Source organism: Melanotaenia boesemani, chromosome 13 (genome assembly GCF_017639745.1).
Source record: "Melanotaenia boesemani isolate fMelBoe1 chromosome 13, fMelBoe1.pri, whole genome shotgun sequence".
Taxonomy (NCBI): Eukaryota; Metazoa; Chordata; class Actinopteri; order Atheriniformes; family Melanotaeniidae; genus Melanotaenia; species Melanotaenia boesemani.
In genome coordinates, this window is record NC_055694.1 from 743,980 (window position 1) to 805,514 (window position 61,535).

General features: G+C 45.2%; 2 protein-coding genes across 3 annotated transcripts; both read right to left on the reverse strand.

Moving 5' to 3' along the window:
- Positions 1 to 3,024: 3,024 nt before the first annotated feature.
- LOC121651538 lies at positions 3,025 to 5,373 on the reverse strand. Its single transcript, XM_042003813.1, has 3 exons — positions 5,139 to 5,373; positions 4,597 to 4,712; positions 3,025 to 3,561 (listed from the first exon to the last, which is right to left on the reverse strand). The coding sequence occupies exons 1-3, from the start codon at positions 5,371 to 5,373 to the stop codon at positions 3,025 to 3,027; spliced, it is 888 nt and encodes a 295-aa protein (XP_041859747.1).
- A 36,650-nt stretch (positions 5,374 to 42,023) lies between these two features.
- Positions 42,024 to 48,055, reverse strand: LOC121651034. Of its 2 annotated transcripts, none has more exons than XM_042002881.1 (10): positions 47,770 to 48,055; positions 45,181 to 45,354; positions 43,844 to 44,001; positions 43,466 to 43,664; positions 43,296 to 43,392; positions 43,048 to 43,219; positions 42,926 to 42,981; positions 42,770 to 42,854; positions 42,496 to 42,602; positions 42,024 to 42,162 (listed from the first exon to the last, which is right to left on the reverse strand). In XM_042002881.1, exons 1-10 carry the CDS (start codon positions 48,021 to 48,023, stop codon positions 42,121 to 42,123), a joined length of 1,344 nt encoding a protein of 447 aa, XP_041858815.1. In that variant the 5' UTR covers positions 48,024 to 48,055; the 3' UTR covers positions 42,024 to 42,120. The 2 variants fall into 2 exon arrangements, with proteins under 2 accessions (XP_041858815.1, XP_041858814.1); XM_042002880.1 differs by having other exon boundaries at positions 42,496 to 42,605.
- Positions 48,056 to 61,535: the final 13,480 nt, after the last annotated feature.

Below are 61,535 nucleotides of genomic sequence, written 5' to 3' on the forward strand. Positions count from 1 at the left end.
TCCCCGTCTTTATACTTATTTAGAAAAACACAACATCGCATGAGAGAGAGGATGGCCGGTCCTTTCCCAAGGCGAGGATGAGTCCTGAGATCCTGTCTTGTAAACATCTTTACAAGACACCCTTTTCTCACCCTTCCAAAGATAGGCAGTTACACAGGCACCAAAACAAGCAGAATAATATAACAAAAACAGTATACAGGTGGTCACTTGGGACAAAACAAGCAGTTATATAACACCAATAGTATACAGATGGTCATTTTAGGACACAAATTAGATATTCCCATATCAATTAGCTTCGGCAGAAGTTTCACCGTTTTCTCCCGTCGCCATTTCTTCGTTTTTGTTGCCAAGTTGATTTTCTGTCGCCTTAGTTTTCCTTAGTTTGTATTTCCCCATAACATTTTACACAAGAAGATAGATAAATTCTTTTCAAACCGGGGAAACATAGGACCTCACTGAGAGCGTGGGAATTATGCTGCCACTTGCTTCGCCGCCATCCGGAAGTCACGAGATCTCATTTTCAATCAAAATAATCGTGATTATCATTTTTCCCATAATCGAGCAGCCCTAGTGCACCATGACCAAAGCTCATCAATGTAGTTAAAGTTAAAAAGGTTAAAAATTCATTTATGGATAACTAGAACTGATGCTGGTTTGAAGAATAAAAAGGTTAAAAATAAATAAATAAATAAAAAAAGTTTTCATATGACTTTTGCTTCTTGAGGGATGAACTTCAATTTTTGCATTTCCGCATAGGCTTCACTTTTACCGCCAGAGGTTGCCACTTGGCCAAGACGTGCCCCGGTCATGCTGGGAGCACATCACCGCAGCCTCCCTCTCTTCCCCTGCTTCCACCGCTGCAGGGGCCGCCGTCTCTCCTCCTGCGGCTGCCGCTTTGCGCTCTGGTGCTGCAGGCCTCTATACCTAGAGACTCTCAACGGCTGGAGCTGGTCCTTGTAGCTCATCGTGGGGGATTCTGAGGCTCGACTATCCGACGACCCTCCTCCATGTGAACAGGTGCCGCAATCTCAGATGCAGTGGTCACAGACAACAGTAACTCTGCCCACCAACTCTCATCATCACCCCTCAGCTTCCACCATTGTAATACCTGCAGGCATAAATGATATTAAGTTCCAACAGTCAGAGACGCTAAAGATGGACATTATCAACCTCACCAACAGCATCAAATGAAAGCCATCCATCCATCCATTTTCTGCACTTATCCGGAATCGGGTTGCGGGGGCAGTTGCCTAAGCAGGAGAACCCAGACTTCCCTCTCCCCGGCCACATTGACCAGCTCATCCGGAGGGATCCCAAAGGCGTTACCCAGGCCAGCCGAGAGATGTAGTCTGTCCAGCAGGTCCTGGTGGTCCAGTGGGATGTGCCCGGAACACTTCACCAGGGAGGCATCCAGGAGGCATCCTAACCAGATGCCCGAGCCACCTTATCTGGCTCCTCTCGATGCGGAGGAGCAGCGGCTCTACTCTGAGCCCCTCCCAGATCACCGAGCTTCTCACCCTATCTCTAAAGCCTGGCGCACACGAGAGCTCTCTGCTGAGCTAAAAGTCATTCGAGACCGTTTGCTCAGCAGAGAGCTCTCGTGTGCGCCTCATTTTCCGTGAGTTTTCCGCCTCACGAGGTCTTGAGGTGAAAATCAAACGCGTTTGATATTTTTTGCCTCGCGAGGTGAAAAACTCACCGTGTGCGGCGCTGCCTGAGCTACCTGCTGAGGGCAGAAATTCAACTGACCAATCAACGCGTCTTTCGCTCACATGATTCGCTGACGGGATTCCAAGATGACAGCACACGGCGAAGTTTTCAATGACTATATTTTGGAGGATAAATTGGTGGAAATGTGGCCAGAATATCCGTGTCTATGTGATGTCACATCATCCGACTTCAAAAACAGGGACAAGCGCGAGCAAGCATACCAGGAGATGGCAGCAAAACTGGACCAGACAGGTACTTGCTCTAAACGAGATTGGCTCTAGCCATAGACATATTAACGGCACCAGTTAGGATTTCCAACGGTCCTGTATTAGCTTTTAGCAAGGTGGTTCCACACGTTATCACTTCAGTGAGACCAGTGAGAGTACATCATCTTCGTCTGTCATGTAATCATCTTCAAAATTAGTTGCCATTAGCCCCTTCGCAGTTTGTAAACAATGTGACGTATTTCGATGGGCGGGGCTTAGCTTTTGTTATAATAATAATTAAGTATAGGAACAATTTATGTCTGTCACAATGTATTTTTCATGCTAAACAAACGTTCAATGGTGCTAGATTATTCACAACAAATACACTGCATTTTCAACTATTACTTATCCCTTTCAGTGGAGTGGGTGAAAATAAAAATAGATTGCTGCGAAACAGCTACACAAAGGCCAGAAAACCCCAAACAAGTGGAAGTGCCAGGAAAGTCTTGACCAAACGTTCTAAATGGCTTTTGGAAAAACTGCAATTTCTTGCTCCATACATCGCTGCTCGGCCATCAATAACAAACTTGGATGCGGTAAGTATTTCCCCAAAAATTATTTATTGATCACAAAATTGCAATATATGTGTACATGAAAACTATAGTTGAAAGATTCACAATATTAAATGTATAGTGTCTATTCACAAAGACGTATGATGAAGAGCTGGCAGCTATAAACCATTTTTATGGGAATATTTGGAGGAGGCAGATGACATTTGATTAATCATATTTAAATTACACTACCTCACTTTTGATATACTGTGTCCTTTATACATCACTTACTAAAAATGTCATTCTGCCATGGCACAGCTCCACAGTCAGAATTGAAATACTCAGTCAGGAGCTGCCTTTGTAACTTTGCATCAACTTTAGGGTTTCGATCAGTAGTTGGCTGCTGTCCTGTCAAGGGGTGATCCTTCCTCCATAATCCAGCTGTCAGGGTGTGGTTAGTGTCTTCACTATCACAAATGCTGATGTAGGCAATCTTGTTGTTTTCAACCATATAGTTATGTAAACAACAGGCTGCCAAAATCACATGTTGCACTTTATCAGGCCTGAGATTGATTGTTGTCAAAAAACACCCTGAACCTGTTGGAGAGAATGCCAAATGCATTCTCGACTACTCGTCTAGCTCTGGATAACCGATAGTTAAAAATTTGTTTTGGTTGGTCCAGATTTCTGTGTGGGTACGGTTTCATCAGTTTTAGAGACAGCGGGAACGCATCATCACCAACTATGTGGTAGTTTATTTTGCTTGGTGATATTCCATCTATCTCTTCAGCTGGTGGCAAATTCAGAGAGTTTTCACTCAGGGCTTTCTTTAACGCTGAGTTAGCAAATATGCCAGCATCTCCTGCACGACCAGCTGCCCCCACATCTACATATATGAACTTGTAATTTGCATTTACAAGAGCTAAGAGTACAACACTGAAAAAATGTTTGTAGTTGAAATACTCTGAACCACTGTTTTCTGGCTGTTGGATTGCAATGTGTTTGCCATCAATTGCACCGATGCAACAAGGATAGTTCCACCTCTCGTTGAATTCCATGGCAATTTCCATCCATTCTTCTGTTGTTGTCGGGACCTGAAAAAAAAGTTAATTAATATTTGCTTTTAATTCCATACTTTCAGCCATCACCATCTGATACAACTGGCAGTGAAGACACCATTGATATGCAAGATGATGGCCAAACTGAAGAGGGCAATGATGCATCATCTGTCTTCGAAAGTGAAGCTGATGAAGGAGAAAGTACCGCAAGCACATCTTCCATAAAATCAACAAAACAACCCATCCTTCGACCAAACAATCTAAAGCGGCAACGAGATGCAGAGGAGTATATGTTAATAAAAGGGTTGGCTGAATCAATAACTCAGCGTAACAAGGCACAAAAAAATTCAGTCGAAGATAACGCAGTAGCTGCATTTGGTCAGTATGTCACAAAAACATTGTCTGATTTTGATCCATACACAAGAAGCATGGCCCAATTCCAGATTAATAATATTTTATTTCAGGCACAAATGGGAACACTTGGCCAAAACACACAGCCCATTAACCCGAGACCACCATCAATGTTTAACAATCATCCACAGCCATTTTATCCCCAACGTCATGAGTGGGTCAGTCCCCAACAAGCACACAGCCATGCTTATGAAAATCATGGCTCAGTTGACAACGTCCAAGTGTATGAAAAAATTTAATGTCATTGAGAATGTAATGTATGAATACAAGTTTATTTTTTTACTTTGAGTTTTGACATTTGGGATGCAGAGTGTTTTTTGCCATGTTTGAATAGGTTCAGCTATTTGTACCACCACAACTTATGTACACGCGAGGCACAACCTCCTCACCAGTGTCAGTGTGTATGTATTATTACTTGATCCACTTCAGCTTTTATGTCAAAGGATAAGTTTGTTTTTTTCAACCTTGACTTATTTTCTAGCATGAAATACGATCATTTACTCACGCAGACAGTCCTGGTGTAACTCAAACTCCTTCGGAAGATATTTAGATCCACACGCGATCAGCGTACATCAAATGTAATTGTTAACTGCATTATTTAATAACTTGTTGCATCTTTAGTGCATACTGTTATGTGTTTTTTGAATAAAATGCAATTACCCTCATGTACTGCTCCTTCATTGTGCTGTACAATGCCTGGCATGTCTCATCAACAATATTTGAGACTGTTCTTTCCCCAATCCGGAACTGAAATGCCAGACTTCGAAATGTTTCACCTGAAATACAAAAATTTTAATGTTATGAACTTAACAAAGACAATGAATTAAAAAACTTAACCAGACTTGTACTATTAATGGTAGAAAGGGAGGCAAACAGTATATTTGTGTTGGCCTTCCTTTTGCAAACAAAATTTACATTAATCTTTTCGATAGAGGTAGCTAAATGTAAACAGTGTAGCTAGGACCAGCCATACATTTATCCTATAGACTCCTTCGCAGTTTGTAAACAATGTGACGTATTTCTGTGGGCGGGGCTTAGCTGCAGGCAAAACATCTCAACGGCCCTAGCTTGTAAACGCCGGTTATTCTCTGTTTAAAGCAAGTATTTGTTTATTTACGTTATCCAGGATGAAACTGATGATGGGTTACATATAAATCTAACTTGATATTTTGCCTCCAGTTGATCAAGTGACTTTCACTTACCTGTAGCTAGGAATCTAAGCGTGATGGCAAGCCTCTCTCCGGGACTGATACTCGTTCGCATTGAGGTATCAACCTTGCGGATCGATGGGCCACCGTTTCCAACACCCTCTCGAAGGATTCTCTGTCCAGGCGGTGGTACTGTCGGAAGGATTCCGGATCTTCGAGCCGTATCTCTTGGAGAAGATTGCCATAAACTCCTTTCCCAGTCCTTCTCTGTAGCCATGACCTCACCCATGTTCGTCTGACTTTAGAACGGCGAGAACGGCGGCGCCTCATCAACAAAAAAAGCAACAGCGTTCCTCCTCCATCTCTGTGTCTGTTTTTGTTACCAGGCGAGAGAGTGCTGTCATCTTGGAATCCCGTCAGCGAATCATGTGAGCGAAAGACGCGTGTTGATTGGTCAGTTGAATTTCTGCCCTCAGCAGGTAGCTCAGGCAGCGCCGCACACGGTGAGTTTTTCACCTCGCGAGGCAAAAAATATCAAACGCGTTTGATTTTCACCTCAAGACCTCGTGAGGCGGAAAACTCACGGAAAATGAGGCGCAGACGGTGAGCTTTCTGCTGAGCAAACGGTCTCGAATGACTTTTAGCTCAGCAGAGAGCTCTCGTGTGCGCCAGGCTTAAGAGAGAGCCCGGTCACCCTGCGGAGAAATCTCGTTTCGGCCGCTTGTATTTGCGACCTTGTTCTTTCGGTCACTAGGCACAGCTCGTGACCATAGGTGAGGGTAGGGTAGAACGTAGATCGATCGGTAAATCGAGAGCTTTGCCTTTTGGCTCAGCTCCTTCACCACGACAGACCGATGCAGAGTCCATATCACTGCAGACAGCTCACCGATCCGCCCGTCTATCTCCCTCTCCATCCTTCCTCACTCGTGAACAAGATCCTGAGATACGTGAACTCCTCCACTTGGGGCAGGACCCTATTGCAGACCCGAGAGAGAGCACTCCACCTTTTTCCGACTGAGGACCATGGTCTCGGACTTGGAGGTGCTGATTCTCATCCCAGCCGCTTCACACTGTGCTGCAAATTGCTCCAGTGAGAGCTGAAGATCACGGCCCGATGAAGCCAACAGAACCACATCATCTGCAAAGGGCAGAGACCCAATCCTGAGGCCACCGAACCGGATCCCCTCAACACCTCTGCTGTGCCTAGAAATTCTGTCCATAAAAGTTATGAACAGAATCTGAAACAAAGGGCAGCCTTTGCGGAGTCCATCCCTCACTGGAAACGATTCTGATTTACTGCCAGCAATGCGGACCAAGCTCTGACACCAGTCGTACAGGGACCGGACAGCTCGTACAAGCGGGTCCGGCATTCCATACTCCGGAAAACCCCCACAGGAGTCCCCGGGGGACATGGGCAAACTCCCATGCCCCCTCGAAGACCCTGAAGAGGTTGTAGAGCTGGTCAACTGTTCCACAACCTGGGCGAAAACCACACTGCTCCTCCTCAATCCGATGTTCGACTATCCGACAGACTCTCCTCTCGAGCACCCCTGAATAGACCTTACCAGGGAGGCTGAGGAGTGTGATCCCCCTGTAGTTGGAGCACACCTTCCCGCCCCCCTTTTTGAAGAGGGGGACCACCATCCCAGTCTGCCAGTCTAGGGGAACTGTCCCCGATGTCCACGCGATGCTGTAGAGGCGTGTCAGCCAAGAAGCCCTACAGCATCTAGAGCCTTAAGGAACTCTGGGCGGACCTCATCCACCCCTGGGGCCTTGCCACAGAGGAGCTTTTTAACCACCTCAGCAACCTCAGCCCCCAAGATGGGAGAGCCAGCACCAGCTACCCCAGACTTTACTCCTCATCGTAAGACGTGTTGGTGGGATTGAGGAGGTCTTCGAAGTATTCCCCACCGCCTCACAACGTCCTGAGTCGAGTTCAGCAGCCCCCCCCCCCCCCCCCCCCCCCCCCCCCCCCCCCCCCCCCCAAGACAAAACTGCAAGTTTTTAAACCTTTTAAACAGTATAGATTTTAAGCATCATGTAACACAGCCTACACACAACAGAAGACACACCCTGAACCTGGTCATAACCTATGGTCTGTCCACTGGTGTTTCCTCTGTTGTTTACCCGGTTGTGTCAGACCACTACTACATGTTTTTTTTTTTTTTTGTTTTTTTTTTAACATCACCAGTTTTAGCCAACAGGAGGTAGGAACTGTGAGGAAAGTTGCTGTCTTCAAAACGGCTGTAGTGAGGCTCCTTCTGAAGAGTAATCTAGAGCCCACTGTTTGTAAAAGTCACTGACCTCTATCCAACTTACCATTTTTAAGTAATCATCGAAAAAGTTGTTTTTATTCCCTCAGGATCTATTCTAGGCCCACTTCTTTTTTAATTTGTAGGTTTTGCCACTTGGGGATGTCATCAGGAGACATGGCATTGACTTTGACAGCTATGTTGATGATACGCAGCTTTATATCGCCGTGTCTCCTGATGACCTGGAGCCAGTTAACGTCCTGGAGGCGAAGCGGAGGCTGGAAGCTGAGTTATCAAGTGGCAGCTAAAACTTTTGGTGGCATTTTAGTAAGTGTTTAGAGGCAAGTGGTTCAGTCTCGGAACTGTCGGAATATACACAGACACTCACTCTACGGACCATGACAGCTATTTTAGAAAATTAATGCTAGCAGATGGAAGCAGGCTGGCTGATCCATACACTTTACGGGAGTGGCATGAAGATCTTTCAGGACTGGCAACGGTGGAGAGGCCAGACATCTACATGTACCTAATCAAGACACTATGTGTATACAGCAAAAAGAAACTCAAAGCATGTAAGTTGCTGGATGCTTAAAAATATGTCATAAATTGCCATTTTCAAATAATAAATTACATAAACTTACGTCCCGATCTTTGTGTGCTGCAGTCTAAAGTTTAGCATTTATGCGCTTCCTAATAAAGCTGATAAAGGTACCGTTATACATCCAACATTTTCCTTTATAATGTACAATTTTGTTAATTTGGACTCTATAACAATCACTTAACATTCTGTTTTATGGTATCTGATATAAAGTCTGCACTGCAAACACGAGAATTGTTGATGATTGTCTCTGTCCAGTCCTTTCGTCTTGTTGCATTCAGCTATAATTGTCTCGTTTATCTGAGCTGGTATCCTTAAAAAACTTCAATTTACTGAAAGGAATGTTGTTCCTCTTATTCTGGCACCCAAACATACAACAAGCTTGTTCCTACAGTGTTTTTTACGCGCTTTCCTCAGGTTTTGCCTCCAGATATAGTAGTGACGCTACTGACTACGTAGGCCATGAAAGTGTCTATTTGTTTAAACTCAAAATTACAGTTTTTAAATTAAATGTTGCTAAAAACAGCAAAATTATGAACAAATGAATAAAATAAAAGTTTCTGACAGAGAAATAATCCCATCTTCTGTAGAGAGCAGAATATTACAAATAAATAGCTATTTCCAAAATAAAAGCTATACTACACCCATCTTATGGAGTATATTTTCAGTAGAATATTGGACACAAACAGGTCCTTATAAAATTAACCACTCTCTGATGGAGCTACAGCTCATACTCATCTTTTGGAGTGTTAGCACCTCTTAGCTGCATATATAACAAAACCAACTTAAATAAAAGGCCCGCTTAAATACAAACCAAAAATCAGTTTACTCAATTTCCATGTTTTTCTTTAGAAAAATGAGGATCTCCACATTTTCTGCTGACAGTGCAGATCTGCTTGCTGTGACACTGTCACCTGCTGTGGAAAACACCCTCTCACTTGGGACAGAGGTTCCAGGTACAACCAAGTAACACTGTGCCAACTTGGAAAGGTGAGGGTACGAGCTGTGATGTGTTTCTTCCACCATCTCAGTGGGTTATCATCTGTGGGAATGCAATCTGCTAGCCTGTACAAGTTCATTTCCTCCTTTGCCACTTCGGCTGCAGACCTGGTCCTTGGCTCCTGTGCCACGAACAGTTCTCCAAACCACTCTTTCATGGCCGACGACTTCTGTGGTGGAGATTTTGATGGTGAATCTGATGAGTCCGCTGCTAGAGTCTCTGCTTGACATCTCTTGCTGCTGGGCGGTCATTATCAGACTGTGCCATAGAGTTCAGGATGTTCATTTTAAATGGCAGGCTCATAGATGCTGTTGGAGATGATGTTTCACACATCATGATTGTCACAGTTTTCACGGTTTTCATGACTGCAACAAGATTTTCAGCAAGTGTGTGGTCGTCCCGAGATAGACTCTGAATGTTCTTCATACTCTTCTTTACAGAGTTGTCGGCCATTGCAACATACATGGCAGCTTGCTGCTTAGGATATCTTTCCGTCATATCATGGGAGGAGTTCCACCTAGTTGGAACATCTTGGATCAGTTTTTATCACCAAGCTGCAGCAACTGCTTTTTGTCTTCAATACATTGTTTCCTGTTGTGCCTCTATGAAAGAAGGTGGCTATTTTTCTCATCTTTGCCAGCAGATGGGAAACCTTCTGTACAACCACTCCTTTTTGAGCAGCTATATTAATAGTATGCACAAAGCATCCAATTTGTGACCCAAGCCCAGCAGCTGTGACTGTATCACTATGTTCCTGGCATTGTCAGTAGTCACAGGTATAGTTCCATTTGGTCGCACTAACTTCCAGTCTTCCACAGTTTCTGGCAGACCTTTGGCTAAATCGTCAGTGTCGTGACTCTCGATGAGGCGTGTCTGCAAAACACTGCTTTTCATCTGCCATTCCATATCAATACAATGTGCGTTGACGATCAGGTAGCTCTGTGTAGCTCTTGATTTCCAGGTGTCTGAAGTCAGAGCAACAGCACTGCCGTCTCTAATTTGGCTTTTGTCTCGTTGTACAAAGCAGGAACTGCGGTATCTGTGAAATAGTTTCATGAAGGAATCTTGTGCCGGGGCTCGAGTACTCGCAGCATGTCCTGAATCCCAGTGTTGTCTACAACAGAAGTGGCTGTCTAAATGACTCGGGTAAAGTTTGTAACATGTGTGCATGCTGTTGTTTTTGTCTGGTTCCACTTGTCTTTGCACCGGGGTGATGTTGGTGTAAATGTACAGTCATATTTGTTGTGTTCCCACCGATGTAGTTAAGCATTATGTGGCACTTCCGACATACTGTTGTGCTTTTGTCTACGACGCGTTTACTATCAGGGTCATACTTAACATAAAAAAAAACGAAGTAGTTCCATACGCCATATCTGAATGATGGTGGAGGAGCTTCGATTTCAGGTAGAGTCGAGGCAGTAGCCATGTTGCAATGAGTTAACTTCTCATTGCTTGTCCCACTAGCTATTAGCTTGAGTGAATGCAGGTGAGAGGCGCTTATTGGCTCTGCACTCGACAATGCAGCCTAGGTGGAGTAGTCGAACGCTGATCCACTTAGCTTTCAACACAGATCCCATCGTCTGAAGACAAATTGATGAAATAAAAGACCAGGAAGAGACAAAAGGTTTTATACCTTTCTGTTGACAACTGGAGGTCATCCTGACCAGATAAGGCTGAGTCAAAGCAGAGCCTGTCCCCTCAGGCCTCAGAGCTTGGGCACATAAATCTGAAGACTGGCGTAGACTAAAGTCGTAAACAACCTATGATATCTTTAAGGAGTTAAGCTATATCCCAGATGTGCGTCAGACAGTACCTAGGGAAAGATAAGGGTCACCATCAATGGATCTACACATGGTCAAATGGAGAAATGAACAGAATTTTTTGTTTGTTTTTCAGTGTTATCTGCAGAAACCTACAGCTGTTGCTGGTAGAAGAAGGAGTTCCCTGCAAATGTGGTCTTGACAAGCAGGACTTGGAGCATCTCTCCATAAAACAGGAACCAAAGGATCTATGGCCCAATCAGGATAAGTGATGGAAGATGGAATGACGACAGGGCACATAGGGCAGGTGTAAACAGTGACGTGGAGTGTAACACTGCCAGAAAATCCCTCAGCTGCTCTGAATGTGGTGAAGAGGTTCACCTCTCTAGAGACATTTAACAAAGAAACCTTTATTTAAACCATACAAGATGTTTTAAAGTGATGCAAAATGTAAACTTGCAGGAAAGTGTCGACACATGTAAAAACTGTTAAATTTAATGTTTATGTCAACATCAAAAATCTGTGGTAAAATGACTGAATGTGGACAAAGATTTAGTCAAAAGACAAACTTAAACAAACACATGAGAATCCACAGAGGAGAAAACCATTCAACTGTGATGAATGTGGACAGAGATTTAGTCACAAGTCAAGCTTAGACCGACACATGAGAATCCACACAGGAGACAAACCATTCAGCTGTGATGAATGTGGACAGAGATTTAGTCAAAAGTCAAACTTAGACAGACACATGAGAATCCACACAGGAGACAAACCATTCTGCTGTGATGAGTGTGGACAAAGATTTATTGCACAGGGGGACTTAAACAAACACATGAGAATCCACACAGGAGACAAACCATTCAGCTGTGATGAATGTGGACAGAGATTTAGTCAAAAGTCAACCTTAAACCAACACATGAGAATCCACACAGGAGACAAACCATTCTGCTGTGATGAGTGTGGACAAAGATTTATTGCACAGGGGGACTTAAACAAACACATGAGAATCCACACAGGAGACAAACCATTCAGCTGTGATGAATGTGGACAAAGATTTAGTCAAAAGACAAACTTAGACCGACACATGAGAATCCACACAGGAGACAAACCATTCAGCTGTGATAAATGTGGACAGAGATTTAGTCACAAGTCAAGCTTAGACCGACACATGAGAATACACACAGGAGACAAACCATTCAACTGTGATGAATGTGGACAAAGATTTAGTCACAAGTCAAGCTTAAACCAACACATGAGAATCCACACAGGAGACAAACCATTCAGCTGTGATGAGTGTGGACAAAGATTTAGTCGCAAGACAAGCTTAAACCAACACATGAGAATCCACACAGGACAGAGACCGTTTCCTTGTGAGGTTTGTGGTGAATTATTTAGGTGGCGTGTCTCTTTAAAGGGACACATGCGTGTCCACACAAAATAGAAATGTGTGGAAATGCAGAATTTTGCTACTAATATGTAAACAATGTTGTTTACAGTGTAAATATGAGCTGGTTAGAGGAACTTCAAGGGGGTATTCTACGGTGGTGATACACTGTGGTGTCTCTTCAGTATCCACCATTGACCTTTACTTGAACATTACCTGGTCATGTCTAGGGCAAAATATGCCTCATCATATTTTGTTGTCTTTTTTTAGTAGTTGAAATCTGTTGTTCATTCATTCATTGCCCATTGGTACCTTCACAAATTTGTCCATATTTTGCTAGCAGCTAAGATCCTAATCTCGATGAGCTCGCAAGACAGGTGAAGAGTTGTTATGATGCAAAAACACAAATTAATAACTTAGATCCTTACAAGCTGAATGATGAATGATGTTCAGGTTTAGGTGTTTCCACCTGTTCAGTCTCAGACATCTGTGTTTATCTGGTGTTTGGACGTTCCGTCAAGAATTTGAAAAACTACTGATGATTAAATGCTCCTGCAGCCATTTTACAAAGGGAAGGAACAGGACCGAGTCTAGAAATATTCGGCTGCAACAACATCGCCTCTCGCCTGATTAACTTGGATAGGCTCTAGCCCCACAAACAGGTAAAGAACATGGATGGCAGTATGGGCGATATAATGTGTTGTTGTTCACCTGAGGGTTGTATTTACTTATAAGCCTGGTACACACATAACAATATTTGGGCTGTTTTTGTCCCGATTTTGCCTCTTCCCAACCTTGGACGGCAAACGCCCGATCATTGTGAGATTTCCCTGTCCAGTCATAATATGGTCTGTGGTGTGTTATGAGCCGATTTGTCCCGATAATCTGCTCCGATATGGGTCATAGCCGACAGTTGGGAACATTGAACATGTTTCATATTTCAGTGCAGATTTCTGAAGAACGTCAACGAATCATGTATTGTGACTGTGTGGGGGGTGACGTGGCACGGAATGTGGCCAATCAGAGCGAGCTGGCTGGGGAGCAAGGAAGTAAACAAAGTCCGTGTTCACGCCGTCTCCAGTCTGATATTTTTTTAGTTCTGCCTTTTTCTGTTAACAATGGTCCCAAGACCTCCATCATTCCCCCGTCCTATATATCCCCTTCTTTCCGATTGTTACCATGTTTCTTCTTCTTTGTTTTGTGCCAGTTGTTGCCATGCTTCTTTTCTACGTTTTTTACAGGTTGTTTATGTGGTTCTTCTACGTTTTTTGCCGGTTGTTGATATGGTTCTTCTTCTACATTTTTTGCCGGTTGTTGATATGGTTCTTCTTCTACATTTTTTGCCGGGTGTTGATGTGGTTCTTCTATGTTTTTTGCCGGTTGTTGCTATGGTTTTTCTTCTACATTTTTTGCTGGTTGTTGCTATGGTTCTACTTCTACGTTTTTTGCCGGTTGTCGATATGATTCTTCTAAATTTTTGCCAGTTGTTGATGTGGTTCTTCTATGTTTTTTGCCAGTTGTTGATGTGGATCTTCTACATTTTTTGCCGGTTGTTGCCATGGTTTTTCTTCTACGTTTGTTGCCAGTTGTTGGTATGGTTCTTCTATATTTTTTGCCGGTTGGTGATGTGGTTCTTCTACGTTTTTTGCCGGTTGTTGCTATGGTTCTTCTTCTACGTTTTTTGCCGGTCGTTGCTATGGTTCTTCTTCTACATTTTTTGCCGGTCGTTGCTATGGTTCTTCTTCTACGTTTTTTGCCAGTTGTTGGTATGGTTCTTCTACATTTTTTGCCGGTTGTTGATGTGGTTCTTCTACGTTTTTTGCCGATTGTTGATATGGTTCTTCTTTACCATTTTTCGCGGGTTGTTGATGTGGTTCTTCTACGATTTTTGCCGGTTTTTGCTATGGTTCTTCTTTGTTTTTTGCCGGTTGTTGATATGGTTCTTCTTTACATTTTTTGCCAGTTGTTGGTGTGGTTCTTCTACGTTTTTTGCTGGTTGTTGATATGGCTCATCTTCTATGTTTCAATGTTTGACCAGCTCGGAGGACTAGATTGTAGATGAGTTGCTGGACTGCATCGTCGTGTGTGTGTTCTGTGATTACATTTTCGGAGCACACAACGCAGTACGATCAAAACTGACTTTTTTATTTCCATTTGTGAGGTCTTGACCAGATAAAAAAGATTTCCTATGATTTAAAAAATCATTGTGTGTACCAGGCTTTAGAGACCTATTTGAAGACTGATATTTCTTCACTATATTCTGATACATAAAAATGTATCATTTAAGGGGGACATGTTTTTTTTTCTTTCATGAATATAGATTATTTCTTGTAAAGACAAGGTTTTTTCACAAGGATCTTTCAGATAATTTGCTAACAAAATGCCTTATCTAAATACTTTCCACATTGTATGATTTTATCAGTGTAATTGTATATATATTAGATTACTGTAACCTGCTGCAAGAAGCAGACTTCTCCATTTAATCCTTCTCATAAGATTTATAACTTTAGGTGGTTAGTTCTTTTATTTTTTTGGGGGGTTTTAAATATATCCAGAAACTCATTACTTTTTTTCTTTAACTTCTAAATCATTTAATTTTTTATAAGTTAATGGAAAACATAATACTTGGATTTAGAATTTGACTATAGTGTTTAGATTATTCTCCCTGTAATAGTAGCCACGAGCAGAGTGTATTCATGTGTGTTAACTGTATTCATGTGTACGTGTATGTCCTACGTCATATATCTCAATAAAAGATCTCAGAATTTTCTGAGATCTGACTGACTGTTAATGGTCCCTGACTCGTCCTTATATGAGGGTAATCAAGACATTTAGGTCAAACGAGGGGCCTTTTGGATATGGGGCTCCCCTTGAATCTTAAATGTTCTTTTATTATTATTTTAAAATATGTTTTTCCTTATAACAGGATTGGAGAAACATATGAAAATAGGTGGATAGAGGAGAATTAGAAAGAGAAAAGATGGAGAAAGGAAGAACAAAACTAAAGGTAGAAAACAAACTGCAATCAAAGCTAAACAGATAAACTAAACAGCCTGGAATGAAACAGTAAACATCCTGAAGGCTTCTAAAGCCCTGTTTCCATCATCTGGTCCGGACACATTTCCACAGAAACTGGGACGGGTACCCTAATATCCGACCCGACCCTTTTTACTTTTTCATGCCCTTCCGTTGGGGTACCAATCCAACCGACCTGACACGAAAGGGTGGAGTTTTACACACTGCAATCTGTTGATCAGTTGAGGAAAACCTGGCAAAAACAACAAAGTAGGAATGGCTTCTTGTTTAGAGCAACATATTTTCTTTGTTGATTAAATCTCCATTTAAAATTGAATTACAAAGCACTGCTAAGAAGAAAAAACACAAACTGTTGGGTGATCACCAATCTCCTCCTTTGTTTCTGTGTGGTGTTTTGATTCTATTCTAATTAAGGTGCTGCGATGGCTCAACGTAGCTTAAGGCATCTACAACTATCCAACTGATATTTCACCTCTTAGTAAAGGTTATGGTTGGCTTTGGAAATGCAGCGAGGTCAGTTTCCAAACATATCCACACCCTAACCAGTCCAACCCGACTTGCACCCATTGGTAGAAATCAGCCTTACGAGAACACAACAGACAATCTATAGGGGCACCTGTGACAAGAAAAACTGCAAAAACCAGGAACTGCAACGAACACAAGTATATGTGTGGGTGTCAGCATGTGTCTGTATGTAGGTGTGTGTACTAAGCATTAGGGGTAAGTTGTGTTGAGTGCTTATGTAAATGCAACCGCACTACCTCCAAGGATCAGAGGCAGACCGAGAGGGCCCAAGCCTCGGTCAACCAGCAGCCACCACAGAGCAGAACTGAGACAGACCACTGCAGCAATGGTGGACAGTTCCCCAACACCAGGGCCCAGGCTTCACCACCCAGCCCATGCTGGGGCAGCCCCAGGTCACAGAGTTTGCCCAGTGTGGAGAGTGCAGTAATATTACACTTTAACCATGTTGCAAGGTCTTCACATACCTGAAGCAAAAACTTCTGAAAAGGTGTGCAAAAACATAAAGCATGTAAATAATCATTGAGTGCAGGGGTGGCCAACGTCGGTCCTCAAGAGCCACAATCCAGCAGGTTTTCCATGCATCACTGCACCAGCACACCTGACTCAAATTAAATGGATCCAACAGTCTATGAGAATTTACACAATGACTCATTAGTTTGAGTCAGGTGTGTCAGTGCAGGGTGCATGGAAAACCTGCAGGACTGTGGCTCTCGAGGACCGACGTTGGCCACCCCTGATTGAGTGTGTTATTAATGTAAGCAGATGTTTGATGATGTTAGACCCATCTTGAACACTCTTTGTCCTGGGGGATGCGCAGTCGGCTGCGTCTAGATGGGAGGTGATGTGGGTGGCTGGGGGTGGAGGTGGAGACCGGATTTGGGGCTCACTGCCCTCTGGTTTGCCAGGGATGTCTCCCACAGAGCATGGTGGGAGGGAGGGGGAGGTGCTGGGGAGTGCGATTGGGAAGTTCGTATGTGTGTGTGTGTGTTTATACTTTTTGTTGTTGTTGTTGTTTTTTTAACCTGTCCTGTCCAGCATCATAGCAAGCATAATGATAATCTGGTTGCTGTATCGGGCTTAACAAATTTGCTCTGCCAAGGGGAGGCCTATGGGTAAGGTTCCTCTTGATATTCTGATTTATTAGAAGAGGAGACAAAAACACCACAGACAGGCAACAAACTGTTACACCTGTACATGAACACACCAGAAAATTTCTACGGCTTTTACTGAAAAACGGAGCTGCTAGTCATTAAGACTTCTTAAATAACAAAATCAAAAAGACATATCAAAAGTAGCACACTAACCAGATACAAACTCACAGGGAAAAAAAAGAAATTGTCTCTTAGTTTATAAACTCACTGGACAACTCAGTGACTGTGTCAGCATGCCGAGTATGAGGTTTAAGGAGTGATCAGTGATGAAGAGTGGTGAGTGAGATGGTGCAAATGCGACCACACCTCTACGGAGGCTAGAGGCAGATCAGGGAAACCCAGAGTCCTGGGCCCTCAGCAGCAGCCCTGTAGCACTAACCCAAGCACCCATCCCAGGAACCAGGGCACCATCGATTCCCCCCACCTACTCCAATCTCCACCTCATGGTGGGATGGTGATAGTGCCAAGCATCACAAAGGCCAAAATCCTTCATATACTGTTTAACACTTTCTGTGGATTGCTAGTCTTGATGACTTCCTGTGGTACTATGTTGGTCTGGTATAACTGAGTGAGGTGAAAAGGGAGTGAAAAAATGACGGGTCATCAACATTTGGACCATGTATATTTGCAGTACATAACTTAACATTTTGAATAGATATTGTAACTATTATGAATCTTGCTTCTGGATCTATGATTGTATTCTCAATGTCAACGTTTAACCTTCTATTAATTAGAGTTGCTACTCCTCTCATCCTAGAATTATAACAAGCTGAGTACACATGTGGAAACTGGGCTGTCGAAAGATCCATCGCTGAGATTGACAAATGAGTCCAAGGATCAGAGGCAGACCAAGAGGGCCCACAGAGCAGAACTGAGACAGCTCACTGCAGTAATGGCAATGATTCCAGACAGGAGGCGGCAAAGAGAGGCTGCAGCCAGAGCATCCCCCACCCCCCAACCTGTTCCACTTCTTCAAACCCATATCCTCAACTCCCACTCTCACCCCATATCCCCTGCTCCAGTGCAGGCCGCCCCACCCACTGAAAGAGGACAGTTCCCCAGCACCAGGGCCCAGGCTTCACCGCCCAGCCCACGCCGGGGCAGCCCAGCCACCCAGTGAGGACCATGTATGCGGAGTTCATTTCTATGTTGTATCACCCAGGTCACCAAGTAGGCCCAGTGTGGGGTGTGCAGTAATATTACACTTTAACCACGTTGAAAGGTCTTCACGTACCTGAAGCAAAAGCTTCTAAAAAAGGCATGCAAGACCATAAAGCATGCAAATAATCATTGGGTGTGTTATTAGTGCAATGTGAGCAGATGTTTGATGGTGCTAAACCCATCTTGAACACTCTGTCCTGTATAGTGGCTTCTGCAAAGAATTTGTATTGTACAAGGCCTAAATTTGAGTTGTCAGTCATTTTGAAGGTATTTAAACACATTTGTGACTAAAAGTTTGGAGTGGAAGTTTGAACTTTTTATAAACTCGGTATCTGGGAAGTTTCCAAATTAATCTTCTGCACATCCACAAATCTTTCATGAAAATACTTAAAACAAAGTAATTTTCCCCTGCTTCACAGATGGATGTTCAACTGATGACCAGGGACCTTCTACTCTCAAAACTTGTTTGTTTTTCCAAGCTGACAAGCTAACACCCACAGGTCTAATATCTCAACCAGGGCAAAGACGAGATCATCTGGTGGGATCCCCCACCAGGACTTGTTTAACTTAACATTCTTGCGGGTAATAAACTTTTAAAGGTTTGGCACTTCAGCAGAAGAACACAGACAAGAGGACAGACTTTCTTTATCTAAGATACAGTAGAGAACAAAGATTCTGTCAATATTTTAAATATTTTCATATGTTGATAAGCTATTGGTATTTAGATATGCAGGTCATCGTTATGGTACAAGGTTGACAAGTTTGATTCCTTCATGATCTGAAACTTTCCTCACCAGTCTTTATAGTTCATTTTAATGACATTTGCTTTGTTTGAATGATGATAATGTTTCTTTAGAATGTATATCAGTATTTTAACAATGACATTTAAGACTAACATTTGATAACGTACAGATGTATTAACAAATGTTTGATACTTTTACAAAGGAAATCAGAAAGGAAACACTGAACCAGCCCCCTAGGTCATCTGATCCCAGCACTGCAGAGGCTGCCCATTGGTTGAACACCTTCTTATGGGTGTGGACCATCCTCACACTTAAAAAAACTTACGACAAACGATTCAGATTCAGAGATGAGAACTAAAAAGTGTTCTACCGAGATGCTTCCAAAACCCTCCTGTGTGACGACTCTTGAGCAAGAATTCTCTTCAGAAATGGAAAGAAAGATGCGGCGGAAGAATTACGGTTTTTGCCGTTATGTAAGCCGCATCACTATGGACCACATTAGACCTGCATTTTTTAATATGCATGAGGAGAGAAGATCCGCCCTACACATGCCTTTTGGTACTAGACTACATTTTGTTCTGTGGAGGCAAAAAGTTACTCTGTCAAGGATGAGGAGTCTGGTTCTGAAGTGAAAAATGATTACAAGTTTATTGAACACAGAATTAAAATACAAAGAATAGAATTGCAATTCGAGAGACTGTTCAGAGGTCTGACAGCACAGAGATATGAAGAGAATCTGATAAGAAACACACATGCAGCATCTTTTAAGCAGAAGGATCACGTCACAGCACATCATATATCTTGTAAGATAAAAACAAAGAGACTGTTCCTCACACAGGATTAGACACTTCAGCAAACCTAATGAGCTTTTGCATTTACTGAGCACATAAACATGCCCTGCTGGGTCATCCTGAAGGTATCTGGCCACACAGGTCAGTGTGAACTGTTCTAAGGAATGCATCCACTTTTACGATAGCAACAGGCTCCTCAGCATTAATCTCTGTTACCAAGAACTTAAACAATCTGTTTACCTTGAGAGTGATCAGTATAACACAATATTGAAGTGAATATATGAAATTTCCACAGCAGTTCTTTGTTTCTTTATATCTACTTAAACTCCAGTTTAGTTTTTGCATTCTCACTTTTTGTACTGATTTTTGATAACTGGTTAATTCAGGCTTTTTCGCTTCATTACCAGTTTACAAAGTTTCTTTTTTCTTTTTCATAATATTTAATTTATTTATTTTTGGCTCATCAAAGTTGCACTAGTGATATTTTTTGCCACATCTCAGCAGACCCTTTTCACTATTTCACCATCTCTTGACACCACCAATCCAGCAGCGTCTTGGGACGAGACTGAATGAGCAGCCAGAACCTTCAGACCCAAACCTGTGGACCACCACGTGTGACGAACCTTTTGGCTCCTTTGGAAATTTGAGTCAGAACGAACGAATGACTCAAACCAGATGGAGGAAGGTTTAATGGGAATAAATGAAAATAGATCATTGACTTTAGGTACAATCATCATTTGTATGGTGGCAACCATACAAATTCAAACTTTTAACCCAACAAGAAATCCTTTTCTAACTCATGTTGTGTATATATGCTTTTATGTTTAATTTCTGTTTTCTACTCCATTCTGTTCTGTTCTACAGTCAGACGCTTTTCTCCAAAGCGACTTCGAGACGAGAGTAAGAACACCAGCAGAAACCAACCAGAAGGGACGTCATCATTAAGTGGTACTCAGACTGCTGGGAGTCCAGGTGGACGCAGGTGCTGTCATGTAGCACTAGAGGCAGGACTTTCTTTTTTTTCCTTATGATTTCATCACACAACATCATCTTAAGCATAAGTGCACGCATCTTCTTCAGTACTGAGCTGAACCAAAGAGCTGGACAAATCTTTTTAACTCATTCCGATGAGTAAAAGAGTTAAGCTAAGTGTGGAAATGCTCCTTAAACAACTGAGTCTTTAGCTTGCTTTTAAAAGTGGATAAGGACTCTGCGGATCGGACGGAGTTTGGTAGATGGTTCCACCACCGGGGAACAACAGAGGAGAAGAGTCTAGCTACTGATGTGGCGCCACCTTGTGGTGGGAGCACTAGGCATCTTTCACTGGCAGAGCGTAACTGTGGAGAGGGAACCTCGGAGGACGAGAACATTGGGAACTTTTACAGTTCCACAGTTTGAAAGCAGGTCGGTGGAAGTTTTTTCACATGCTTGTACAGGCAGAAATGTTACTGATGCAATACTAACAACTTGTAATTTGTCTACTAGCTCAGGCCATGGCTCTCCGGAAGGAAGAGAAGAAAGATTGGCTTTCTTGGTGTGTCCCAACGGGATCGATGTGAAGCTGCATCATCTGAGGTTACAGTTAAACCTCGGAGGAAGAGAACGTTGGATGATTTGACAGATGCTCCACGTGGAAGCAGGTAAGGGTTAGTTATTTAAAATGCTTGTATAAGAAAAAACGTTACTGATGGAATCCTAACTTTTGTTTTTCAGCTCAGGCAGCTGTTGGAAGAGAAAGAAGAAAAAATCGGGCTAGGACAGGAAGCAGCTGCGCCCAGTGTGGAGGGCTGAAAGGACCAGAACTTCATGAAGAGGATGTAGAAGATGGTATCAGTATTGCAGGTTTACAACCTGCACAGGTGGTAACACACACTCACACACACAAAAAAAATGCCCAGTGTAGTTTAGAGAATATATAGATGCCTACATTCAGAAACACACATTCATTGGGATGAATCTTGTTTTAAATTGATTAATACTATTGATAACTTGCTGTTTCTGTCTATTTGTTTAGATTCTCCCAAAGAGGCTCAAAACGTGGCTTCAACTAACACAAAGGAAGACAGGCCTCAGAGGAAAAGGACCAGAGAGACAAAAAAATGCCCAGTGTAGTTTAGAGAATATATAGATATTCTCGTTTTGCAGCCCACTAGACACTCTAATGTCTCTGGAAGGGAGCTCCCTCTTGTGTGATCCTTCCCGAGGTTTCTTCCAGGCCCTTCTGTTAAAAGGACAGTTTGGGAGTTTTTCCTTGCCCGCTTGAGGGAAGTGTCTTAATCATGTGGACTGCTGTCATTATGGCTAGATGTTTTAAAACCTGGGCATTTTCATTACAAATTTAAAAACAGGGCCGCACCTCGTCAACATCAGGTCCTAATTAAATTCTAAAATAGAAATAGTAAAAGAAGCTCAAAAAGTTTACACATTTATTTATACATGTAAGTTAAAATGATACATATTTTAAAATTATATAATATATATATAATACAAATATATAAAATACAAATAGAGAATAAGTTAATAAGCTTATTAGGCCAATAAGTAAATTAATAAAAAAAACTCAAAACAAAGCAATCTGTTTATATATGAATAAAAAGTTAAATATAAAATAAAAAAACAAAATAAAAATATTGAAACCAGAAAAAATAAAAGGAAGAAAATAAAAATACAAATAGAAAAAGGTCTATATCTTATAAAACTCAAAACAAAAAAACAGTAAAACATAGATATATATAACCCTTTGGTGCATTAATTATTACAAAACAGTACCACATTATTTTTAAATAAAGTATTTTACTTCTACAGACATGCACACTGATGTTTTTTAAAACTTATTTCAACTTAGTGTATTGATTTTTCTATTTGATCTATGAAAATATTCATAAAATACCTTGTCAGCTAAAGAGAATTAAAGCGCTAAAATAGAAAGAAGGAAAAAAAACTATACATAGCAAAAGAAGGGAAACAATTTGTCCAAAAATCTAATAAAGAAAACTAAAGCAAAAGCACAAATAAAATAATACACAAAATCTATCTATCTATCTATCTATCTATCTATCTATCTATTCTATCTATCTATCTATCTATCTATCTATCTATCTATCTATCTATCTATCTAAATTTATCTTTATATGATCTGTCTTTCTATATAAAAGTATATAAAACTGTAATTCTGTCTTTATACATATGTTTCTCACACACACACACACATATATATATATATATATATATATATATATATATGTATATATATACATATATATATATGACAGAAACAGAGAGGCAGATCATATAAATAGAAATAAACAAATATACAAAGATAAAGCGATTAATAGATAGATACAGAAATACAAACTAGGAAAGATAAAGAAACATAGATTGAGAGAGAAGGAGGCAGAGATTCTAGGATTTAAAAGAATCCCTTGTTGACTGTTTTCCAGCACATGAATAAAAATCCAGCAGTACTGATTACATATCCCTCAGGAAAGCTAATCATTGGAGCTGCAGTTTAAATGGTATCTTGACATTCTGACAGACTGGTGTTCAGGCTGGTGGAGGCGTTCTCCTTTCCTGTTTGTGTTCAGTCCTAAATATTCTGTCAGAAATTCAACAACTTTTCAACCTAATTTTTGTTACCTGCAAAATGGTTGACACAAAAAAGTTTAGCATCAATGCTGTCAGCATTTCCTGAGTGGTATGAATCTATCTCTTCCCTCTTTCTGTCTTATGAGACTAATAGAACAGAATAGTTCAACAACTTTGTTCAATAATTTGAATAACAAACCTTTATATTAGACCTTCTCTATACTTTTTTAAACTCACTCCCTTAATTTCGCTAAACTGTATCGCGTGTCGATAAAATGACATTCCATGAAATCATGAGCTCTTATAGAGGTGTGGCCCTGATCTATAAAGTCTGAATTGGAGCTATAATTAAATACAAATAATAATATTAATATTAATTAAAAATTAAAACTATTGGCTTCCGGTTACGACGGTGAGGAGAATGGACGTATAACGCACTCGCTCCCTCGTGCCAACTATTTACGAATACTTACCCCTGCCAAAAACCTGAGGAATGACTTGTGTAAAACGCTTCATCTGCTAGAATATGCGCAGGGGGTTGTCAAGAAGAGAGAAAAATCTGGATACATCAAAGCAAGAAGGGTAAAGAAGTTGTGAACGGAGAACATGCTAGCACCTGAAGCTATCGTGGCTAACTTCCAACATAGCCTGGACGCCATAAGCAAACACTACAGTCCCTTACAGACAGAGATGAAAACTGATTTTAAAATATTTAAAGACGAAAGTACATCGGAGATGAAAAACGAACTCTCTGAATTTAAAGAGGACATGTACCAGAAACTTGCAAAAGTAACAACTGAGATGGGCGAACAGGGCGATAAGATAAATGCAGCAACAGCCCGCACGGAAGAGGTGGAGAAGTGGTGCCACGCGGCTAACATGGTGATACAGAAAATGGCTAAAGAGCCGAAACGTGTAACAGACAAAGCTGGAAGACTTAAGTCGTGGTCGAGACGGAACAACCTGCGAATATATGGTGTGGAGGAGGTGCGCTGAGACGACAGGCGTGTCGACGGCGGACTTTATGGAGAAGTGGCTGAAAGAGGAGCTTTCAGTAACTGAAGACCTCCAGATTCAACGAGCCCACCGAGCTCTTGCTCCGAAGCCCAAACCAGGTCAGCCACCACGGTCTATCAGTGATATGCTTCCAGCAGTTCACAGTGAAAGAGCTTATAATTAAGAAGGCATGGGAGAAAGAAAACGTTTATTTCGAGAGAAAAGGGTCTTTTTCAGACCATGACTACTCGGAAAAGACGCTGCGACAACGAAAAGCCTTCGTCAACGTGAAGAGGCTGCTCAGAAGAAGGTGTGCGCTTCCAAACTCCATACAACAAGATGCGCATAGCCACTGGCCGGGCGGAGTGAAGACCTATGGAGACGCAGGCGACGCAACCCGAGACCTGAGGCAGCGGGGATACGATGTTGAGGACCCAGTAGCTCCTACCGAGGACACCGCCTCCGGGGACAACCTGATCTCAATCGGGATCACCTCGTGGACGCCCAGCCGGATGGAGAGACCGGAGATGGCTGCAAAACGCGCACCGGCTCAGCTGCAGGAATTTCAACGCACATGCGACAATTCAGGATGAGTATGATACGTTTCTCTTCATAATGTGCGGAATTCTCAAATATCTCCGACGCAACTGAGCGTGCCTTTTGTTTTTGAAAGACCACAGACTAAAGCATCGTTGGCTAAGAGGGGACGTAGTCTGAGTGGACTAGGATGGGCATGTTGACCCTGAGCTGGTTAAATCCCATCACTAGGTTGGGGGGCCCTTTCTTTCTGGAAGAACTTCCCCCTCAACACGAAAGGGAGGCCGGTATGACAAAAATCATGCTGACTCTTTTTCATGGAGCCACTGTTCTTGTTCATTGTTCAAAATGTTCTCTTGTTGTTGTTAGTTAAGGCTTGCTGGGAGCTTTTGCTTAAAGTTTTGTATTCGAAGATAGACAGAGCATGGCTGAGTTGCTCAATGACATTTCATGGTTTTTGAGACAAAGAATTATGGTTCTTGTCTTTAAATGTAAATGGTATGGGAACCCCAGTCAAAAGGACCAAAATAATAGCTAAACTTAAAAAAGAAAACATGCAAATTAATTTTCTTCAGGAGAACACATTTGTCTAATTCAGAACATGAAAAACTGAAAAGGATTTGGGTTTAGAAACACTTTCTATAGTACACACTCTAATTCACGAAAGAGGGGAGTTGCAATATTGGTAGCAAATTCAGTAATTCTGTATTTAAAAGGGAAATAAAAGATAAAGAGGGCCGGTTTATAATAGTAATAGGAGACCTAGGTCAGACGACAGTAACGCTGGTCAATATTTTATGCACCACCTGAAAAGTAAAAAGGAATTCTTCAAAAAATTGCTCGACACAGTTGCAATGGAGGCCGAGGGTATAAGTATCTGTGGAGGTGATCTGAACGTAGTAATGAATTATAATTTGGACACGACAAGTCTAAAAGAAACAAAAAATCCATTTCCAAATTTGTAAGAGACATGTGGGACCGAAATAGGAATATATTGACGTGTGGAGAGACTTGCACCCTCTTCAGAGAGATTTTAGTCACTATTCAGAAACACATCACGTTTATTCAAGAATTGACTATTTCTATTTTGCAAAGAGAATACATAAATCTGGTAAAAGAATGTCACATGGGAGTGGCGGATCTGTCAGACCATAATGTCATTTACCTGAAGCTGGAATTGAAATGCAGACAAAGAAAAACAAACATGGAGGTTAAATGCTGGCATCTTGAATAATGAGACAGTAGTCAAACAAATTAAGACAGATATTAAAAATTATCTAGAGGACAATAATAACGAAAGACACAAACCCGGCAATAGTCTGGGATGCATTAAAAGCAGTAATACGAGGGTAAACTAATTTCAATTGGAAGTAACAAAAAAAAAGAACGAATAAGCAATACCAGCTGCATATATCAGAATTAAGAAAACTTGACAAAGAAAATAAAGAAAAACCGGATGAAGCCACTCGACACAACTAAATCAAACAAAAAAGAAGATAAACGATTTACTCCAAAACGAGACAGAAACCCAAAGCTAGATTCTAAAACAAAAATTACTATGAATCTGGCCCCAAAGCCACAAGATTGCTTGCCTAGACAACTACGAAAAGGACAAGTAGCAACTTACTGTTCATTAAAATACGTGACCACCTATAACAAATCAAATAAAATACGACCCAGACGAGATAGAAAACGTCTTTAGAGATTATTATAAGGTCTGTATACCCAATCAGATACTCCAGACCCGAAAGAAATGAAAAACCTTCTTGAACCCTTAACATGCCCTCTATAGGAACCAAACAAAATAAGTGTATAACTGCAAGAATTACCCCAGAAGAAATCAGGAAAACAATTAAAAACTTGAAATCAAACAAATCCCCAGGAGGCGATGGCTTCCCAGCAGAGTTGGTACAAGAAATTTGAAGAAGAACTCACGCCAATACTTGTATACTACATTCAATTGGATTCTAGAAAATAAACGTACCCCCCCCCTCCTGGAAGGAAGCAATCATTACAGTGCTCCCCTAAACCATTTAAAGATAAAGAATTTTGCCAGAATTACAGACCGATTTCTATCTATAATATTGACTATAAGATCTAACACATCGATTAGTTTCAACAGACTCCAAACTTGTATATCAGACCTGATAGATGAGGATCAAACTGGCTTTATTAAGGGTAGACAAACACATGATAATATAAGAAGAACATTGCATATTATTCAAAAAATTGATCAAAATAAATTACCCGCAGCTTTAATCAGTTTGGATGCCGAAAAGGCTTTTGACAGGGTTAATTGGGAATTTCTGTATTTAACTTTGGAAAAATTTGGATTCAATGAGGAATCAATTCAGTGTATCAAATCTCTTTAAAGTATTAAAGTAATGGATTCCCTCACAGATAGACCTATATTGGAGAGGGGGACTAGGACAGGGTTGTTGTCTCAGTCCTCTACTTTTTGCCCTCTACATTGAGCCTTTAGCTCAAATGGTTAGACAGGATCCGGCAATATCAGGAGTGGATATAAATGAACAGAAAGCATGTCATAAGCCTTTTTGCAGATGACATAATGATATACTTAACCAATCCAAAAGAAATTTTGAGATCTAATGAAGATTTTTGATCAATTTGGTCTATATTCTGGATATAAAATAAACACTAATAAAACCCAAAACTCTTATTTTTAATTGCACTCCAAATCAAGATCTTAAGAAATGGAAAATAAATTGGGAAGCGACCTCTCTCAAATATCTGGGGGTAAATATAACAAAAAACCTAACCAAATTATATGCGAAAACTATGAACAAATTGACACCAACATAAGGAAAGATATTGATCTATGGTCCACATACCCATTAGGACTTAGTGATAGAATACATGTCATTAAAAATGAATATACTTCCCCGTTTACTGTATATATTCTTAGAGATTCCAACAAATATCCCTCAAGCACAGTTTTGTAAATGGGATAAACTCATCTCAAGGTTTATATGGGGGGGGGGGACGCCCAAGAATACGCTATGCTACTTTACAATTACCAAAAACAAAAGGAGGAATGGGTTTACCAAACTTAAAAGGAGTACTATAATGCGGCCCAAGTACATCGCCTAATTTACTGGTGTGATACTGGCTATGTGAGCAGATGGAAAGATATTGAAGTTTTGGCACCAAATTTCCCAGTTCAAACAAATATTGGGGAAAAAGACATAACAGTCTGTGTGAGAAAAAAATCAAAATTAAACCCAATTACCTTATTTACTTTAGAAAAGTGGTACACTATTCTGAAAAAATTGAAAATTGGACAAGAACTTGGATTGCTTAAATGGATTGCACATGATGTCAAATTTAAACCAGGACAACATGATCCCCAATTTAAATATGGGCGGCAAAAAGGCATAACAGCTTTATGTAAAATTGTAAAAGGAGGAGAAATGATAAGCTTTCAGGAACTTAAAGATAAGTATAACCTGATAAACCAAGATTTGTTCAGATATTTACAAATACGAGACTACTATAAGAAATGTATAAAACAAGTGAAGATAAAACACACCCTTTGCTAAGGATAATGGTGTCGGCATACAATAAACCTATCCCAAGAGTAGTGTCAATCCTATATAAATGCCTAATGGAATCAAAAGAATTGTCAACTACACTATATCAAGATAAGGTGGAAAGGGAGCTGGTGAGGAAATCCTGCAAGAAACGTGGTTATTGCATGTGGAAAACTCATCAAACTACGACACAATCACAAAAGTGGAGAGAGTTTGCTTGGAAGAATCAAATTAGGTTTTTCATTACACCTCAAATCAAAAGTCATCAGACTAAAACCAATCAACCATGTTGGAGATTATGTGGTGACATAGATTCAAACCAGTCTCATATTTTCTGGAGCTGTGAAAAAATCCAGCCATTTTGGGCTGATGTTCACCTCAGCTCTCTGCGAAATACTCATGTATGTAATACCCTGCTCCTGTTTTGTATTGTACCTTGGATACCTGGATAAAAACTGTGCAAGTGGATGACCGAGACATGACCGCCAAGAAGACCATTACAAAGAAATGGATCAAGGACTGATATCCCGACATATGGACAGTGGATAAACATTGTGGAAGACATCGTAATGATGGAAAGACTCACATACAAACTGAAAATGAAAGAAACCAAATTTGAGAAAGACTGGAAGAAATGGTTCTCATACAAACAAAAAAAAGATTCTGTCTTACTTTGACTTTTTTATAGAAAACTCTCCCCAGCAGGTCTTTAATTTTTATTTTACTTTCTATTACTATTTTATACCAATTTAAGTTTTCCTTTTTTTTTTTTATATATGTTAACACTTACTGTTTGCAATGTTACATAATAATGTCATAAGGGAAAGTAACATTTAAGTGAAGAAAAGAAGTAGAATATTTTGCACTTCATCACTGTTCCCTTGTAAAAGCAAATTGATTTTGACTATAACATCTGGTGTACAACTCTGAAAACAAAAATAAAAATTGGGAAAAAAAAAAAAAAAAAAAAAATTTGGCGGGGAGGCCTCAGCTAGAACAACAGGTGCATCCACACCCAACCATGTTTCAGTTAAAAACAAACAGTCCTAGTTTGTTGTCTAAAATCAGGTCATTGACAATAAAAGACTTATTTAACAGAGAGCGTATATTTAAAAGTGCCATGTTGAGTGTGACTGGTGACATTTGAACTGAAGAGGCAGGTACTGGTTGACATTTTGGGAGAGGCCTGAGATTATTGATGTTTACGGTATGATATGGTTTGTGGAGGTGTGGTTGCTCTCTGAATGTGATAATGACATGAATTGATGAACTGTGTGGAGGAATGTTAGGTCCAAGTCCAGTATTGCGAGCTTTGCTGTTAAAAGTGGAACTGAGTAAGTAGGAGCTGGGACCAGGGGGGCATCAATCCGTGACGGACAGGTCAGCAGGTGCAGTGGGTTTGGTGTGATGAGTGGGCTGGGTGCAGTGGTGCTGTACACCAAATGCCAAATTGGCGGACAGAAGACGGCAGCCCCGCGAGTTGAGGTGAAGCCCGTCAGCCCCAAAAAGATGCCTCCGCTCCCACACGTAACATGTAACATAGCAACATGACTAGCAGGAAGCAGCAATTCTAACATGTACCATAGCAACATGACTAGCAGGAAGCAGCAATGCTAACATATAGCATAGCAACATGACTAGCAGGAAGCAGCAATGCTAACATGTAGCATAGCAACATGACTACCAGGAAGCAACAATGCTAACATGTAGCATAGCAACATGACTACCAGGAAGCAGCATTGCTAACATGTAACATAGCAACATGACTAGCAGGAAGCAGCAATGCTAACATGTAGCATAGCAACATGACTAGCAGGAAGCAGCAATGCTAACATGTAGCATAGCAACATGACTACCAGAAGCAGCATTGCTAACATGTACCATAGCAACATGACTAGCAGGAAGCAGCAATGCTAACATGTAGCATAGCAACATGACTAGCAGGAAGCAGCAATGCTAACATGTAGCATAGCAACATGACTACCAGGAAGCAGCAATGCTAACATGTAACATAGCAACATGACTACCAGGAAGCAACAATGCTAACATGTAGCATAGCAACATGACTAGCAGGAAGCAGCAATGCTAACATGTAGCATAGCAACATGACTACCAGGAAGCAGCAATGCTAACATGTAACATAGCAACATGACTACCAGGAAGCAACAATGCTAACATGTAGCATAGCAACATGACTACCAGGAAGCAGCATTGTTAACATGTAGCATAGCAACATGACTAGCAGGAAGCAGCATTGCTAACATGTAGCATAGCAACATGACTAGCAGGAAGCAGCAATGCTAACATGTAGCATAGCAACATGACTAGCAGGAAGCAGCAATGCTAACATGTAGCATAGCAACATGACTACCAGGAAGCAACAATTCTAACATGTAGCATAGCAACTGACTAGCAGGAAGCAGCATTGCTAACATGTAGCATAGCAACATGACTAGCAGGAAGCAGCAATGCTAACATGTAGCATAGCAACATGACTACCAGGAAGCAACAATTCTAACATGTAGCATAGCAACATGACTACCAGGAAGCAACAATTCTAACATGTAGCATAGCAACATGACTAGCAGGAAGCAGCAATGCTAACATGTAGCATAGCAACATGACTAGCAGGAAGCAGCAATGCTAACATGTAGCATAGCAACATGACTACCAGGAAGCAACAATTCTAACATGTAGCATAGCAACATGACTAGCAGGAAGCAGCATTGCTAACATGTAGCATAGCAACATGACTAGCAGGAAGCAGCAATGCTAACATGTAGCATAGCAACATGACTACCAGGAAGCAACAATTCTAACATGTAGCATAGCAACATGACTACCAGGAAGCAACAATTCTAACATGTAGCATAGCAACATGACTACCAGGAAGCAACAATTCTAACATGTAGCATAGCAACATGACTAGCAGGAAGCAGCAATGCTAACATGTAGCATAGCAGCATGACAGGAGAAACTCAGCTAAAAGACCACCCAGCATCGGCATCCAAACCAAACATAGTTCCATATAACTGCTTGGGGTTTGGACTGTAAGAAAACCAGGATAGCAGCTCTGTCCACTTTACAGCTAATTTCTCCACACAAACAAGGAGTCACATCACAGCAGAGACTCTGCTGGTTCTAGAGTTTCTGTCTCATCACGGTGGGACAGAATGTCTGGAGCTAAAAGCCAGAACCAGAAACCAGGTCTTACTGTTGCTGTTTGTGGTGAAAAGTTTGATTCCAGCTCTAAAACTCTGCTACCGTGTTCTCCTGTGACTCTGCCTTTGTTTGACATGAACCATGAAGGTCCTGCTGGTTTCCATGGAGATGAAGGAGGTTTATAGAGAAGGATTCTCTCTCCTGGGCTTCAATTCTTTCTGGACCTTCATGGTGTTTCTAAGGTGAATGTGGGGCTATCCCTGGATCTTCCTGATTCTGACCATTGATAGAGGTGTCCATCAACATCATCATCATCATCGTCGTCGTCAAATGATGGCTTCCTGAGATATTACCTGTGTAACACCTCTGTTACACACCTGGAAACCTGCTCAGGTTCACTTGTACTTTCTACTGCAGCACAGTTCCTCCTACTTGATTTGTTCGTAGCTGATCTGGGCTGACGTCTGTGTTAATCTCACATGTCTCAGCTTCCTGCAGAGACCAGGATGGTACGTACAGCGTGGAGATAAATTTGTTTTAGAGAGGAGGCAGAAACCGAAGCCGGATGACTGGAACCCACTTCATCAGACTGAGCACACAACTGGAAACTGTTGGAAGTTTAAAAGTTTAAAATATTCAGTCATTAACAATGAAGTTTCTACTAGGATTTTATTCAAGAGTTAAATTTTAATACGGCAGCGCGTTCTTCTCTACAGCGAAGCGGCCATGTTGCCCCCACGAAGAGACGATGCAGAGGAAGGATCAGACCTCTTCTGTACTGAAACAACAGCTGAAGAAACGATGGAGAGAAGAAGAGAACTTAGGATGGATGGAGGCTGTTTTTCTGAGGAACGCGCTGACCCCCGTAAACCCACCGTCAGTTTGGAATGGGGCGTCCCCACCTGGAGGGAAATAACCCTGTTCAAAGATAATGAACTTTCAGATGGTTGCTTTCTCCAGCTGCACCGACACATGGCAGGAGGACCGGTTACACTTCAGTACCTGACAACATTCTAGATCAGTGGTCCCCAACTCTGGTCCTCAAGATCCACCATCCTGCAGGGTTCAGTGTTTCTCTGCTGCAACACACCCGACTCAAATCAATGTCTCGTCAACAGGCTGGTGCAGAAGCTGACAAGCTGTACCTGGGAGCCACTAAAATCTGGAGGATAGTAGATCCCCAGGACCGGATTGGTGCCCACTCATCTAGATCTTTAAGATGGTCCACTTATGAATTTGGATTGAGGGAAATTTCCTTCTTGTGCTGGAGAATTAAACTTCGGAGAATCTGCAAGAAACTCAGAGCATGATTATTTCTGGACTAGAAGCATCTGGTCCAGACCATGTCGGAGCCTGAAACCTAGAACTTTCCCTCTGAGAAACATGTCCGCTGATCACCAGGTCCTCGTTGACCGGGAGGTCCTGGCAGTTCATGTTCTCCACAGTGGAGGAAGTTTGAAAGTTCTGGGGTCAGCTGATGAGTGTCACTTAACGGCCTACCTGTCGGGATGGCGGAAGTTTACTGGATCACTGGTTGGTGGGTCTGTTCAGGGACCGGGTTAGTCTAGTTCAGGGGTGGAGAAACCTGGTCTGATGTTGAGTCTGCAGATCTGGAGTCCTGCTGGTTTTAGATCAGGGATACTCAATCCAGTCCTACGAGGGCCGCAATCGAGTGGGTTTTCCATGTTTACCTGCTCCAACACACCTGACTCAAATGAATGAGTCATTGTGCAGAACTTGATTGACTGTTAGATCCATTTTATTGATTCAGGTGTGTTGGAGCAGGTAAACATGGAAAACCTGCTTGATTGTGGCCCTCGTAGGACCGGATTCAGTATCCCTGTTTTAGATGTTTCCTGCTGCAACAAACCTGATTTAAAGTGGATCCAACAGCTGATCAGGTTCAACTCAGAGACTCGTTTGAACCAGGTGTTGAAACAGGGAAGCATCTAAAACCTGTAGGACAGTGAGGACCCGGGTTCCCTGGTCCAGTTAGTTCTGCAGCACGGTTGGTGGTCGGTAGTACAGCTCAGTCTCTTTGGTGCATATGATGTCCTCACGCATGAACACGCACCTTGTGTGTCTCTATGAGCTCAGAAATACCTTCACATGAAGAACCAGCACACACACCTGAACCAGACCAGAACCAGCTGGTCCTGCAAACACCTGAACCAGACCAGAACCAGCTGGTCCTGCAGACACCAGAACCGGCTGGTCCTGCAGACACCAGAACCAGACCAGAACCGGCTGGTCCTGCAGAGACCAGACCTGATTCCTGCAACAGAACCTTCCAATAACCACACATTTGTGTGTCCATCTCTGTGAGGACCACTGCTGGACCGAGCCCAGTTCTAACAGAACCCTGAACCGGTCCAGAAACAGAAGATGGAGGATTTGCTGGTTCGGCTCCACCTGCAGAGTCTCCATCTTCCAGCCTCATCTCTGTGCGCGCGCCCGTGCGCGTCTTTCTGCAGAAACATCTGCTGCCATGTTCAACATCGATGGATTCTGTCAATAAAATTAAATGCGCGCGCACACACGCACATGCAACTGTGCCTCCTGATTGGGTTCCGCCTTATGGATCAGTGGATCGATCGATCTATCGCATATTAATCAGCAGCGAAGTCACATGACTGCAGCTGGCGGCAGCATCACTAACCTACATTCACTGCGGAGATGTCGGTCAGTGTGCGCGCGTGCACGACAACCTGTCTTGGGCGTGCGCGCGCACACATCAGCAGGATCATTTGGATGATTTCTTTAATTCCACTACAGAGAAAAAAATAAATAAAACGGAAAAAGGACGCTGCGGCTGTGCGCCACTCCGTGCGTGTGCGCGCCCCAAGCAGTGGCTCGGCCGCAGGGCTGTGGAGCGTGTGCGCGCGGTGCAGATGTATGTGCGGACTCACCCCTGGTCAGGCTGCTTCGGTCCATGTACATCGCGCAGCAAAACACAAATCCGGTCATTAAAGAGGCGGTCGGTTCGGCGGGAGAGCTGCCCCCCCTCCGGTCCACAGCAGCACGAGAAACCGGGTCATACGCACACGCGAGCGCTCAGCGAGCACACGCACTCTGAGGCGCCGGACCGGACCAGTTCGGGCCCAGTCAGGCAAGCAAGACTGTCCGAACCAACACCAGACAGACCGGTGCCGTTTCAGGACGGATCAGGCGGAAGATCCGCTCCGTTTGGTTCCGAGGGCTGCCCGGTGCGCGTGCGGCAGGCGGCGACAGAGGGAAACAGAGGGAGGAGGCATAATGCGCTCTCTCTCTCTCTCTCTTCGATCCTGGTTTCCTTGACAACCAATTTAGAGGAAAAGAGAGAGAGAAAGATAAAGCTGGATACAGAGGAGGGTCACGTGATCTCACGCAAGCTTTACGTCATGATAAAATACCTAAACCGAACCTTCAGAACCATGAACTAATCAGATTCATCACTCAGCATCTCAAACAGCCTTAGCGAGCCCAGAGCAGGTTCCACAGCAGGAAACAAGGAACAAATATTTCCTTTTTTTATCCATCCCCAAAACAAATTAAGTTTATCTTAAATACACTTTACTAAGGGGCCAGTGTCATCACCGAGGAGGAGGAGGACATGAATAAGAAGCACATGTACCACACACACACTGCCAGCATCCAACATGGACCATAATCAAAGGAGCAGAGCAAGTCCAAAACAAGACAAGCATGAAGGAAAGAGAGCAAAACCGAAGACAGCAACAAAGACCTGGTGACCGTACCACACCTCCGGGAAGCTGGAGGACGATGAGAAAACCCTGCAACAGCAGCACAGAAAACTCCAGCAGCTGGTCCCCAAAGGACAAGTTACACTCACACAAAAACGCATTGTAATAAATTAAATCCCACAAAACAAAGAAAATGTACAGAGGAGAGACAGATTTAACACAGGCGTCCCCAGGTCCGGTCCTCGAGATCTACTATCCTGCAACTTTTAGATGCATCCTTCTCCAACACACCTGATCCGACACACCTGAACCAAATGGCTAAATTCCATCATATGCATGTCATTCAGTTCTGCAGAGGCCTGGTAACGAGCCATTCATTTGATTCTGGTGTGTTGGAGAAGGGATGCAGAATAGTAGACCTTGAGTACCGATCCTGGGCATCCCTGATTTAACACAAGAAAAAAATGAAGAGAAAACGGAATGTGGAAAGGAAACAGGACAGCTCACAAGATCACAAAAAGCAGAACAGTTGAGACTAAAATCAGCCAGACTGGGACTGCACAAACATCACAGGATCAGAGAACAACTTCAAAAACTGGATCAGGAGGCCATAGAAACCAGGGGCCAAGCTAAGAACTCTACCAGCCAGGACGGTGGCAGAACCAGAAGAGATACAGGCATGACCAGCCGAGTCGTAGGCGTGACCAGCCGAGTCGTTGGCGTGACCAGCTGAGACAGAGATGTGACCAACCGAGACGGAGGCGTGACCAGCTGAGACATAGGCGTGACCAACCAAGACGGAGGCGTGACCAGCTGAGACATAGGCGTGACCAACCGAGACGGAGGCGTGACCAACCGAGACGGAGGCGTGACCAGCTGAGACATAGGCGTGACCAACCGAGACGGAGGCGTGACCAACCCAGACTGAGGCCTGACCAGCCAAGATGTAGGCGTAGCCAGCTGAGGCAGAGGCAGAACCAGCCTGGATGGAGGTGTGACCAGCAGAGACTGAGGCGTGACTAGCTGAGACTTAGGCGTGACCAGCGAAGATGTAGGCGTGACCAGCTGAGACGGAGGCATGACCAGCCGAGAAATACGTGTGACCAGCCGAGACAGAGGCGTTACCAGCTGAGACGGAGGCGTGACCATCCAAGACGTAGGCGTGACCATCCAAGACGTAGGTGTGACCAGCTGAGATGGAGGCGTGACCAGCTGAGACGGAGGCATGACCAGCTGAGACAAAGATGGAACCAGCAGGGATGGAGGCATGACCAGCCGAGACGTAGGCGTGACCATTCAAGATGTAGGCGTGACCACCTGAGACGTAGGCGTGACCAGCTGAGACATAGGCGTGACCACCTGAGACAGAGGCGTGACCACCTGAGACGGAGGAAGAACCGGCCAGGATAGAGGCGTGACCACCTGAGACGGAGGCGTGACCATCCGAGACGTAGGCGTGACCAGCCAAGACGTAGGCGTGACCAGCCGAGACGGAGGCGTGACCATCCAAGACGTAAGCGTGATCAGCAGAGATGGAGGAAGAACCAGCCGGGATAGAGGCATGACCACCTGAGACAGAGGCATGACCACCTGAGATGGAGGCGTGACCAGCCGAGACTCCGGCCGTCTGTGGGGACGAACTAGTCCTGCATCATTAAACAAACACATCCACACCGATCCCAAGAAGATCCAAACACAGGCTGACCTTTGACCTCAGCTCATCTCAGACCCGAGCAGCTGGAAGACATTTATTTCTGGCTTTGTGAGACAGGAAGTGGGTGACACACACTCACAGAATTTTCTCTCCATCTCTGCGAGCCATCAGTGATCATCAGCACCATAATCCTGATCCTGGTTCTAACCAGAGTCCCAGCACAGGTGTGGCCATCTGGTCTTATTAGGATTCTGGTTAGATGACTGGAGACACCGTCCTTACTGGCATCCTCAAATAGCATGGCAATGACCACGGTCCCTACAACACATGTACCAACACACTCACACACACACTGACCGGAGTTCATCATTCCTGCTCAGCTTCTGAATGAGGCGACTATTTTTACCTCCAGCTCTTCAGTATATCAGCAAGGCATGCTCGGAGGGAAGGCAGGGTTGGGGGGGTTGTCACCGTTTAACCAGATCACACCTAGCTCTTGATTATTAAACTTGGCCTGGTTCGGTTCAGGTAAAACAGCATATCCATCCACCCTAACTGCCAAGAAGTAGTTCCACCTTCAAGTCCTGGCAGCAGGACCCATGCCAGCCATTTCCCACTGCTTCCATTCTTTAAGCTAAGTTAAGCTAAGCTAAGCAAAGCTAAGCTAAGCTAAGCAGACGGTTCAGCCCCGCCCTGAAGCTTCATGATGGCATCACACAGATCAACATGTTCAAAAAACTTTGTAAATTCCAGCTACAGTTGACAGACCAGGAACAAAACACGAACGATGTTATGACACCAACATGTGACGCCAGAGTGCGAACCATACCGTGGGCTTAGGGGGAGCCGCTTTTTTGCGTTTCCTATCTTTTTTCGGCAAGTAAGAACATGATGCCAGCTGATATTACAGCTTGCCCCACAGAACATAAGCGTACCAATACATAATGGTTAACAACTCTTATGCAACAATAATACATAACAGGTGCAAATGTCCCTTGCAAAAAAAATTTTTAACACTCTTTTTGCGAAGATCAACTTACATAGTTAATATTCCCCACATATCACACACGTACACAGCGATGCTTGCCATACACAATATAATGAGCAATGATAGTTTCCCATATTGTAAATAGTTAAAGCAGGTCTTACCTTACCTTGTACGCATTTACTTCTTTTATTTTGTATTTAACGTAGATCTACAGGAAGTTTAACTTGGAGCGCCGCCACGCTTCAGTGGTCACAATAATTATAGCATCCATAGTCATACTTTAGGCTACAGTGAATTTGTGAAGCAATCAGCATACATTTTATTGTCAGTATTATATAGCTCCCCCAACATTTCATAAATCCTGTTTCTAGGGGAGCTCATGTTTCATTAAGGGGAGCTATAGCTCCCCCAGCTCCCCTGTGGTTCGCACCCTGCGTGACGCATGAGATGGAGAATCTCACGTCCAGATTTACCAGTAACACCAGTCTGCACCACTAACTGGGATGGAGGTCACCACAGTGTTTACTGGTTACTGGGGGCTAACAACATAGGGACCAGGATAAAACCACAAACTCCTGGCTAACATCACCAGTCTGTGGTTGATGGGGAGTTGGACTGGTTCACCTGTGGTTAGAGTGAACCAAACAGTCCCACAACAGGCTAGCCTGACCAGGACCAGGACCTTGTCCAACATAAAACCTGAAAGAACCAGAAGACCATATTGTAGCATCCTAGTGAACATATGCTTCCACAAACCGGGACTTAGTCCAGTTAGGGTTAGGGTTCTGGCTCCGTGCATACTGAAACCAGGAAACAACGGATCTGGGATTTCAGCGGTCCCAGAACCTGGTCTGAATAACAGAACCACACTGTGTGAAGAAGTAGAACCTGATGTAAACTCTGTTTCTAGCACTGCTGCGTATCATTGGATCATGCTGCTGATGGGTCACATGACTCGTCTTTGTTCTAAACATGGAAACGTCATGTGACCTCAGAGCTCCACTTGTAATTAGATTCAGTGTGATGTGATGAAGTGTCCCAGAACTCATGAGTCCTGCAGACTGAAACCTGGAACGTCTACGTCAGGAACACACGAAGCCGTCAAAGCCGCGCAGGTCAATTGCACCGTGGTCGTGGTTACTGACCGCTTCTTGAGGTCGTCCTTTCTGCCTCCTGTCTGAAATCCCCAAAACAAATGAACCGTGTCTTCACTACCAGAGCTAAAGAAAACCAAGACATGAGATTCCTACAGACGTGTCAAAATCAACATACATGTTACCATCAGTAACAAGCCCAATTAATCTACGAACGAGTAAAGTAGTCTTAGGAATGATTAAGGTAACATCTGAGGAGGAACTGTGCTACAGGAGAAGGTAAAGGTGAACCTGAGCAGGTTTCCAGGTGTGTAATAGAGGTGTTACACAGGTAAATATCTCAGGAAGCCATCGGCTGATGATGATGGACACCTCTATCAATGGTCAGAGTCAGGAGGATCTAGAAAGAAGTGAAGCCCATCATAGAGAATCCTTTACTATAAACCTCCTTCATCTCCATGGAAACCAGCAGGACCTTCAAGGTTCATGACAATCAAAGGCAGAGTTGCAGGAGAACACGTTTTCAGAGTTTTAGACCAGTAAGACCTGGTTTCTGGTCCTGGCTGCTCGCTCCCGGAGTTAATAAGAGGTTTAAAGTTTAGCTTCCATGAACACCAGAACCACAGACGTTCTCAGAGGTTCTCCGGTACTGCTGGGGTTCTGCAGTCAAACCAGATTTTAGATCTGAATCAGTAACCAGTTTTGACAAAGACCTGGCCCAAGATCTGAACCAGAACTGGAACGGATTTCCACAGAGACCTGCAGTAACCTTCCAGTTCTGACATGTCTGTTCAATGTTCTACAGAACATGGACTCACCTGACCCGCGGCTGGCAATGCTGCTGGGGAGGTGGTAGGAGAACCTCATGGTTCCAAATTTGTTGGAGAAGGAAGAGGCGAGGCGAGGTCGGTTCATACCAACACCTGCAAAGGTAAAGGGGCGGAGCCTCCCCTTGTCTCAGTTCAGAGAAACAGAATCATTTCATTGGTTCTGTCCCGGCTAACCTGGTCTGCTGGTCCTGATCCTGTCAGCTGGTCCGGATTTGAGGGTCAAGCAGGGGTCAGCCTCCCTCCCTCTTTCCCATGCTCCGACTCTCCTCTCCTCCATCTGCGTCTCCACGTCGTCACATTTGAGAAGAATCCAATCAGGTCCCAGACCAGGTCCCAGACCAGATTCCCATCACCCAAACTGCTTTCAGATCAAAGTTCTGACATCAAACTGGATCCAGAACTTCTTCCTGAATGTGCCCACTCAGCTTTCTGGCTCTTGGTTCTTCCTCCAGACTCGGCAGTTTCAGTCTTTGTGTGAAGAGTCCGAGCAGCACCACAACTCCTCCTCCATCCAGACATCCGATCCCAGCTCCTCCTCCTCCTCCTCTCTGCCGCCTGGTTCTCATTTTCTCCCCGCTCCCTCCTTCCCTTTTTTTTCTTCCTTTTGAGGCTGAAATTTGAGGCAAAATGAAAAATTCCAGATTTTTCCTTCAGACTGAAACATTTCTTTACAAGAAGGAAACTTTCCGGAAGAACGCAACAGTTCTTGGTCACCAGAGGACTCCACCTCCTCCTCCTCCTCTACCACCATCCCCTCCTCCACCTCCACCACCACCACCATCTCCTCCACCTCCTCCTCATGCTACTCCATATCTCCTCCTCCACCACCACCTCCTCCACCATCTCCTCTAACTCCTCCACCACCCCTTCCACAACCACCTCCTCCTCTTCCACCCTCCTCCACCACAATCTCTTCCCCAACCTCCTACTCTTCCACCTCCTCATCCTCCTCCACCTACCCCTCCTCCACATCTCCTCCACCATCCCATCCTCCTCCTCCACCATCTCTTCCACCTCCTCCTCCACCACCATCTTCTCCTCCTCCTCCACCATCCCCTCCTCCTCCACCACCACCTCCTCCTCCACCTACTCCTCCACCACCTCTTCCACAACCACCTCCTCCTCTTCCACATTTCCTCCTCCACCACCATCCCCTCCTCCTGCACCTACTCCAACTCCTCCACCACCTCCTCCACATCTCCTCCTCCTGCTCCAATTCCTCCACCACCTCCTTCCCCTCAACCACCATCTTTTCCTCCACCTCCTCCCCATGTTTCCTCCTCCTCATCCCCCCTAGGGTGAGAAGGCCCCCGGGGAAGACCCAGGATATGCTGGACGGACTACATCTCTCGGCTGGCCTGGGAACGCCACGGGATGAGCTGGTGAATGTGGATGGATGATGGATAGATGGGTGGGTGGATGGGTAAATGGATGGATGGATGGGTGGGTGGATGCATGGGTGTATGGATGGGTGGATGGGTGGGTGGATGGATGGATGGGTGGGTGGGTGGATGGATGGATGGGTGGGTGGATGGATGGATGGATGGATGGATGGATGGGTGGGTGGATGGATGGATGGATGGGTGGGTAGATGGACGGATGGATGGATGGATGGATGGATGGGTGGATGGATGGATGGGTGGGTGGATGGATGGGTAGATGGACGGATGGATGGATGGGTGGGTAGATGGACGGATGGATGGATGGATGGATAGATGGGTGGATGGATGGATGGGTGGGTGGATGGATGGATGGATGGGTGGGTAGATGGACGGATGGACGGATGGATGGATGGATGGATGGATGGATGGATGGGTGGGTGGATGGATGGGTAGATGGACGGATGGATGGATGGGTAGATGGACGGATGGATGGATGGGTGGATGGATGGGTGGGTGGATGGATTGGTAGATGGACGGATGGATGGATGGGTGGGTAGATGGATGGATGGATGGATGGATGGATGGATTGATGGGTGGGTAGATGGACGGATGGACGGATGGATGGATGGATGGATGGATGGGTGGGTGGATGGATGGGTAGATGGATGGGTGGGTAGATGGACGGATGGATGGATGGATGGGTGGATGGATGGGTGGGTAGATGGACGGATGGATGGATGGATGGATGGATGGGTGGGTGGATGGATGGGTAGATGGACGGATGGATGGATGGGTAGATGGACGGATGGATGGATGGGTGGATGGATGGGTGGGTGGATGGATTGGTAGATGGACGGATGGATGGATGGGTGGGTAGATGGACGGATGGATGGATGGATGGATGGATGGATTGATGGATTGATGGGTGGGTAGATGGACGGATGGATGGATGGATGGATGGATGGATGGATTGATGGGTGGGTAGATGGACGGATGGATGGATGGATGGGTGGATGGATCGGTGGGTGGGTGGATGTTCCATCAGAGACAGACAAATGGCTCCAGAACCAGGTTTAATTTGAAACAAGTTTATTAATAATCAGACAGAATGAAGTAAAATAGTTTCCAGCAGAACAGAAAGATGAAGATGAAGAGGAAGAGGAAGACCACATCTCAGCGAGTCTCTGAGCGCCGGCTCCGCAGGCTGTAACGAGGCTGATGAAGAGGAGGATGAAGATACAGGAGACGTCCATGAAACCATTCCTGCAAATGTTTTACACTAAATGGAAACTAAACTTTTTTCTTTTTTACTGGTTTTTAAATCAGAACTCTGTAAATGTCTCAGCGCGCTGCTGATCCAATGTTTGTTTTATGTTTACATGCAGAAAGTTGTCATGGAAACGCAGAAAAATAAAAACAGACGTACTTCCATCAGGATAAATAAAAAGCAGACGTTTTGAAAAAACATCTGATCGGTTTTTGGCATTAATCAGTAGCTCTGATCGTTTTCCTCCACAGATCAAGAACCAATAATCTCATCTGACCTACCCGTTTGTTTTCCACCAGGATGCTGTAGACAAGGGGGGAGGAGTCACGAGGAAGCCCACCTGAGCGCTGCACTAATGCATCATGGGAAACAGAGATGCTGCTCCAACCTGCTGCAGAAGACAAGACACTAAACCTGCTGAGAGACACTCACCCACACCTAACAGGAGACATGGGGGAGACGGGTGACACGGGGGGAGATGGGAGACACAGGAGACATGGGGGGGAGACAGGAGAGATGGGGAGATGGGAGACATGGGGGAGACGGGGTCCAAACCATCTGTATTGGAAGACGACAAGGTGCTGCATTCCTCCTCCTCCTCTTCCTCCCTCCTCCTCCTCCTCTGTGTCTCAGCTCTTCTCTGGAAATCATGTGACAGGTGATCAGAAACCAGCGAGTGTGTCCAGGTGAGCTTCTACCTGCTGCTCTCACCTTCACACGCAGATACTCATCATCTTCACTCTTCATCTTCTGCTGCAGCAAACTCTCTGCAGACAGAATATGAACCAATCAGCAGCTGCTCCGCTCACCTGTCGGCTCCCAGGTAAACTCACCTGCCCGCTGCAGCGCCTCCTGCAGGTGAGTCTGAGTCTCTCTGAGCTGTTGCAGAACCTGCAGACTCTGCTGGACCGGGTCTCGGTACCGGACGCAGACCAGCAGCAGAACAATCACACCGACACACGTCATAGAGCGTCGCAACACGCCAACGTACACGGAAACCAGCTCCTGAACACACGAACACACACACACTCTGAGTATCCTGACCTCTGCCACCAGGTGAGCTGCAGGTGGAGACACTGACCATGTCCAGGTGTTCCGGTTCCTCTGAGCTTGTCACAAACTGGTAGATCTTCATCTCCAGGTAGAAGTTCAGACACACCAAACCCAACAACACCAGCCTGAACACACATACACGCTGCTGGTTACAAACAGCTGCACACCTGGCTGCAGGTGGAGTAGAAGAGGCCTTGCCTAGCTCTGGAAGAGCGCGGGGTGGAGGTGATGAGGAAGGCGATGCAGAGCGCAGCGGCGTTGTAGCAGCAGGAGGTCAGACTGTGAGCCTCCATCAGGAGGAAACTCTGCAGAAAGGAAACTCTGTGGAAGAGCTCAGACAGCTCCACCTGCTGCGCCTGGGAGGCGCTGCTGAGGTCGGAGAACACCGACTGGAGGCCTGGAAGGCGGGTGGGGACAAGTGGAGTAAGGAGGAGATGGGTGGAGATGAGTTAGGAGCAAACAGGTGAGACAAGTGGAGACAGGTGAGTTGGGTGGAGACAAGATGGTTTTTGAGTGATTACATGTTGAGGATTATGCCCTCATCACAGACTGATAGGTTGCATGAAGCATTTTTACCCTGGGTCGAGTCTCTCAGGATGTTTCTCAGCTCGTCTCCATTGGACAGGATTTCCTGTTGGGCCTGTAAGGCTGCGTTCTGGGCCTCCATCAGGTCTCTGGCCATCTGTCTGGTGGACTGGAGCTGCTCAGCTACACCTGCTGAGGTCTCCGTCAGCCTGAGAAACACATGAAAATTATCTTTACATCCACCAGACCAGGGGCTCATTTATCAAGCTTATGTAGGAACAAAAACCGGCGTACACCAAATATAGTCAACTTTTAGGATTTATAAAAACCAAACATGTAAAAAGTTTCTATCTCCACGGCAACTCTGACCCAGACGTACGCACAAAATCTAGAAAAATAGGAACCGGCGACACCACCGGTCCAGAATAAAACCAGGAAATGATGTGAAATGTGACATTTGTACACAATCCACTATCACCTTCCACCCCACATGTTAGATATTAAAGCTATTTGTAGAAATAAAGACACATTCCATATTAATCCTCCTGAGAGCCACGCTCGGGAAAACCAGGATTTCCAGGAAAAAGGGAGATGATGTTAATAAGAAGCTCAACTAGTAAAACATGTTCTGTCATTGTGGAACAAAACTTCATGTTATAAAACCATCCAGATAAATAAGGAGCCAGTCTGCTGCCAGCATGTAGCAGTCAGTGTGGAAAGTAGCTTTGGTCCTTCAGTCCAGCAGAGCGGGACCAGACTGGAGGCTGGAGGTCTAGAAGTGATGTTATGTAATAGTAATAAGTATTAATGTGTGGAACCTGCTGCAGCAGACTGTCGCCTTATTCAGCCTGAATGGAAGTTTTGTTCCACAATGACACAACATGTTTTACTGGTTGAGCTTCTGGTTCAGAACAAACATCTGCTTCTCCTGGAAATACAGATTAATCCTTCTAGGGAAAAATAAATAATCTGGAATGTGCGTCTTAATTCATGTCTGCAAACAGCCGTAATCTCTAACAGGTGGTGAACGGTGATATCTGATCCTGAACGAACGTCTCTTCTTCTCTGGTTTTATTCTGGACCGGTGGTGTCACCGTTTCTCCAGATGTTGTGCAGGTCAGAGTAGCCGTGGAGGGAAGAACGTTCTCCCACCACGTCTGGCTTTTAGAAATCCCAGAAGCTGCCTAGAACTGGACTACGCAGGTTTTTGTTCCTACACCAGGTTTACAAATGAGATTCTGGTTCTCCAGAGACTACCAAGGTTCTGAGGATCCAGAACAATGTCTTTCTGAAAGCACCAAGAGTGAAGGAGGTACACTAGGTGACCTTCATCGTCACATGGTCTGTGGAGTGTTCATTTACCTGTTGCCATGGTGACATTCACTCACCTGCACATGCTGATCTCAGCCTGGTTCTGCCAGGCCTCAGACTGCAGGAAGTGGCAGATAGAGTGAGTGTGGGTGAAGAACTCTGTGTAGGTGTTGAAGGCCACATCGTCCATCTCACCTGTGCACCTGCTGACCTCAGAGCCCTCAGGGCATGATGGGAAATCTCTGCCCGAGCTGTAGAATCAGACAGCTTGTTAAAATCTCCGCCCCAGTAATCATCACTTCCTGGTTAATGACTCCGCCCACATCACGTCTCAGTAAACATCACTTCCTGGTAACGACTCCGTCCATCAATCGCATCAAGTATTTATAGAAATGTATTCAAAGTTTAAAATGTTCCGAAAAAAAGAGACAATATGAGCTACAGGGGAGCCACGAGGAGCTTGGCTCCCCTCAGCTCCCCTAAAGACATCCAGCTGATACTTGAAGGATGAGCCCCAAAACTCGCCCAGTTTCAGTTACATTTCATCTTTCAACAAGGTTCCTGATGCTTGTGGAAAAGAACAGCATTCATGTGTCAGTGTTGTGTTTATTCATTTCATACAAATAATTAAATCTTCCAAACGAGGAGGATGATGCTTCAGCAGCTTGTTTGTTTGTTTGTTTGTTGTTTGCTGCGAGCATCCAGACAACAACACCTGATCTGCTTTTTTTAGTGGTTGTTTACGCCCTCGTTTCTGATCCAAGCAGCTGCATGTAGCGTAGCGGGTGTGGTAGTAACCATAGTTTTGACTGTGCTATGTGCACTAATTTGTATGCGAGTGCGTGTGATGTGCAAAGCATCGGTGCACGTGCACTCCCCCGAAATTCCCGTGTCAATTCCAGCCCTGCACATATTAAAAAGTTTACATCAACTCAACATAAATACAAACTTTTCATATGTCTAAAAGGAAATGACGTGGCTACAGTCCTGAACGAGGTCCAGTTCTTCTGACCTGGACCTGGACCCAGGACCTGGACCATACTCATATCAGCACTGATTGCTGAACAAATTCACGGATTATTTCCTAAAATGATCAGAGCTGCGGTTCTTTCAGACTGACGGAAACAGTATAAACCTTTTAAAGAGGACTGGGAAGAGTGGGATGCAGTGGAACAGAAAACGAGGGAACCATGTGACCAGAAACATTTACAGTTCTGAGTCTAATCTGCTTACAGGTAGAACAGAAGGAGGTCTACCTGGCTGCAGGAGCCTCACCGAGCTGCACATCCCGGACTTACCAGGACCTGAGGCCATGCTGGTATGGATCCGTTCCTGAAGTCCGGATTTGGTCCAAATAACATTCCCTCCGTTTATTTGTTCTTGGATCTTAATGGTCTGGTTTCTATGAGGCCAGATCAGTCTCAATAAGAATGAACTCACGCCAGGTGTTTCACAAATGCACACGCTCTGGTTTGCATTCGTATTTCAGAATCGGAAATGCACACAATCTGTTTCACAAATGCACACGCTGTGGTTCACAAATATAATTTTGAGGCACACTTGTAAGATTATACGAATTGCTGAACGTGCATTTACGAACTGCTTCTCATTTGTGAACATCTCTGCATTCGTGAGAGAATTCTCTGCGGTGGATTTTGAGACTCCCCTGACGCCGCAGTGTAACGAATCTCACCATTGGTTGACTAATCTGTCAATCAAATTTCAGAGTGTGATTGACAGATTCATCAGTCAATCAGTTAATTCGATAACATTACATGATCTACAACGAGGGAATGTAAGATAAATGTGTTACTTACAGGTTGTGATTGTTGCGTCTCCTCCATGTCTGCCCGCTAGTTGGACTTTAACTACCATGCTCAAATAGCAGTATTAGCTCTGCGACAGGTCTAAAAGTGTGGAGAAAATGTAAGTAGCAGTATGATTGGCTGAATGCAAACACACCTGATTGACTGATGAATCTGTCAATCACACTCGGAAATTTGATTGACAGATTAGTCAACCAATGGTGAGATTCGTTACACTGCGGCGTTAGGGGAGTCTCAAAATCCACCGCAGAGAATTCTCTCACGAATGCAGAGATGTTCACAAATGAGAAGCAGTTCGTAAATGCACGTTCAGCAATTCGTATAATCTTACAAGTGTGCCTCAAAATTATATTTGTGAACCACAGCGTGTGCATTTGTGAAACAGATTGTGTGCATTTCCGATTCTGAAATACGAATGCAAACCAGAGCGTGTGCATTTGTGAAACACCTGGCGTGAGTTCATTCTTATTGAGACTGATCTGGCCTCATAGGTTTCACTCTGCGGCCGCGACCCTGAATGCACCGCGGCCTGACGTCGGTCCCTGAGCCACAGCTTTGATTTAATTAAGTTTTTGAAAAACTGACAGAAATTGATGAGAAAACTTAGATTTTTATGTAAAATATTGTTTGTTCACTTTTATAAATTGCACATTCCAACATTTTAATCTTTTTTTTTCCTATTTTTGAAGTTTGTTTGTTTTATTGGTCTGATCAGCATCGTGACGTCATCCTGAGGACGAACACAGAAACCTGGACAAAGGACAAAGACCTAAACCAGACCCGCAGACTTCATGTTTTCATGTGAGGACGCAGAATCAGACACCAACCACGTGATCTTACCTGAGGAGGTGACAGTGGGCGAACCGCAACGCCAGGCGGCTCTGACTTTCTGACGTCATGTCCCTGCAGCGCGTGACCAGCTGCTCCAGAGCTCGCGCCCAACACTCTCCGAACCGCGACTGAGCAGCAAGGTTCTGCACGCGCCGCAGCTCCATCCGGCCGCGCTCAGAGTCCGGAGCGAGTCCGGGTCCAGCGCAGAGGCCGAACCACGCCGAACCGCTCAGCACGAGCAGCGCGGCCGCACGCGCCGCCATCTTCACGTGACGGCAGGTAGGGAGTGCGCAGCCAATCAGAGAGCTCCGTTTATTGAGGGTCACGGGTCAGACAGGGGTCACGAGCCAGGCTGAAGAAACTGTTCCACATAAATTAGAAGAGAAACTTTCATTTCCAACCCTCATGATGATCCCAGGTCCCAGATCCAGCCAGAGTCCACCAAACATCTGGTCCAGATCTGCATTACAGATCCAGGCCAGTGTCCTGTGGCACAGCTGGCCAACACCAGTCCAGAACTGAACCGGGCCAGTTGTGGATTTTTAAGCTGTGATTTAAGTTGGGGCCCAGATCCAACTTGGTTGTGGCCATGTTTGGGCTAGATATGGTAAGGATCCATTCTGGGTCTGGACCGGATCTGGCGGATCCAGTCTGTAAGCTGTAGCTGCAGAAAGCCACCAGGACTCGGTCCCACGAAGGCCAGAGTCCTGCAGGTTTTCAGCGTTCCCCCCTCTCTAGGATCACGGCTATGCTTTGCCTGCTTCTCCTACCCTGAAGCCCAGAGTCACTGAAGTCTGGAGCAAGAGAAGAACACCGAGGCCAGAGAAAAGAGGGCAGGAACGGGTCGAATGTGTTCCTGGTTTTACGTTGCATTTGATTTATTTTAAAGTTTTTTACTTCTTCTGTTCATAACTTTTATGACAGAATTTCTAGGCGCAGCCGAGGTGCTGAGGGGATCCGGATCGGTGGCCTCAGGATTGGGTCGCTGCTCTTTGTGGATGATGTGGTTCTGTTGGCTTCATCGGGCCGTGATCTTCAGCTCTCACTGGAGCGATTCGCAGCCGAGTGTGAAGCGGTTGGGATGAAAATCAGCACCTCCAAGTCTGAGACCATGGTCCTCAGCCAGAAAAGGGTGGAGCGCTCTCTCCGGGTCTGCGATGGGGTCCTGCCCCAAGTGGAGGAGCTCACATAACTCGGGGTCTTGTTCAGGAGTGAGGGAAGGATGGAGCGGGAGATGGACAGGTGGATCGGTGCGGCGTCTGCAGTGACGTGGACTCTGCATCGGTCTGTCGTGGTGAAGAAGGAGCTGAGCCAAAAGGCAAAGCTCTTAATTTACCGGTCGATCTACGTTCCTACCCTCACCTATGGTCATGAGCTTTGGGTAGTGACTGAAAGAACAAGATCTCGAAGACAAGCGGCTGAAATGAGTTTTCTCCGCAGGGTGGCCGGGCTCTCCTTTAGAGATAGGGTGAGAAGCTCGGTGATCCGGGAGGGGCTAAGAGTAGAGTCGCTGCTCCTCCACATCGAGAGGAGCCAGATGAGGTGGCTCGGGCATCTGGTCAGGATGCCTCCTGGACGCCTCCCTGGTGAGGTGTTCCGGGCGCGTCCCACCGGAAAGAGGCCCCGGGGCAGACCCAGGACACGCTGGACGGACTACATCTCTCGGCTGGCCTGGGAACGCCTCGGGATCCCTCCGGATGAGCTGGCGAATGTGGGAGAGGGAAGTCTGGGTTTCCCTGCTTAGGCAGCTGCCCCCACGACCCGACTCCGGATAAGCGGAAGAAAATGGATGGATGGATGGATGGATGGATGGATGGATGGAGTTTTTTACTTCTATGCTGTTCAGCACCTTGTTCCACCGACGTCACTCAGTTTAATGAGGGATCTAGTCTAATTTAAAGACAGTGAAGGAATGGCAGAAATTATTGACATAATACAACAAATGATTATAGATTATGGAAAGCAAGGCGGTTTATCTGTAGCACGATTCAACAGAAAACAAGAAGCATCATTTAAATTTAAAAACAAAAGCAAGAGAGAACACTGGAAAAAACAACATTAAAACATGATCCAGTTAAAGATTCCAGCTTAAAGAACCACATCCAGATCTGGACTGTAAATAAAAACTAGTCCATGCAGCAGAGAACAGGTGGGTCTTTAACCTGGATCTAAATAAACTGAGTGTTTCAGCTGATCTGAGGCTTTCTGGGAGTTTGTTCCAGACATGTGGAGCATAGAAGCTGAATGCAGCTTCTCCATGTCTGGTTCTGACTCTGGAACTGATAAGAACCTGGATCCAGATGACCTGAGGGTTCTGGTAGGTTCATACTGGGTCAAGAGGTCTCTGATGTATGTTGGTCCTAAACCATTCAGAGCTTTATAGACCAGCAGCAGAACTTTAAGGTCTATCCTCTGACGGACCGGCAGCCAGTGTAAAAACCTCAGAGCTGGACTGATGTGGTCCACTTTCTTGGTCTTAGTGAGGACTGGAGCAGCAGAGTTCTGGATCAGCTGCAGGTGTCTGACTGACCCAGATTTCTGGCCTGGTTGGTGGTTTTAGGTCTGAGTCCATCACTAGACCCACATTTCTGGTCTGGTTGGTGTTTTTTTTGGTCTGAGTCCATCACTGCAGCCAGATTTCTGGTCTGGTTGGTGGTTTTTAGGTCTGGGTCCATCACTAGACCCACATTTCTGGTCTGGTTGGTGTTTTTTTGGTCTGAGTCCATCACTGCAGCCAGATTTCTGGTCTGGTTGGTGGTTTTTAGGTCTGGGTCCATCACTAGACCCAGATTTCTGGTCTGGTTGGTTGTTTTTAGGTCTGAGTCCATCACTAGACCCAGATTTCTGGTCTGGTTGGTGGTTTTCAGGTCTGAGTCCATCACTAGACCCAGATTTCTGACCTGGTTGGTGGGTTTTAAGTCTGAGTCCATCATTAGACCCAGATTTCTGGTCTGGTTGGTGGTTTTTAGGTCTGAGTCCATGACTGCACACAGATTTCTGGCCTGGTTGGTGGTTTTTAGGTCTGAGTCCATCACGAGACCAAGATTTCTTTTCTGGTTGGTATTTTTAAGGTCTGTGTCCATCATTAGACCCAGATATCTGGCCTGGTTGGTGGTTTTAGGTCTGAGGCCATCATTAGACCCAGATTTAACTTCTGTCCGTCCTATGGCTAACTGCTCATCACTTGAGTATCACGCAGTAAAGGTCTCTACACCCATCACTGCATACATTCTGGTCATTTACCGCCCTCCGGGTGGCAGTATAGCTGAGTTTGTCTCTGACATGGACATGATTCTCTCTGACATTCCAGATGATGGCACACCACTAATTGTCATGGGAGACATGAACATTCACATTGACAAACCACAGGCAACTGACTTTCTGGCTCTTATCTACTCTTTCAATCTCAAACTGGTACAGACTCCTCCAACACACAAAGCTGGCAATACTCTTGACTTGGTGCTGACCAGAAACTGCTCCACAGCCGACCTGTCTGTCACCCCACTGCACCTCTCTGACCACTTCCTGGTTAAATTCTCTGTCTTCCTTCCTCATGTCAATCAAGCGGCTCCAAAAATGGTGTCCTACCGCAGAAACTTGAGATCCCTCAGACCTACACAGCTGTCTGATGAGGTTTACTCTACCCTCCCTTCCCACTCAGACTTCTCCTTACTGTCTGTTAATGAGGCTACAGAAACACTCTGCTCCTCTCTCGCCTCCTCTCTGGACAAACTCTGTCCTCTGGTGTCAAAACCAGCCAGACAAAACCCTCCCAGTCCATGGCTCACAGAGGCTCTAAGGGATCACAGAACCGGACTCAGGGCGGCTGAAAGAAAGTGGCGCAAATCAAAAGAGCACACTGACTTGTCTGAGTACCAGCAAAAACTTGTAACTTTCACATCCAGCCTAAAGGCGGCCAAGATAGCCTTTTATCAGAACAAGATCCGCAATGCTCCCAACACACGACAACTGTTCATGGCGTTTAACTCTCTTCTATCTCCACCACCTGCTCAGCCTCCCACTGTGCTGACTGCAGAAATGTTTGCTTCCTACTTCACTGAAAAGGTTGCTACCATCAGTAACCAATTCACTGAGCCTGACCAACTCAGCCTTACCAAACCAGCTACTGGTACCTCACTATGCTCCTTCCGCTCTCTAAATGAGGACGAAGTCTCTAAACTTCTAGTCAGCTCAAAACCCACAACCTGTCCTCTTGATCCTGTTCCCTCTGACATCCTGCAGAGCATTTTACCTACAGTCAAATCTGCAGTAACTCATATTATCAACTCCTCTCTTAAGTCCGGTGTCTTTCCTTCTGCCTTCAAGCAAGCTCGGGTTACCCCACTGCTGAAGAAACCCACACTCAACCCAGCCCAGGTTGAAAACTACCGGCCGGTCTCACTGCTTCCATTCATGTCTAAATTACTAGAGCGTGCCGTCTTCAGTCAGGTCTCACAGTTCCTCCAAGACAACAACCTGTTAGATCCATATCAATCTGGATATAGGCATGGTCACTCTACTGAAACTGCTCTCCTGTCAGTTACTGATTCCCTACGGCTTGCCAGATCCACTGGTCAATCCTCAGTCCTTATACTGCTGGACCTGTCGGCTGCCTTTGACACTGTCAACCATCATATACTGTTCTCCAAACTCTTAGAGCTTGGCATCTCAGGATCTGTCCTCTCGTGGTTTACATCCTACCTCACAGGGAGATCATTCAAAGTATCTTGGCGAGGGGGCGTGTCCAGATCACATGGGCTGACAACAGGGGTGCCTCAGGGCTCGGTGCTCGGCCCTCTTCTCTTTTCCCTATACACCTCCTCACTCGGTGCAGTCATTAGCTCTCATGGTTTCTCCTACCACTGCTATGCAGATGACACTCAGCTTTTCCTTTCTTTCCCACCTGATGACACAACCGTCTCAATGCGAATATCAGCATGCCTTGCTGACATCTCTGCATGGATGAAGGATCGCCACCTTCAGCTAAATCTGTCCAAGACTGAGCTTATTGTCTTCCCAGCCAGTCCTTCTTTACCACCACAGATAAGTGTGCAGCTTGACTCAATCACACTAGTGCCTACATCTTCTACCAGGAATCTTGGTGTCATGGTAGACAACCAGCTGACCTTTAAGGACCATGTTGCCTCGGTTTCCCGGTCTTGCCGATTTGCTCTCTACAACATCAGGAGGATCAGACCCTACCTGACTGAACACACGACCCAGCTCCTGGTCCAGGCTCTGGTCATTTCACGCATTGACTACTGCAACTCCTTACTGGCTGGCCTGCCTGCATGCTCAGTTAAACCTCTGCAGATGATCCAGAACGCAGCAGCACGTCTGGTCTTCAACCAGCCCAAAAGAGCTCATGTCACTCCGCTGCTAATTGCTCTTCACTGGCTTCCAGTTGCAGCACGCATCAAATTCAAAGCTCTGCTTCTGGCTTACAAAACAATAACCCAAACGGCTCCGGTCTACCTTCACTCCTTAATCCAGAGCTACACTCCCTCTCGAAACTTACGCTCTACCAGTGAAAGACGCCTAGTGCTCCCACCACAACGTGGCGCAAAATCAGTAGCTAGACTCTTCTCCTCTGTTGTTCCCCGGTGGTGGAACGATCTACCAAACTCCGTCCGATCCGCAGAGTCCGTATCCACTTTTAAGACCAAGCTAAAGACTCAGTTGTTTAAGGAGCATTTCCACATTTAGCTTAACTAAATGAGTCAGAAAGATTTGTCCAGCTTTTTGGCTCAACCAAGTACTGAAGAAGCTGTGTGCACTTATGCCCAAGTTGATATTATGTGATGAAATCATGCACTTATGACCTACTTGATATTGTGTGATGAAATTGTGATCCTGTATTTAAATAAAATGACTAAAAAAAAAAAAAAAAAAAAAAAAAAAAAAAAAAAATTATATGCACTGCACTAGCACTACATGACAGCACCTGGGTCCAACTGGACTCAAAAGCGGTCTGACTATCACTTAATTATGACGTCCCATCTTGTTTGAATTCATGCTTGTGTTGTTCTTCCTCTCAAATGTAAGTCGCTTTGGATAAAAGCGTCTGCTAAATGACTGTAGAATAGAATAGAATAGAATTTCTGGTCTCGTTGGTGGTTTTTAGGTCTGAGTCCATCACGAGACCCACACTTCTTGTCTGGTTGGTGGTTTTTAGGTCTGAATCCATGACTGCACACAGATTTCTGGCCTGGTTGGTGGTTTTAGGTCTGAGTCCATCACTAGACCCACATTTCTGGTCTGGTTGGTGTTTTTTTGGTCTGAGTCCATCACTGCAGCCAGATTTCTGGTCTGGTTGTGTTTAGGTCTGAGCCCATCACTTGACCCAGATTTCTGGTCTGGTTGGTGGTTTTTAGATCTGAGCCCATCACGAGACCCACAATTCTGGTCTCGTTGTTGGTTTTTAGGTCTGCGTCCATCACTATACACTCAGATTTCTGGCCTGGTTGGTGGTTTTGAGGTCTGCGTCCATCATTAGACCCAGTATTCTGGTCTGGTTGGTGGTTTTTAGGTCTGAGTCCATCACGAGACCCACATTTCTGGTCTCGTTGGTGGTTTTTAGGTCTGAGTCCATCACAAGACCAAGATTTCTTTTGTGGTTGGTATTTTTAAGGTTTGTGTCCATCATTAGACCAAGATTTCTGGTCTGGTTGGTGGTTTTTAGGTCTGAGTCGTTCACTAGACCCAGATTTCTGGTCTGGTTGGTGTTTTTTAGATCTCAGCCCATCACGAGACCCACAATTCTGGTCTCGTTGGTGGTTTTTAGGTCTGAGTCCATCACTAGACCCAGATTTCTGGCCTGGTTGGTGGTTTTTAGGTCTATGTCCATCACTAGACCCAGATTTCTGGTCTGGTTGTGTTTAGGTCTGAGTCCATCACTAGACCCAGATTTCTGGTCTGGTTGGTGGTTTTTAGGTCTGAGTCCATGACTGCACACAGATTTCTGGCCTGGTTGGTGGTTTTTAGGTTTGAGTCCATCACTGCACCCAGATTTCTGGCCTGGTTGGTTGTATTTAGGTCTGAGTCCATCATTAGACCCAGATATCTGGTCTGGTTGGTGGTTTTTAGGTCTGAGTCCATGACTGCACACAGATTTCTGGTCAGGTTGGTGGTTTTTAGGTTTGAGTCCATCACTAAACCCAGATTTCTGGTCTGGTTTTTTGTTTAAGTCTGAGTCCATTGCTAGACCCAGATTTCTGGTTTGATTGGTGGTTTTTAGGTCTGAGTCCATCACTAGACCCAGATTTCTGGTCTGGTTGGTGGTTTTTAGGTCTGAGTCCATCACTAGACCCTGATTTCTGGTCTGGTTGGTGGTTTTTAGGTCTGAGTCCATCACTATACACTCAGATATCTGGCCTGGTTGGTGGTTGTTAGGTCTGCGTCCATCATTAGACCCAGTATTCTGGTCTGGTTGGTGGTATTTAGGTCTGAGTCCATCACGAGACGCACATTTCTGGTGTCGTTGGTGGTTTTTAGTTCTGAGTCCATCACCAGACCAAGATTTCTTTTGTGGTTGGTATTTTTGAGGTCTGTGTCCATCATTATACCCAGATTTCTGGTCTGGTTGGTGGTTTTAGGTCTGAGGCCATCATTAGACCCAGATTTGTGGTCTTGTTGGTGGTTTTTAGGTCTGAGTCCATCACGAGACCCTCATTTCTTTTCTGGTTGGTGGTTTTCAGGTCTGCGTCCATCATTAGACCCAGTATTCTGGTCTGGTTGGCGGTTTTCAGGTTTGAGTCCATCACTAGACCCAGATTTCTGGTCTGGTTGGTGTTTTTTAGATCTCAGCCCATCACGAGACCCACAATTCTGGTCTCGTTGGTGGTTTTTAGGTCTGAGTCCATCACTAGACCCAGATTTCTGGCCTGGTTGGTTGTGTGTAGGTCTGAGTCCATCACTAAACCCAGATTTCTGGTCTGCTTGATGGTTTTTAGGTCTGAGTCCATCATTAGCCCCAGATTTCTGGTCTGGTTGGTGGTTTTTAGGTCTGTGTCCATCACTAGACCCAGATTTCTGGTCTGGTTGTGTTTAGGTCTGAGTCCATCACTAGACCCAGATTTCTGGTCTGGTTGGTGGTTTTTAGGTCTGAGTCCATGACTGCACACAGTTTTCTGGCCTGGTTGGTGGTTTTTAGGTTTGAGTCCATCACTGCACCCAGATTTCTGGCCTGGTTGGTTGTGTTTAGGTCTGAGTCCATCATTAGACCCAGATATCTGGTCTGGTTGGTGGTTTTTAGGTCTGAGCCCTTCACTAGACCCAGATTTCTGGTCTGGTTGGCGGTTTTTAGGTCTGAGTCCATCACTAGACCCAGATTTCTGGTCTGGTTGGAGTTTTTTAGATCTCAGCCCATCACGAGACCCACAATTCTGGTCTCGTTGGTGGTTTTTAGGTCTGAGTCCATCACTAGACCCAGATTTCTGGCCTGGTTGGTTGTGTGTAGGTCTGAGTCCATCACTAAACCCAGATTTCTGGTCTGCTTGATGGTTTTTAGGTCTGAGTCCATCATTAGCCCCAGATTTCTGGTCTGGTTGGTGGTTTTTAGGTCTGTGTCCATCACTAGACCCAGATTTCTGGTCTGGTTGTGTTTAGGTCTGAGTCCATCACTAGACCCAGATTTCTGGTCTGGTTGGTGGTTTTTAGGTCTGAGCCCTTCACTAGACCCAGATTTCTGGTCTGGTTGGCGGTTTTTAGGTTTGAGTCCATCACTAGACCCAGATTTCTGGTCTGGTTGGAGTTTTTTAGATCTCAGCCCATCACGAGACCCACAATTCTGGTCTCGTTGGTGGTTTTTAGGTCTGAGTCCATCACTAGACCCAGATTTCTGGCCTGGTTGGTTGTGTGTAGGTCTGAGTCCATCACTAAACCCAGATTTCTGGTCTGCTTGATGGTTTTTAGGTCTGAGTCCATCATTAGCCCCAGATTTCTGGTCTGGTTGGTGGTTTTTAGGTCTGTGTCCATCACTAGACCCAGATTTCTGGTCTGGTTGTGTTTAGGTCTGAGTCCATCACTAGACCCAGATTTCTGGTCTGGTTGGTGGTTTTTAGGTCTGAGTCCATGACTGCACACAGATTTCTGGCCTGGTTGGTGGTTTTTAGGTTTGAGTCCATCACTGCACCCAGATTTCTGGCCTGGTTGGTTGTGTTTAGGTCTGAGTCCATCATTAGACCCAGATATCTGGTCTGGTTGGTGGTTTTGAGGTCTGAGCCCTTCACTAGACCCAGATTTCTGGTCTGGTTGGTGGTTTTTAGGTCTGAGTCCATGACTGCACACAGATTTCTGGCCTGGTTGGTGGTTTTTAGGTCTGAGTCCATCACTAGACCCTGATTTCTGGTCTCGTTGGTGGTTTTTAGGTCTGAGTCCATCACTAAACCCAGATTTCTGGTCTGGTTTTTTGTTTTTAGGTCTGAGTCCATTGCTAGACCCAGATTTCTGGTTTGATTGGTGGTTTTTAGGTCTGAGTCCATCACTAGACCCAGATTTCTGGTCTGGTTGGTGGTTTTTAGGTCTGAGTCCATCACTAGACCCTGATTTCTGGTCTGGTTGGTGGCTTTTAGGTCTGAGTCCATCACTATACACTCAGATATCTGGCCTGGTTGGTGGTTTTTAGGTCTGCGGCCATCACTATACACTCAGATTTCTGGCCTGGTTGGTGGTTTTGAGGTCTGCGTCCATCATTAGACTCAGTATTCTGGTCTGGTTGGTGGTTTTTAGGTCTGAGTCCATCACGAGACCCACATTTCTGGTCTCGTTGGTGGTTTTAAGGTCTGAGTCCATCACGAGACCAAGATTTCTTTTGTGGTTGGTAATTTTAAGGTTTGTGTCCATCATTAGACCAAGATTTCTGGTCTGGTTGGTGGTTTTTAGGTCCGAGTTGTTCACTAGACCCAGATTTCTGGCCTAGTTGGTGGGTTTTATGTCTGAGTCCATCACGAGACCCAGATTTCTGGTCTCGTTGGTGGTTTTTAGTTCTGAGTCCATCACGAGACCAAGATTTCTTTTGTGGTTGGTATTTTTAAGGTCTGTGTCCATCACTGCACCCAGATTTCTGGCCTGGTTGGTTGTGTTTAGGTCTGAGTCCATCATTAGACCCAGATATCTGGTCTGGTTGGTGGTTTTTAGGTCTGAGCCCTTCACTAGACCCAGATTTCTGGTCTGGTTGGTGGTTTTTAGGTCTGAGTCCATGACTGCACACAGATTTCTGGCCTGGTTGGTGGTTTTTAGGTCTGAGTCCATCACTAGACCCTGATTTCTGGTCTGGTTGGTGGTTTTTAGGTCTGAGTCCATCACTAAACCCAGATTTCTGGTCTGGTTTTTTGTTTTTAGGTCTGAGTCCATTGCTAGACCCAGATTTCTGGTTTGATTGGTGGTTTTTAGGTCTGAGTCCATCACTAGACCCAGATTTCTGGTCTGGTTGGTGGTTTTTAGGTCTGAGTCCATCACTAGACCCTGATTTCTGGTCTGGTTGGTGGTTTTTAGGACTGAGTCCATCACTATACACTCAGATATCTGGCCTGGTTGGTGGTTTTTAGGTCTGCGTCCATCACTATACACTCAGATTTCTGGCCTGGTTGGTGGTTTTGAGGTCTGCGTCCATCATTAGACCCAGTATTCTGGTCTGGTTGGTGGTTTTTAGGTCTGAGTCCATCACGAGACCCACATTTCTGGTCTGGTTGTTGGTTTTTAGGTCTGAGTCGTTCACTAGACCCAGATTTCTGGCCTAGTTGGTGGGTTTTATGTCTGAGTCCATCACGAGACCCACATTTCTGGTGTCGTTGGTGGTTTTTAGTTCTGAGTCCATCACGAGACCAAGATTTCTTTTGTGGTTGGTATTTTTAAGGTCTGTGTCCATCACTGCACCCAGATTTCTGGCCTGGTTGGTTGTGTTTAGGTCTGAGTCCATCATTAGACCCAGATATCTGGTCTGGTTGGTGGTTTTTAGGTCTGAGCCCTTCACTAGACCCAGATTTCTGGTCTGGTTGGTGGTTTTTAGGTCTGAGTCCATGACTGCACACAGATTTCTGGCCTGGTTGGTGGTTTTTAGGTCTGAGTCCATCACTAGACCCTGATTTCTGGTCTGGTTGGTGGTTTTTAGGTCTGAGTCCATCACTAAACCCAGATTTCTGGTCTGGTTTTTTGTTTTTAGGTCTGAGTCCATTGCTAGACCCAGATTTCTGGTTTGATTGGTGGTTTTTAGGTCTGAGTCCATCACTAGACCCAGATTTCTGGTCTGGTTGGTGGTTTTTAGGTCTGAGTCCATCACTAGACCCTGATTTCTGGTCTGGTTGGTGGTTTTTAGGTCTGAGTCCATCACTATACACTCAGATATCTGGCCTGGTTGGTGGTTTTTAGGTCTGCGTCCATCACTATACACTCAGATTTCTGGCCTGGTTGGTGGTTTTGAGGTCTGCGTCCATCATTAGACCCAGTATTCTGGTCTGGTTGGTGGTTTTTAGGTCTGAGTCCATCACGAGACCCACATTTCTGGTCTCGTTGGTGGTTTTTAGGTCTGAGTCCATCACGAGACCAAGATTTCTTTTGTGGTTGGTAATTTTAAGGTTTGTGTCCATCATTAGACCAAGATTTCTGGTCTGGTTGGTGGTTTTTAGGTCTGAGTTGTTCACTAGACCCAGATTTCTGGCCTAGTTGGTGGGTTTTATGTCTGAGTCCATCACGAGACCCACATTTCTGGTCTCGTTGGTGGTTTTTAGTTCTGAGTCCATCACGAGACCAAGATTTCTTTTGTGGTTGGTATTTTTAAGGTCTGTGTCCATCATTAGACCCAGATTTCTGGTCTGGTTGGTGGTTTTTTGGTCTGAGTCCATCACGAGACCGTCATTTTTTTTTCTGGTTGGTGGTTTTCAGGTCTGCGTCCATCATTAGACCCAGTATTCTGGTCTGGTTGGCGGTTTTTAGGTCTGAGTCCATCACTAGACCCAGATTTCTGGTGTGGTTGGTGTTTTTTAGATCTCAGCCCATCACGAGACCCACAATTCTGGTCTTGTTGGTGGTTTTTAGGTCTGAGTCCATCACTAGACCCAGATTTCTGGCCTGGTTGGTTGTGTGTAGGTCTGAGTCCATCACTAAACCCAGATTTCTGGTCTGCTTGATGGTTTTTAGGTCTGAGTCCATCATTAGCCCCAGATTTCTGGTCTGGTTGTGTTTAGGTCTGAGTCCATCACTAGACCCAGATTTCTGGTCTGATTGGTGGTTTTTAGGTCTGAGTCCATGTGTTACAATCTGTCCTGCCACTACTCCAGCACTCCCCTGTCCTGCCACTCCTCCATTCACTCCACACCTGTTCCTCATCCTCATCAGTAATCTAGTCAACTTGCCACACCTGCCTTCCTTTGTTCCCCAGTCCTTTATAAACCACACACCTCAAGGACTCACTCCCGTTCCATCTCCAGATTCCTCACGTCCCTGTTGGTAATTGTATGTGTATCTGCAATATTCCATTCAGTAAATAAATCTGTTAATCGTCCCCTTGTCTTCCTGGAGTCCAAGTGTAACAGAAGGTCCGACCAACAACAGAATGAGCCGAGGAAGGAGAACGAGGGAAGGACTCCTCCACGCTGGACCTCCCTTCACCACTGAGATGAGAGAATGGCTGGATCTGATGATCTCTCTCAGGGGCAGTTTCTCTGGCTGGTCGCCATTCCAGGGTTCCAGGTTAGCGATCCGGCGAGGTCCAGCTCCCAGGCTCACGTCCCCAGTGTCGCCTCCAGCTCCCAGGTTCACGTCCCCTGAGCTGACGTCTGCTCCAGCTCCACAGCGTCCGACGCCCCAGCAACGGTCTACTCCGGCTCCACAGCGTCTGACGCCACAGCCACGGTCAGCACCTGTCCTGCGGCCTCCTGTGCCTGTTCCCCGGTCCTGTCTGGCTCTACAGCGTCCGATGCCCCAGCAACGGTCAGTTCCGGCTCCACAGCGTCCGACGCCACAGCCACGATCAGCCCCGGTCCTACAGACTCCCATGTCTGCTTCCCAGTCCTGTTCAGCTCCGCAGCCTCCGACGCATGCTCCCCGGTCATCCCCGGCTCTACAGTGTCCGACGCCACAGCAACGGTCAGTCCCGGCTCTACAGCGTCCTACACCACAGCCCCGGTCTGCACCAGCCCTGCAGCCTTCTCCACCTGCTTCCCAGTCCGGTCCGGCTCTACAGTGCCAGACGCCACAGCAACGGTCAGTCCCGGCTCTTCTGCGTCTGACACCACAGCCCCGGTCTGTTCCTGTCCTGAAGCCTCCCGTGCCTGCTCCCCGGTCTTCACCAGATCTCCCACGTCATACACCGATGCCACGGATTGTTCCTGCTCGGTCTCCGACGTCTGCGCCACGGGCTGCACCATTATCACTTCCGACACCAGCGCAACGGTCCTGTCCGGCTCTCACCAGTCCGAGGTCAGGTCCTGTCTCCGAGGGGGTCGACGGATTCGACGCTCCTCTCCCGCCAGTGGGTCCAGTCTCCGAGGGGGTCTCAGAGCGAGACGCTCCTCTCCAGCCTCTGGGTCCTTCCTGTTTCCCGCTCCTGTCAGTGCGACCTTCCCGGTCGCCCGCCAGAGACTCAGCCCCTGTCTGTGCGACCTCCCGGTCGCCCGCCAGAGACTCAGCCCCTGTCTGTGCGACCTCCCGGTCGCCCGCCAGAGACTCAGCCCCTGTCTGTGCGACCTCCCGGTCGCCCGCCAGAATTATTAACATGTCTCTGTCTTCCAGAGCTCCTGTCTGCGCCCCTCTCCGCGCTTCAGTCAGTGTGCCTCCCT

Excerpts from the sequence above, each read along its gene's own strand:
- LOC121651538 (XM_042003813.1), bottom strand. The coding sequence starts at position 5,373 with ATGGGTGAGGTCATGGCTACAGAGAAGGACTGGGAAAGGAGTTTATGG. Across the intron at positions 4,713-5,138 it reads GCTTAGATTCCTAGCTACAG|GTGAAACATTTCGAAGTCTG; the intron begins GTAAGTGAAAGT and ends TTTGTATTTCAG. Across the intron at positions 3,562-4,596 it reads TGAAGGAGCAGTACATGAGG|GTCCCGACAACAACAGAAGA; the intron begins GTAATTGCATTT and ends CTTTTTTTTCAG.
- LOC121651034 (XM_042002880.1), bottom strand. The coding sequence starts at position 48,023 with ATGGCGGCGCGTGCGGCCGCGCTGCTCGTGCTGAGCGGTTCGGCGTGG. Across the intron at positions 44,002-45,180 it reads GCTGAGATCAGCATGTGCAG|GCTGACGGAGACCTCAGCAG; the intron begins GTGAGTGAATGT and ends TGTGTTTCTCAG. Across the intron at positions 43,220-43,295 it reads AACCGGAACACCTGGACATG|GAGCTGGTTTCCGTGTACGT; the intron begins GTCAGTGTCTCC and ends TCGTGTGTTCAG.